At 38.1% G+C, this 70,385-nt stretch overlaps 8 protein-coding genes across 14 annotated transcripts in view; 3 read left to right on the top strand and 5 right to left on the bottom strand.

Annotated features, from left to right (window-relative positions):
- Positions 1–458, bottom strand: part of jak2b (Janus kinase 2b) — a 24,501-nt gene extending 24,043 nt beyond the window's left edge. For all 3 annotated transcript variants that reach the window (XM_057354678.1, XM_057354693.1, XM_057354685.1), the window contains exon 1: positions 1–458. This exon is cut by the window's left edge and continues 164 nt beyond it. The gene's annotated coding sequence lies outside the window, so the exon portion shown is untranslated.
- Positions 459–5,837: 5,379 nt separating this feature from the next.
- Positions 5,838–8,688, top strand: nrarpb (NOTCH regulated ankyrin repeat protein b). Its single transcript, XM_057354705.1, has 2 exons — positions 5,838–6,167; positions 6,268–8,688. Exon 2 carries the CDS (start codon positions 6,453–6,455, stop codon positions 6,783–6,785), a length of 333 nt encoding a protein of 110 aa, XP_057210688.1. The 5' UTR covers positions 5,838–6,167; positions 6,268–6,452; the 3' UTR covers positions 6,786–8,688.
- A 5,847-nt stretch (positions 8,689–14,535) lies between these two features.
- Positions 14,536–17,891, bottom strand: lcn15 (lipocalin 15). 2 transcript variants are annotated; one of them, XM_057326676.1, is made up of 7 exons: positions 17,425–17,891; positions 16,920–17,059; positions 16,744–16,820; positions 16,260–16,370; positions 16,073–16,174; positions 15,760–15,784; positions 14,536–15,178 (listed from the first exon to the last, which is right to left on the bottom strand). In XM_057326676.1, exons 1-7 carry the CDS (start codon positions 17,524–17,526, stop codon positions 15,034–15,036), a joined length of 702 nt encoding a protein of 233 aa, XP_057182659.1. In that variant the 5' UTR covers positions 17,527–17,891; the 3' UTR covers positions 14,536–15,033. The 2 variants fall into 2 exon arrangements, with proteins under 2 accessions (XP_057182659.1, XP_057182666.1); XM_057326683.1 differs by having other exon boundaries at positions 15,077–15,319.
- Positions 17,892–18,058: 167 nt separating this feature from the next.
- On the bottom strand, positions 18,059–27,904 carry slc2a8 (solute carrier family 2 member 8). The gene is made up of 10 exons (XM_057326670.1): positions 27,616–27,904; positions 26,827–26,989; positions 24,674–24,880; positions 24,213–24,312; positions 23,682–23,893; positions 23,281–23,430; positions 23,097–23,205; positions 22,833–22,997; positions 22,377–22,522; positions 18,059–21,093 (listed from the first exon to the last, which is right to left on the bottom strand). The coding sequence occupies exons 1-10, from the start codon at positions 27,699–27,701 to the stop codon at positions 20,947–20,949; spliced, it is 1,485 nt and encodes a 494-aa protein (XP_057182653.1). The 5' UTR covers positions 27,702–27,904; the 3' UTR covers positions 18,059–20,946.
- A 442-nt stretch (positions 27,905–28,346) lies between these two features.
- On the top strand, positions 28,347–33,901 carry LOC130545747 (tetratricopeptide repeat protein 16-like; the record flags this gene model as incomplete). Its single annotated transcript, XM_057320469.1, has 10 exons — positions 28,347–28,435; positions 28,517–28,607; positions 28,706–28,849; positions 29,248–29,348; positions 30,451–30,580; positions 30,671–30,885; positions 32,696–32,973; positions 33,173–33,314; positions 33,398–33,563; positions 33,815–33,901. Coding segments are annotated over exons 1-10 (1,395 nt in total), but the record flags the coding sequence as incomplete, so codon positions are not given.
- Positions 33,902–37,904: 4,003 nt separating this feature from the next.
- On the bottom strand, positions 37,905–41,916 carry mymk (myomaker, myoblast fusion factor). The gene is made up of 6 exons (XM_057324045.1): positions 41,375–41,916; positions 40,800–40,914; positions 40,221–40,369; positions 39,681–39,797; positions 39,431–39,571; positions 37,905–38,627 (listed from the first exon to the last, which is right to left on the bottom strand). The coding sequence occupies exons 1-6, from the start codon at positions 41,507–41,509 to the stop codon at positions 38,508–38,510; spliced, it is 777 nt and encodes a 258-aa protein (XP_057180028.1). The 5' UTR covers positions 41,510–41,916; the 3' UTR covers positions 37,905–38,507.
- Positions 41,917–46,503: 4,587 nt separating this feature from the next.
- On the top strand, positions 46,504–62,702 carry adamtsl2 (ADAMTS-like 2). 3 transcript variants are annotated; one of them, XM_057329006.1, is made up of 19 exons: positions 46,504–46,690; positions 49,901–50,003; positions 52,014–52,156; positions 52,325–52,400; positions 52,639–52,741; positions 53,460–53,605; positions 53,814–53,934; positions 54,034–54,114; positions 54,921–55,096; positions 55,452–55,779; positions 58,196–58,550; positions 59,301–59,401; positions 59,471–59,597; positions 60,629–60,842; positions 60,924–61,079; positions 61,247–61,417; positions 61,495–61,671; positions 61,746–61,890; positions 61,985–62,702. In XM_057329006.1, exons 2-19 carry the CDS (start codon positions 49,902–49,904, stop codon positions 62,104–62,106), a joined length of 2,844 nt encoding a protein of 947 aa, XP_057184989.1. In that variant the 5' UTR covers positions 46,504–46,690; position 49,901; the 3' UTR covers positions 62,107–62,702. The 3 variants fall into 3 exon arrangements, with proteins under 3 accessions (XP_057184989.1, XP_057184990.1, XP_057184991.1); XM_057329007.1 differs by lacking the exons at positions 46,504–46,690; positions 49,901–50,003; positions 52,014–52,156 and having other exon boundaries at positions 53,482–53,605; XM_057329008.1 differs by lacking the exons at positions 46,504–46,690; positions 49,901–50,003; positions 52,014–52,156; positions 52,325–52,400; positions 52,639–52,741 and having other exon boundaries at positions 53,474–53,605; positions 53,814–53,944.
- A 553-nt stretch (positions 62,703–63,255) lies between these two features.
- LOC130549112 (protein FAM163B) lies at positions 63,256–66,817 on the bottom strand. Of its 2 annotated transcripts, XM_057326286.1 has the most exons (4): positions 66,672–66,817; positions 64,737–64,869; positions 63,879–64,338; positions 63,256–63,319 (listed from the first exon to the last, which is right to left on the bottom strand). In XM_057326286.1, exons 2-3 carry the CDS (start codon positions 64,827–64,829, stop codon positions 63,898–63,900), a joined length of 534 nt encoding a protein of 177 aa, XP_057182269.1. In that variant the 5' UTR covers positions 64,830–64,869; positions 66,672–66,817; the 3' UTR covers positions 63,256–63,319; positions 63,879–63,897. The 2 variants fall into 2 exon arrangements, with proteins under 2 accessions (XP_057182269.1, XP_057182260.1); XM_057326277.1 differs by having other exon boundaries at positions 63,277–64,338.
- Between the last annotated feature and the right edge of the window lie 3,568 nt (positions 66,818–70,385).

Genomic DNA, 70,385 nt, shown 5'->3' with positions numbered 1-70,385 from the left:
GTGGTCGTAACATTTAACTCGTAGCACGGCTCGCTAAGACGTTAGGGTCAAGTTTAGAAGACTAGCTGTGCGTTAGCATGTGCACATTGTGCAGCCGCTGCTGCTTTTATTTACAAAACATGACCGCCGAAGCCTCGCATACATGCGTGCGGTGTCCACCTCGATGCGATGATGTTTTCTTCAATAAAGCCACTTGATGCGTGCGTTACGGAAGCGACATATCCCGAGTTCATCAGTCATGTGAAGTGACAGCTTGCGGGCATGCTAACTCACCCAACTGTCAGCGCAGCATTTGCATGTCATCAAAGACCATTTACGTTTGATGTTAAACGTTGGTTATCCTTTCAGAAAGACGTAAATTTGGAGTATCAATTTTCACCACGCACTCGTTATGTTCACCACGCCATCTTTATCTTCCTGCTGTCAACACAGGCAGATGGCGCCCTGTAGTTACCGCAGACACGCCACTAGGTCTCGACGATGGGGCGTGTCTCAAAACTTAATGAACTGCGGGGATGAGATCTGTTTGGTTACTGACATTCATCCAAATTTCTTCCTTTGTGTTTATCAACGTATACAGCTTTGGAACAATCTGAGGGCAAGTAAATGATGACATAATTTTTGTGTGAGCTATCCCTTTAACAAACTTAAAATAAGGTAAAAACAAGACATTTCCTAGTTTTTGTTTATTTTTTAATAACGGATGTGCAACTTTCTAATGTCTAGATGTGGAATATTTTACCTGCTCCAGCAGTCGATTTGTGTTCGTATCAAATATACAAAATTCAATAATTAGAAAAATTATAATAAAAAAAGTAAAATTGTAATCCTCAAAACACTTCCAATATATTTCTTAGGTGTTTTAAATGTTAATTCTATATTTTTTATTGGCTAAAAGTGTTCAACTGACAAGGAAAATCTGCAGTACCGTTTACAATTTTCCAAAATAAGAATAGTATTATTTTTCATCATTTACATTTTTATGAAAAGCCTATAATTATGGTTGTTTAATTGCCAGTTTCAGACTATAGGTCAGCATGTTTAATACACCTCTCTTTTTTCTTTTGCATAAAAAAATATTTCCTAATTCCTGTACGTAAATCATCTTCTGAAATAATGGACTGAAAAGATGACAACTGGCCGCAGATACCTGCAAAGGCTACTACAGGTTAGTGGCTACCTATTTTGGGGCATCATAGGTTGAGCTCATTCAGAATGCATCCCAAGATTCCTCGAAATGCTAATCAGACAGCTCTCTCGGTTTTGAATGCAGACGGTGTGTAACAGTAGACTGAACACTGACTGACCCTTACCTGTATCACCTCCATCAGATTACAATCAATTATTAACTCTACATGCTTACAGCTCCAGTCATTTAGATTTTGTGTCGACTATATGTGGTCATTTAGAATAGCATGTTTTTGGCTGAGTGACTTTGATAGATCATTTCAAGGAAGTGAAAGTAGGACGGTGAACTTGCCTGAGTGGTGTTTGACCTCTCAGTTTGGTTTAGCTAAAAGCAAAGGCTGTTTGGTACACACATGGTCCAATGCTTTTTTAAACCATACCGTGCCTGAAAAGACTTTGTTTATTTTCTCTGGGTCAACAAAATGTCAATTCAATCCTCTCAACCAAATACCAGATAACTGATGAATACATCAATAGCAGATTAAAAATAAACAAAGTTTTAAAGATTTTGCTTTTAGAAAATGTATCTACAGTATGTGAAATGATCATTTAGGTGATCTAAGCGGTAACATCAGCCATGTCAGATTATAATATTTTTTGCAATTTATAATGAAATGCTTAAGGAGAAACAGATAGATAGAAAACAGACGAATGATTATTTATTGTTTATTTATTTAGTGGTCTGGACATTTCATTTATGTAGGAATTACATTACACTAGGGTTACAAAATATCAAACAAGTAGGCAATTTGTAAGCAAGGACATCACAGACATGTCATAAAAGTTTTTTTTAAATGATTTTTAAGAAATCTCACCCAATAAAAAAGACATTAAAAGTGAAAATACCAACAGAATAAATGTTTATGTTGCCTAATAACACCATACAGTAGTGGGCAAAAAGGGTTGTCCATCTTTTTTTCTTTTTTCATCACTTTTGGCTACTGTATGGGATTTCTTTCTTTAGTCACTAGAGGGAGCCAGTTTCCTTTTAATATTCAGATATCTTCTACAATCCTTGGGAAAAGAGAACATTCTCCATTTCTACCATTATAGAATAACAACTGGAACCACGGTCTATAGTGTCAGCTGTGTCTACAGGAATCTGGTGGATTTAATACAACAGGGAGGGGCAGATTTACAAGAATCGTTTTACTGAACCTTCAGAAAGTACCATGCAAAGCTACTATAGTGTAGTATTGAGGGTTACTACAGTGCAGCTTCTGACATCATGATCAGTGTTGCCTTTTCCTGGGGATATCCTTCACAAACACAGAGCCTGAGAGCTGGACGGGAACAGGAAAGCGTTCACTCGGAGGAGGGTGGGTGACATTAAAGTTTGCCTTCAGACATGATTTGTTATATATAAACAGCGTTTGGGGTGATGCACTGACAACGGCAAATATGTGTATGCATAGACGATAAGCATATTTTGCTTTTATTATTCCATATCTGGTCTTTCTCTCGACTATGTATTTAGCTGTCTCTGTTCTCAGCATGGCTCGTGTCTGAACTCATGATCGTGAGCAAGTGTAGCTCCTGCCCTACAGCTGTTGTGGTTCAAGGTCAGGAAGCAGCTTGGTTCCCACACAAAGGTATAGATCAAACACCCAGACCAGTACAGACTCACCGAGTTGCACACAACCGCACAAATGCCAGTCACGCAGGCACAAAGTACAGTGAACAAATACACACCAAGACAAACAGGACATTCCTACTGTCTGACGCTAAAAACCAACTGATTTACAGTCTCTGTTTCCACTTAAACCAATGGGTGAGCTCACCCGTGTCAATCTGGATCATTACAGGTTTATATGTATATACACAAATTACATAAATGTGTGCAAGGTAAAAAAAATCAACATAAAACTTAAGTTCAAAAACTAACTTGAACTTAAATTATATTAAAGTGACTTGAATCTATTTCTATTTAGTTAAATCTATAAGTTATGCGATATTCTGTAATCATTTATTCTCCCTCATGTCATTCCAAACCTGCAATGACTTTCTTTCTTCTGCAGAACACATAAGAAGATATTTTGAAGAGCATGCGTCTCCCATTGACTTCTATTATATGTACACAAAACCACTGAGACATTTTTCAAAGTATCTTCTTTTGTTGTATACAGGTTTGGAACAAAATGATGGTGAATAAATGATAACATCATTTTTATTTTTGGGCGAGCAAATCCCTTTAGGTCCGTTAAATATAGTTTTAGTTCAAGTGACTTGTAAACGTGATTTGTGAAATTTAAGGCAAATAAATAAAGTTGTGTGAGAGTTTAAAACAGGTGTATTAAAATAAAAAAATATTGTGCAAATGGTTCTGTTTTGTAACAACTAGTCAGAGTAACCAGGCAGGAAACGGATCCACATGCAGTACAAGATTTAGTAAGAAAAATGAACCAAGGCAACGTGCACCAAGTAACAACCACTGACACATGACAAATGAAACACAAGGGTTATATAGACAGGATAATAAGCAGACAAGAAACTCCTGGGTGGACAATCACAAAGAACAAATAGAAAACAGAACTACAAAGGACTACAAAATATGACAGGACAGGAAGTAACATAAAAGTCCACAATACACGGGGCAAACACACTGAAAAAATTGGGGTTTCATTCAACCAATTAAAAAATGTTAGGGTAAGGATTCACATCTATATTTTATAACTTAAGCCAATGAAAAATAATAAAGAAAAGGTATATATTTTTAATTGGCTCAAGTTATAAAATTTAGTTGTGAATCCTTACCCTAAAATATTTTAATTGGTTGAATGAAACCCTTTTTTCAGTGCACAGACTGGATCATGACATATTTATCTGGACTTGAAGTACTTTATGCATAGAACAACAGATGCCTTTGCAATTACATTGCAATTTTTTTTCTCAAATGCACAAAAAGCCAACCATTTGAGTTAATAACGCTTGATGTTGAAATGACCCACAGCACTTAAATTTCAGGAAAAGAAACATCCACGTTTCCCATGCTAAATAAATAGGTCAAGTATTACTTTTGCTATTTAGCATGTGCTTTTTATTCAAACCATCCACTAATTGCGAGGGCAATGCCCCATGGGGCAACCTGTGCTTAAGTGCCTTACTTAAGGGCTTTACTATAATGACCTCGCATAACAAGACCTTGTTTAACAAGGGATTCGCATTTAAAAGCACGCGTAATTTGCATGCAAAATTTGCGAAAGAATGTCAAACATGTGGTTTTATAACATGTTTAACTTTCAAAATGATGTGGGAGAAGTCTTTACAAAGCTAAAAACAACGAGTTGACAAATGTGCAGTTCTGTTAGGAAAGAGATACAAATAACCAACTGATTTTATCACTTCACATAACATGCCAATTTTCCACAGGCAACTGTTTTGAATGTCTACCTTCCCTCTCTCTCTTTTTTCGCTCTTTCTATCTGTGCATACGCCTATGCTGGGAAGAAAGGCTCGTCTCTTTCCCACGGTCCTAGAGCACGTGGTTTAAAATTGGATCCTGAATGACCCACCCTCCCTATTGAAACGTCACCACAGCTCAGCCATTGAGATCCTGTTACACTGCCAAAAGATTTTATAAAGCATTTGAATGAGAGTCTATTGAACTGGCAAAGAACAGTACAAGACACATTCAACAAAACCACAGTACCTACAGACAAGTTAAGTCAGGTTTGAGAGCTGCGAGACGCTTGAAATCATGCGGGGTCTAAACGCTGAATATAAGGACACGAGGTTCCACTCTTGTTTTTTATTTCAGAGCACGCAAAGTTTGTTGGGGCGGTGCTTGACCAGTTGTATGCCATCAGAAAATCTTTTTTGCATGCTTTACCTTCACTATTGTTGTTCATTTTCCCAGATAAAACCAAATGGAACATCTCTGTATCAATTAATGAATGTCATTTCTCAAATCTTGCCTATTAAGCAACTGCGTGTCATGCCACTAAAACGTATAAAATGGCCTAGTTTGGGCTTCGGTCTCTGTGCCAAATTGCGGCTGCTGGGTGATAGAAAAGCAGCATGCGGTAGCCTAGTTCTCATGGTACTTAAGGACACTGTTTCACTTCATGAGAACCCTGCTGCTGTCAGATGATGTACCCGGCAAGTTGTTCCCCATTTGTTAATACATCTTTACCAAATGGATTGTTGATAAACAAATGTTTACCATTTAAGATCTGTGAAATTAAAAAATTGAGCACTCTACCCCCACCTTATAATAATGTAACATTTCTTATTTCACGGACACAGTTCATGAAGTGCACACTAATGGAGTTTCAGCATGCACACTATACTCATTTTAAATTGCGCAGTTGCTAAACTCTTAAACATAAACGGCCTTAAAGGTTCTTTGTCAACATCCATAGAACCTTTCTGATGCACAATAGGATCTTTGAAGTGGAAGAAGGTTCTTTAGACTAAAAGTAAGAGAGAACTATCCGAAAAGGTTCCTTCACTATGGTATAATGCTTAATATATTTTATTCCCATTATAAAGACTTTGATAGTATTTTTGATCAAATATTTTGACTTAAGAAAGAAATAGACTTTAAATTAAAGTATTAAAAAACGGTATTTATGAAATGTAGTGAAGCAAAAAGATAAATGCGTTAGATTGTAGTTAAGTACTTTTTCCAAAGTAAAAACACTCATAAATGTACTTGAGTAGGGTAAAAATACTCCACTACTGTCCACTTTTATTTTATTTTAAGGGTTTATGAGGTTTACAACAAATCAAATCCCGCACTTTTACACAGCAGTTATTTTCCTATTTGCGCAGCAACACTCACTTTTCTGTGCTGTCCTATAAAGCAGCCTATGAAATGAACGCAGTCTCCACCCATTCCAGACCAACTTTTTGACGGGCTATTGTTATTCAAACGAGTCTCAATAGGCGGAATCGAGTCTATCAGCCACACCGGAGCGCGCAGTCAGAACGCAGAGTGCGCAGAGGCCATTCAACACCCGTTCGTGGGAACCACAGAGGTAAAGTCCTAAACACACAATAAACCGTGAGATGTGCATTGTAACGCTTCCATGTACGCGAAGTTTATGCGAATGTTAACGCATTTTCTCTTTGGAACAGAACATTGGACCACCACAGGCAGTATGGACCACTGAAGTTGCCAGGACGCGAAACTTTAATTCACCGTATGTCGGAACATATAAAGGGGGATTTGTGAATACCTAGGACGCTGGTCTTTGGTTTTTAACCTCGTGGGAAGTTGGTTGTTACAGAAGCAGAACTGAAGGGCTCTACCTGTTGAGATCATGAGTCAGGACATGACTTGCTCCGCGCGTCAGCGAGTGTTTCAGGAAGCGCTTAGGAAGGGCAACACCAAGGAGCTTCATTCCCTCTTGCAAAACATGACAAACTGCGAATTTAACGTGAACTCGTTCGGACCCGAGGGACAGACGGCGCTGCACCAGTCCGTGATCGACGGCAACTTGGAGTTAGTGAAGCTGCTCGTGAAGTTCGGCGCGGACATCCGCCTGGCCAACAGAGACGGATGGAGCGCGCTGCACATAGCGGCGTTTGGTGGACACCAGGACATCGTCCTTTACCTCGTGACGCGGGCGAAATACTCCTCGAGCGCAATCTGAACAATCAAAGAGAATATGACACTGTACCTATCACATTTGACCCCTTTGTGCCAAAGTAAAAGACAGCAGCTGTGCGATGTAACGCGTTTGGGAAATCTGTAGGCACAGAATTGAAACAAAAGGCAACCCTGCTGAAAAAAACCCAATAGAAATTCTAATGGAATTCTAATTTATTTATAAAGAACATCGAAACCATTACAAAATTCCGTTATGTGGTGTGCTTAAGGCCTAATTCCAGTTGGACGTAATGCCAGAAAACATCCCACCAATAGAACCATTACCAGATCCCATAATAATCCATTAGAATTTCTGCGATGGTTTTGTTTAGCAGGGAATTTTAGGGTTGGTACAATGTCATGAATGCGGTTTGTCAACTTTTAATGCACGATGAAAATGTTCACAGATGACAGGTTAAACACTCGGATCTCCACGAGAAAACTGACATGTCCTACAAGATGCAGAATTACATTATACAATCTCTCTGCGTGTTCTCTAAACAGGGACTGATGTCAGATACCTCAAGTGTAACGCATTTAATATGATGACATTGCAGGTTAGTATACCGTGGACAATTCAGGATGATCCATTTCTTATCTCCTAAATTATAATATTCAAGACTATACACTATCTGGCCCAGACACTACCACACAGGCCTGGATTTTGCCATCATAGTCAGTATTGTTACTGGTCTGAGTTCCCATTCGAATTGAATTTCTCACATTTTTAACGCAGCTTCATTTTAGAGAAGCTCTAATGGTAAATGTCAAACTCCTCACATTTCAAGTTCAATCTTACTGTTTTGTCATTCAGATGCTGAGAGCACAGAACAGTGGTTTAAAGGGATAGTTCATCTGAAAATAAAAACGATGTCATTTATTTACCCACATGCCTTTCCAAACCTGTATATGAATGTTCTGTTGAACACAAAAGTAGATATTTTGAGAAATGTGGTCCGTACAATGGGGCCCAACGTTGTTTGGTTTCCAACGTGCTTCAAAATATCTTCATATAAAATATAAAAGTAAGTCATACAGGTATGGAATGACATCGAAGGGTATAGAAATGTTCATTTGTGGGTGAGCTTTTGTCTCAGAACCAGCGCCAACTCAGGCATGACGTGGTAAGGTTTGAAAACGTCGCGACTTTGGGAACGCTTCAAAGCCAGTATGGAAATATGCATCACTTATACTTGAGAATGTTTTAAATATTGCACTGATGGCTGTTTTATGACTTGTTGGTGTCATGCCAACTTTTAAAGATACTATTTTTCTAAATGGAAAAACGATTCTTAATGTATGAAAGCTCCAGGGTGGTGTTCACTCATTCTTTATGAAGGCATTTATATGCCGGCATGCGAATTGAATTACTGTATGTATCATTTTGTAAAACACTCTGCTTGAATGTCTCTCAAACACATGCATATCAACTGTGTTAAGGGCGGTGTTATGCGTGTCCATGTTGACACGATGAGAGAACATCCAAGTAAAGTGTCCAGACAGAAATCTTGGAGCACTTCTTATCTGAAGTCCCATCCTCCTCTTTTTAAGGGGGGTGCTACATGGTAAAAACCAGTGTAACCAGACGTTGCACAATGCACAAGTCTTTACTTGATAATGCCATAACATTTATGACATGAGAGTAAAAGTTCCTTCTTTGATCGAGATAAAAGTCAAATAACTGTGATGATATTTTGTTTTGGACCAACTTTGAAAATGTTATTTTTGGAATATTATGTTTGGAAACGAGGCCTCTCGTAATGTTTTTCGTGAATTGTTATTTTGTCATGTTTTTATATTTGTTTAGCTGTTTATGTTTGAAAGGATGTAAGTGGTCACATGCAAAGATATTGCTTGCTGTATTTTGTACAAAGGCATTTAAATATTAAATTCTGTGGTTTGAAATACGCTGGTGTGATGCAGAGACTTGCACACGGCTCTGTCATGGAATGAAGATTCTTATGGATTGTTTTTGTTCCCGGAGTCAGTCTGACTCCTAATATGCCTCAGGTAATTGTAGAGCAACTGGGTTGCTCAATAGTTCCGAGAAATACAAGTGACTGTGATAAATTAATTGGGAGAATCTCGAAAATATGTTTTATAAAAAAAAAATTAGAGCAGAATGTACCAGCTGTTACCTTCTGGTAAACAATAGTTTGGACGCAAAGAAATGAGATGAAACACAATCTGCTGTTAGGATAATCTGTTCACCTTTACACACACACACACATTTCTGTCACACCTGTCGTAAAGTTAAAGCAATTACATCCATTACAGTAAATAACAAATATCCGTCATCTAAATAACAAATATGCTGAGGTTAAGCGCAGGACGAAAAAAGTTACTTTTATTAACATTATCTTGAACTCAATGAGTTGTATAAATGAGTGACACGTGTCAGTAACGTTCACCAGTGGGGATGTGATATCAACAACATTTTTGCCACCTCAAAATTTTAAGTAAAACTGGTGTTTCCAGTTAATTGATTAATCATGAGAATTTAACATTGATTCAACATTAAATCAATTATCTTTGCTATATGGGAAGTCATTTCAACTTACTCTTTTACATTTCTAAAGGTTTTAACATTTACTTTGGCTCATTCGGACCTGCAAATTCAACTAGTTTTTTTTAATTACAGCAACTAAAATACTAGGTTGAAATAACTTTGATTCAGCTTAAAAAATTGAAGTCAGGAAACATTTTTTTTAACAATGTACTGTTGTCATGACGACAGTCCTCAGTTTATGCAATAGGGGCCTACAGTGCGAAGTGAAAGCATGCTATACAAAAAGAAGAAATGAAGAAAAATCAAAATGTTCCTTGCATTTATACATTACACCTTGTCAGACACTTTTATTCAAAAACAAGTATTAATGCAGTTTTGTTTTGTTTTAATCCGTAAGTGTGTTCAGTGAGACTCGAACCCACAGCTTAGAGCTTACAGTCTAATGTTCAATTCGTTGAAATACAAGAATGAATTCTTACATTTGCTCTTAAAGCTTATAGGTTGTGTCGATGTAACATAAACGCTAGTTTAAGGAACCCTGAGGAGACAGGGTGGCAGAAGTGACATTGAGCAATAGCTGATGTATGACATACAGATCTCTGGTTTGCTCTTGCCTCAAGGTTTACTTTAAGTAACCTTTCAGCAGCTTGCAAAAGTCAGCTGATACAAGAGGCAGGAAAAAAAAATGTAAAAAATAGCATAGTCCATTTTAGCTAATTGTAGATTACATATGAAAAGTATGATGCACAAGCGACACCAAGGTCATGGGTTGGATACCTAGGGAACGCACACGCTAATAAAATGTCAAACTTGCACTGATAGTCCCTTTGGATAAATTTGGGTTTGACCATAACCCAAAAATGAACTATAAGAGAATGAAAAAATGTGCATTTCGGATTGTTTGAATTGCACCCCATCAGCATTACGATGCACATCAAAATTGCATCACGGCATCCAATTTTGACGTGGCGTCCCATCAGCTGTTTACAAAATAATCAATTGCTTTCTCCTCAAAGCACGCACGCACGCCGCTTGGGCTGCATTTCCCCCCTGGCCGAACGGCGTTCTCACACGTCCAACTTTTAGTCCCACCATTGACAGAAGGGCCAAAAGACAGCCAGCGAGAGAGACAGGTGGCCAGGCCAATCCTTGCGTGCCCTCTGCTCCTTTTAACTTTCTTTCACTATTTCACTCCATTTTGTGCGCTGCGGCTTGCAGTGACAAGCCGCCCCATTCACTCGCCCATTCTTCTCCCCTCTTCCCTTTTGTTCACCCAGCTCAACTCTGTGCGCCTCTATTCATTCTCCAGACGGCCCACCATTGACGGGTGCCCCTGCCTATGTCACGCTGCCCGACCCGGACCCCCTCCCTTCGCACGCTCACGCACACAGCTTTGCAGCTGCTATGGTAATGAGAGAGGGCGCAGGCGAGAGAGAAAGGGAGATCCTTCTCATGCAACTCAATAACCAGTGGCCCTGGGTTTTCTTTTTTACAAATGGAAAATCCACACACCTCCTTTTCTTCTACCCTCCTGTCGGCTTCCCACCCTGTTCCCTCCGTTCCTTCCCTTCGCCTCCGCACCTCCTCTCATGACCTCCGCTTTCTCATTTAAATCCATTTCACACCATGTCCTGAAAAGGGGTGTTCAAAGGTGTGTAAAGTAACCCCGATCCAACCCTTCAGGCCTGAGAACACTGGGTGTTTATGTGCGGTTACGTGCGTGTTGTGTTATTTCGACTGCACGCGGCAGTATTTTTCTTGCACTGTATTGAGGAAGGATCGGGAGATCTATGTGTTCAGATCCAAGCAAGTGGCATTTGCAAATCTATGATGCTAAACTTGGCTTTTTGAAACGTCTATTAACCATGCGTATGTCATGAAGTTTCTCCTCAAGGTACAAAAAGAGTAACCAGGTGTTGATTTGTGTGAACTCTCCATTGGAGTTTCAGACGAGATCTCAACACCGAGCTCAGATTTGACAATTCTGCAAAAAGTCAATATTATTGAATATCTCAATATGAACATTTCTCATCAAAATGACCCAAATCCAGATTATTGTCAATATACATTCATTATACACCTCTATACTCTTCATGTTTTTTAACAATTGTCTCATTTGTTACTGTTTTTTTCTCCTAAACAATTTTAGGAGAAATGTCTGCGACTAAGTTGATACTAAACTGAAACACAACCAAGAATACTATCAAATATCCTGAGCTATAAAAGAACATGAGCCATGACGTTTTTCTCTAGGAATATCTTAAAAATGTAAAATCTGGAACCTGTCTATTGTTTTATATCTCCAAACCTGTCAAATGTAATTTCATCAAATGTTTTCTTTGAAACGCATTATTGTGTTATCTTTCTTCAACATAAACCCACAATTCATGAGTGTTTTTACTCATTTTCCTGTGTGTTTTAGACACCAAACATGTTTTAAGGGGCGCAGTTTGTATCAATGCAACTGTATGGCACCAATATCTTGTTTGCCAGACGGTTTCATCGGATGAAAAAACGTGCCTGTCTGGCACGCCTGTCTGTTGACTTCCAGTCTGTGTTCAGATTGGCAAGTGTCTAGTATTATAATAATTCAATTAAGATTAATATGAATTTATATTAATATTGAATTGTATATTACTTGTATTAAAGGTCCAGTGTATGAAATTTAGCGGCATCTAGGTTGCGAACCAACGGCTCACTCCCCCCTCCCTTTCAAAGCACTACGGTGGCTGACACAAGACAAAGATGTCGTCAAGTTTTCACTTGAGGTAACGTATTTACGAAACACACTCTGTAGAGCAGTTTGTCCGTTTAGGGCTACTGTAGAAACAACATGGTGACTTCCATGTAAAGGGACCCAAATAGCTCATTCTAAGGTAGTAAAAACAAAACGCTTCATTATGGAAGGTCTTCAAACACCTCATAGTTATGTTATATTGCATTTCAGTCAACACACATTGGACCTTTAAACAGAATTAAGACTGTTATAGACTCTACTGGAATCTACCATCTATAGTTGCAACATGCACTGATGCACAGACAATTCAAAATAAAGCAAGACAACATCAAAAAAGCAAGATACCTAAGAACAAAACATTTATATAATGTTGCAACATTGTATTAATATAGATAAATGTAGGAAACATAAGGGGGTAAATCATGACAAAACTAGCACGTAATGTGTGTGTGTGTGTGTGTGTGGTGGAGAATATGGGGTGAAGTGGGGGTCTCTGCTGGCAGACGGCTGAGGGGCCCCATGTGGTCTGTACTGCACAGCTATTCGTCTTATGTCTGTGCATGGTGACCTGTTCGACCATGTGACATCTGCCTGGCTGCCAGCACAGACAAGAGATGCAGGAGTGCCCATATGGAGCCTCCTTTCTCCAAATACTGACACACAGCTCGGCCCATGCATATGTGTGTGTGTCTGAGGGTTTCCTTTTGATTAATAAGCGCAGACGCTTTTGGACGGGGTCACACATCTGTGCGATAACAGGCTGTGAGGCCACGAGCCAAGCCGTATTTCGTGTACGACGGCGTGGGCAGAAATGCTTCATCCGAGTTTCAGTGTAAAACACACAGGGTTGCACAACCAGGAGATCGTTTGAGAGTGTAAACAAAGTAGACAAAAGCAAGCATGCAAGATATAGGATTCTTATTCATCACATACACAGAAGTGAAAGGAATATAGAGCTACTCTCTGTAGACTGTGCAAGAAAAAACTTGATATAATAATAATAATAACAATACTTATTATTATTATTATTATTACTTTATTTTTGGGGAGCTTGCACAGTCCTAAAAGCAGGGAAAGGAATAATAATAATCATCATCATTTTTATTTTATTTAATTTACTACATAAGTGAGGTGACTGGTATAGCCCAAAACGTTGATTGTTGTGGATCATTTAACAAGTTTTACTGCATGTGCGTTTGATTTTGCACACTTTTAGTAACTAGAAAAGTGGAAAAACACACAAAATCACATACACAGAAGTTAGAGGAATATAGAGCAAGCAGTGAACTCTCGGTAGACTGTGCAAGAAAAAAACTTGATATAATAATAATAATAGTAATAATAATAATATGATAATAATTATAATTATTTTATCTTATTTTTGGGGAGCTTGCACAGTCTTAAAAGCAGGGAAAGGAATAATAATAATAATTTTTATTTTATTTATTACATAAGTGAGGTGACAGCCCAAAAAGTTCATTGTTGTGGATCATTTAACAAGTTTTACTGCATGTGCGTTTGATTTTGCACACTTTCAGTAACTAGAAAAGTGGAAAAACAGATAAAAATCAATGAATGAACATCCATTCCACATTTACCGATAGGTTGTGGATGTGTGTATTTGTGTTTTGCAGTGGTAAGTGTGCCGTATGCATGCATGTATACACCAGCGCGTAATTACGGGGGATAAAGACCCAGTTGTACCAAGTGAAACTTCTGGGTTTGGGAGAGCTGAGCTGCTTTTCTGTTTGGCTGGCTCTGCTGAATGAGGCCATTCACAAGCTTCTAACCGCATGCTTTCATTATCTTCATTGTTATCCCCTTCTTCCCTTCACCCACCGCAGCATAATGGCACTCCGTAAAAGGGATGGGGTGGGGGAGCAGTCTGGTGGGGGGGGGTTGGGGGGGTAATTGGGTGAAAGTGGAGACTGGGGGAGGGGCTTGTAAAAGGGAGGAAAAGTAGAAAAGGATGGAAGACCCCAAAGAGGGTGTATATGGTGACGGACCAAAGGCCCAAAATAAGCGACCCATCAGTTGTTGATGACAAGTAACCATAGTGTAGGAATGCTTTTCAGGCTTTGTTAATTGATTGATTGACTGATTTATTGATTGACTGATGATGTCACAATAATAGGACCACAGCTGACCAACATTGATATTTTATTTATATGAATAAATGCACAGTGACAATGCATCATGAAACTGAGAAATTTATATTTACAGTATTTATTCACTGTACGGGCACCTCTAATAAAAAATGGCAAAAACACATACACAAAACAAAGTCAAGTGCCAGAAAAATGACCGCTTTATTAAAAAAGGATAAATAACTGATAAACTGTGGTCAATATTTATTTTCATTATTCAATGTTAACTTTTGTCCTGTTTTTTTGTATATTAAAATAAAACCTATAATCCCTGATATGCTGTAGTTTGCCTTTTTGCCAAATAATGTTGGCCAATAAATACATTAACCAACTTTAGTGTTTTCTCCATTTTGCACCATTTATTTTTAATGATACAAGTCCCAACATAGATATATAATCAGATCATAAATATATCAATAAAGAACGATTATGAGCTTCACATGGATTCGTCATTACTTCTTTATTTCTGTGTAAACAAAGCATGTGTGCATAAAACCATGTCATTTTATATACAGGAATAATATAACAATAATATAAATGAACCGATTTAACTACGAAATGTGTAGTTATAACCTGCTTTTATAGCCATTCAGTTTTATAACTTCACGCAAGTGTTAGACAAATAATAACTTGTGTAGAATTTGTGTATTTTTAGATGTAGCAAACTTTTTAAAGCAACTGATGTTATAATGGTAAAAACAGTTTATTGAGCATATGAAAATACAGTGGAAAAGTACAATAATCACTTGACATAAATGATCTGATGAAGATTAAACAGTATCATATCTCCATTATTAGCAACATTGTCTTTTGTATACAAGTGTCTGTCAAAAACAGACTTCTTGTTGATGGTGTTCCGTTACAATAGCGCTACCTGGTGGTTAATGAATGCTTTGCTGCTGTTATATAGTTGCATTTCTTCAACGACTGTTTTCGTTAAAACAAACACAGTTGCCCAAATGTGTAACAAAACTGAGTATATGTAGCCAAAGGTCCACAGCTGGCTGAAAGATGGCGAAAGTATAAAGTTAGTTATAAAGTTACCTATTAAAGAACATCAGACAGATCACACATTGGAAACAATGCCAAAGATTGATTGATTAGTTGTTTGTGCAGATTTCTCCTCTCTGAATTCTGCTGTATTCCTGCAGGTGAGTGAACAGTGGTGTAGATTTTAGATTACATAAACATGATTTACTATGTATTCTTATATAGACTCACATATTTCAGCTTTAGGGGAGACCGGGGCTAGTTGTCACACAGAACATTAACATCTAGGAATCTAGCTCTGGTTTCAAAATGAGCCCAAAAAGATATAATTAGACAATTATTTGAAATAATTGGTTTACTTTTCAAAACGTTTTAGAAATTAATGTTACTTTCCTATTGAGACATTTGACCTCATATTGCGCTTCTGTTGGGGGTAAGTTGTCACAAAAGTCAAAGTGTCAAATGAATTTATCTTTTTATGTGGGCAATAGCAGTGGAAATCTATGTAACAGTTTTTTGTTTGTTTTTATGTGCCCGTACAGACAACCAGCTCTTGTCTCCCTTGAACTGTATATCAGGAAGTATAAATCCTTACCTTGATTCAAGGTTGGGACAGGGATCTGAAAAACATAAATACATCTGTTTACTTAAAACCATAAAATTAAGTGACAAAGCAGGCGGCTTGTTCTCTCTCTCTCTCTCTCTCTCTCTCTCTCTCTCTGTGTGTGTGTTTGTGTGTGTGCATGCTGTTTTGTTTATTCAGCAAACTTTAGAGGCCCTATTTAAGGTCACCAGGTTACACAGATCATGTAAACATTTGTCTCAGACGACAACATTTCCTTTGATCTATGTTATTTCTTCCTTTATATCTACAGTTTGTGTTTGTGATATATATTATGAAAACCTACCAATGTCCGCTGGAACCATAATGGCCTCTTCAGAAAATCCCAGTGTCAATGCAAAGGATCTGAATTTCTGAATCACTTCTGGTGCTGGTGATGCTGATCGTGCTGAAGGGTAAAATGAATGATTAATGAGTGTTTTTCATTAATGAGTCAAAGACAGCGCTGGTGATATATAGCATTACTGACTTACCGTACAGAGCTATCTGAGTGTACTCTTTGTCCATGCTTTTGTATTTAAGGACCAAACTGTAATCGGTGTAATTGGTCTCCACCATGGTGATGTCTTTTATTATTTTGTGCCCTTCAAATGACAAAAAAGTAAAATAAATATTAATAATACAAATAATAATATTAATACGAATAATATAATATAATATATTATAGCTTATTATTTTTTTATGATTTATTTTATTACTTTAAGAAAGTAAGGAATTGTATTAATAATTTTAAATCTATTCTTATTGTCAAAATGATTACATTAAAACTTCTCTGTACTATAAATATAAAGATAAAATCAATTAACTTTTACATATAGTATAATTTTTCTAGTACTAGTTCAATTTGAATGTGTATATAACCGATTGTAATGTGTCCAGAACATACAAATGAATGTGAATAAATGTCACATAGCTGAGCTGCATAATGAAGAGACTGAAAGAATAACTAGAACTTACTTTTGCTGAAATATGTAAAAGCTCCTGGAACGTCCGTCTTCTCATACGAATAAACACTGATAGAACATCCATATGGTCTGGTAGTTCAAAAACACACAGAGAGTTAGCTTGAGGTTCAGGCCGATGTGTTTTCTCACGACACGTTTTACACTTATCATTTGAGTAAAGATGTCTACCTCATGGTCCACATGGTCAGATTCACATTTCCACTGGCATCTGGTACCAAAAAACCTTTAGAAACCTTCAAATGGTGTTTTAACGTGGCAAATGTGTTTGACTCATCTGCAACTCCAAGTCGGTACCATTCACCTGTGAACTGAGAATAAACAGAGAAAGGTTACAAAAAATCTGTCATGGGTTACTTTTCCTCGTGTCATGGAAAACACGCATGACGCTTTTTTTCTCCGAAAAATAAAAACACACAAAAGAAGATATTTTGAGAAATGTCTCAGTGGTTTCATGTCCATACAGTGGAAGTCAATGGGGTCCAATGTTGTTTGTTTACCAACATTCTTCAAAAGATCTTCTTTTGTGTTCTGCTGAATAAAGATACAGGTTTTGTATGCCATGAGGATAATGATGGCAGAATTTCCCATTTTTTAATGAACTATTTTACTGCACAGAACAGGAAATCTTTCTCTGTAAACAACATACAGCGCAGAAACTTGAAATCATACTCACTTTCTCCAGATCAAAGTCTGCCTGTGGTTCAATAGAATGTTGCGTGTTGAAACCGTGTGTGCCCAACAACACACAAAGAAAAAGTGCTAATGCCAAAATCATGCTGAAAGATCACACAGTCCTTAGAAATGATAAAAGCAACACTAAAGTCATATCAGTGAAGCTGTGAGGAAGCTCCAGGACTTTATATCTGCCAACAGAAGAGAATGTTTGTGAAGCTGTAGAAGCCAGCCCCCAACACACAACACAGTCCTATAGCGCGTAATAGGAAGTGTTAAGTCAATGCAGCAATGGAGATCAATGTAACAGTGTTTGGAGGTTTAAAGGTTATGACACAATCTGACAACAGAACTAAGCAACAACATGCACAATTTATAATATTGCAGAAATGCATAAAGCCCAACTTGTAGATTTTACGTTCAACCTATGCTTTAAAATGTTCCTGTAGAGGTACAGACTGTGTGTGTCAGACGGCCCTGGACTTTGACCTACACCGGCCCACTCAATTACCAACACAAAGGTTATAACACCAACAGAGGATTTACAGACCACATACATTCCCGAAAGCCTTCGATTAAACACAGACGTGTAATAACTTACTGAGACATTGAATACAGAAGGTCTGCTTTTCACACAGCTGGCTTTATTTACACACATCGCACACGAGACCACACAAGCACAGATCGGTCGATATTAAATATCCCAACACATTTGACGAAAATAGATATCGTACTGTTAGAAACATTTGTTCTGAAGATGAACTTTGTAATATTATAACCTGAGAAACAATTAAATAAGAATGATATAAATTCATAGTAATAATGAAAATGAAGGAATGTTATTAATAAAAAAATGATAACACATGGAGGTCAGAGTTGTTGAGAACCAAAAAAACATAGATGAAAACATTTTAGTAAAAGCAATTCATTAGGAAAGAACCTTGTGTATCATATTTGCAAATAATTGTTCCTTTTTGTCACTATCTATTAGAAAACAATGCACATAGAGCTCCGGACGTCACGTGACCCATTCTGTTTACACCACAATGCTGGCAGGCAGGAACAGCCAGGAGCGAATGTGAAATGAGTGGCGCCCGCATGAGTTTCAAGGCAACAGAGTTCACTGCGCACTTTAATTTCAAAGACATAGACCTGTGCATGGCAAAACTTAAAGGGGTCATATGGCGCGAATACGTGTTAATATGAGATTGGCAGAAACTGCCTGTGATACGCGATCTTTAAAAAGTAATTAACTACTGGAGAATCTACACTACTTTAAAAGTCGTTGAGCTACCGCCAAGCTACTGAAAAATGTAGTTAAGTTAGTAGCGTCGCTACTTGTAGTTAGCTACTCCCCAACATTGGTTGCATGTAACCAAGAAATTAATATTAAAGGGGTCATATGGCGCGAATACGTGTTTTTCGGTGTCTTTGGTGTGTTATTAGTTGCCCATGCATGTATTAGACACGTAAAATTGCAAAAATTTAAGTGTCGGAAACAAAAATTGCATTCTATCTAAAAGCGACTGCTCACCCAGACCTGCCTGAAACGCCTCGTGTAACCACACCCCCACAAATCTACGTCAGTTCGTGGTATGATTTGACTAAGACCGCCCAAATGTATACACAAGTAAGGTGGGCGTACCTGTTAGTACAATTGCTTTGGAACCTGATGTTCGGGGCAAAGAGGAGATACAAACATGCACGGTATGTGGAAAATACAGCGTTTTTAGACCTTAAATCATGTATACACATTGCATTACATCTAAAACAAACGATAATATTCATTTTAGCCCTGTCATATGACCCCTTTAATACTGTAGATTAAACATAACAGATCCCTATAATGCCCCCGGGGTGCTTTTAACATGTATCAATAACGAAACGAATAGCTTTCCTGACCTGCAGTATCCTGATATCTACAACTACCTCGTCAACGTTCCCTCGTCCTACTCCGGAGACTCTTTAAAGGTCCACAAAAGCCTGAAGGGGTACAAACGACTCCTGCCAAATTATGACTCCTCCATTCCCCACTAACATTAGGTGTTAGGATTAGCTAATCCCGCAGCAATTTCAATGAGGGGAGTCGTAATCTGATGGGGAGTCAAAATTCGGCACAACACCGGCTAAATCCTGCTAAGTCAACTGTGTTGTCAGCTAACGTAATCGACCCTAGCTGTCCTTGTTTGTACGTAGCCAGCATAGCTATATGACTGTGAGTACAGTAACGTTAGACATCATAAATGTCATTAAGTCTGAGACGTTCTAAAATGCTTAACGTGATTTAACGTACCTAAACAACTCTTAGAAAAAAACGCATTTCTGTCAAAGACACTAACTGGTGTCAAAAGAAAGAGCCCTTGTTTCACTGAAGTGAATAATATCACGTTAATCATTATTTCACGTTAAGCGTTTTTGAATGAGCCCACTGCAATTGCACAGCTGGACTAGGCGAGTGATGCTCTCATGTGTCAGCAGTCTTGTTCAGGATTTGGCATCATAACTACATAGAGGTAGAGATAGCGGTGGCGTGTTGGTTAGCACGTTTACTGCTGTGAACCATTTTAGTCATCTACCGGGATCCTTAGGAATGCGATAAAATGATTAGCCCTTTGCTCTCCCCCGTCTGTTCTGGCATCCTGGCGCACAGCAGCTGTCCACCGTGTTGGAATAGTAAGTTTTGTAAAGTCTAAACAAGTCTGGTTTTAAATTATTGTTCGACCACTGTCGATACCAATGCTACCGCCGCTCTAGCGCTCTCCTGATAGCCTGCCAAAATGGCGGAGTTCAGATTGCGTGACGTCAACCTCCGGAGCTCTATACGCAGAATAAAAAAACAGTGTGTGCCTTTACTTTTGACAGTGCAGTTTTAAATTCGTTCATTCCCTAAATGGTGAAAAAAGTGTTCAGACACCATAAGTTAAACCCTAAACTTAGAATTCAACACCTTTTTTATTTTATACACACAAATTCCCAGTACACTTTGCATCATGGATGTAGCACACATAAAACTGAGAACTAACCACAGCTTATTAATACATTTATAAAAGTGTACCTACAGCTCATAAAGATGTTTCATTAAACTCCAAACTTCTGAAGTTGTGCAACATTCCATGAATTTGATCGTTCTAATTAAACAAGTAAAACGAGTTTACTTAATGTTGAGAAAAGAAAAGAGATTGGGAACAAAGCTTATATTACCTCTGGAATTTATCTCACAGTATACATGTGGCAAATTGTTGGTTGTCTGTGCATATATATTCAGATCAATTTAGAAAAACATACTTGCTCGCATATAACACGCAGGCAAAATTAAACCTAAAATCATGCATCAACAGAAAGTAACAGTGTGTGAATAATAAAAAGTCCAGATCAGACACGTATTTATGTCAAATGAATAGCTTTACACCAGAACTGTATTTGATCAAACGGACACGTGTTGGATCAGTAAACTTCAACAGGATTGAATGGATTCACTTAATTTGCTAGAATGTTTAGTGTTGGCACTGTAGAAACGATGCGTTTATCGTCCGTAAGTTCCCTTGAAATGGGCTTGAATCTCCTCTAAAGTTTTGCCTTTGGTTTCAGGGACAAACACAGCAGTGAAGATGACATTAAGTGCACACAGTGCCGAAAACATCCAGAAGGTTCCTGCGCTGGTTATCAGACCCTGAAAGAGGAATTATTCATCAGAGAATTTAAATCACGATATTGATATTCCCCAGGGTAAAAATATAACCATCAACTAACCATCAGAGGTTTTTTTATATTGTGATATGGCATTTATTTCTATGTTAATTTAGTGTTATGTTAATTTAAATGTTCCTTTTAGTTGAATTATTAGCAACTGTTATTTGCTTTTGTTATTTTATTCATTTTTTGCTTTCGCTATACAAGGTTAATTTATTTATATTCAGCTTCAGTTTAGATTTCATTTATTTTCAGTAAATAATTGTAGTGCCTTTATTTTACTTTATTGCTAATGCAACCTTTCTAATAGCGATAAGGTTTTTAAATTACATTTAGGCATACATTTTATTTGATTTAAAATAATAAAAATGTTTCCATATCTTAGTTTTGGTTAATTATAATTAGGGCTCTTAAACGATTATTTGCGATTAATCGCATCCAGAATAAAAGTTTGTGTTTACATAAAAATATCTGTCTGTGCACTGTGCATATTTATTTTGCATTTATAAACACATACATGTACACATAAATGTATATATTTGGGACATATTTGCATGTATATATTTATATTTGTATATAATTTAAATTATACTAGGGCTGTCAAACGATTAATCGCGATTAATCGCATCCAGAATAAAATATTTTGTTTACATAATATATGTCTGTGTACTGTGCATATTAATTTTGTATTTATTAACACAAAAACATAAACATACATGTATATATATTTAGGAAATATTTAGATGTATTTATGTATATTTACCAATAATTGAAATTATAAATAAACGTTTATAAAAAAAATATTGTATATTTTTCTTAAATATATGCATGTATGTGTATGTGTTTATTAATTCCAAATTAATATGAACACTACACAGACATATATTATGTAAACACAAACTTTTAGTCTGGATGTGATTAATCGCGATTAATCGTTTGACAGCCCTAAATTATACGTGAACATTTTTTATTTTATATTGTTTAAAAAAGCACATTTATGTTTTTATAAACACAAAATTAATATGCACAGTGCACAGACATAGATTATTATGTAAACACACTTTTATTCTGCATGCAATTAATCGCAAATAATCATTTAACAGCCCTAATTATAGTTTACCAAAACTAAGATATGGAAACATTTTTATTATTTTAAATCAAATAAAATATATGCCTAAATGTAATTTAAAAACCTTATCGCTATTAGAAATGTTGCATTAGCAACTATCTATACCTATCTATATCTATAATAACCGCGCTCACCATGAGGTTCTGGAAGGTCTTGGTGATGATGAAAGCACAGGTCCAGTTGGTAAGCACACATAAAGCGCTGCCCAATCCCCTTGCTCGTGTGGGGAAGATCTCGGACATTATGAGCCAAGGAGTAGGACCCCAACCGAGAGCGAATCCTGGTCAACAAAACTAATGAAAGTCAGTCTCTAAACAAACACGGCTGTGACAGCTACTAAACAGAACAACCACAGATGGCTTACAGCTCATACGCACATAAATCATTTTCTGTTCATACTGTATATGCAAAAACTCCAATGAGATGTATTCTGAACCTGAAGATGACAAAAGTGGACCAGACCTTATACTAACTGTCAAAAATCTTTTTCCACGTTCTACTTTTGATAATTTATGGCTAAAATACAGATATTAGTTTATTCATATCCTCAAGATTATTAATTATCTTTGTAAAAAGACATTTTCTTTAACCTGTAATAAAGAGGCCCATGCTTCCCACGGCAAGCCAGGCCAGATCTGTTTGAGGCGTTTGTGGGGCGTCTGTTACTGCACTCAGTAGTGTGGAGTTATCGTGCTTCATCACAGTCAACTTGAAGTACACACCAAACACCGCCTCACTGACGCACATCGTGACACCTTGCGGGACACATAAAAATAGAGATCAATGATCCTTTTCTCTGATATAAAAAAACAATGGTGGTGTAAATATATTATTCCTAAACAAATGAAGCTTACCAGACAAGATCAGGAGAACTTTCCGTCCAGCCCTGTCCATGACGAAAGCAGCGACTGCTGTAAAGACCACCTGAGTGGCGGCTACAATCACCGTGGCAACATCGCTGCTCTTAGGAAAGAACATTACAACAGGCATTTAGCATCGATAATACAGAAAAGATATGAGGAATTCAAACAGACGTACTTTGAAATGAGCTTGCTCAAAGATGGTCTCGGCATAAAACATGATGGCGTTGATGCCGGTGAACTGCTGGAATACCATCATCATTATGCCCACCCCTAAAGGCTTATAAACACCAGGGTCCTTCAGATCAGACAGACTGAAGCTTTGCTCCTGTAAGCAAGCACACATGACTTTACAACTACAGCGGTTTTATGCACATAATTGTTAAAACAAGAAATATTCAAAAATAAAACAACAATTAAATGATAAATAATAAAACAAATACAGTAATTAATATGAATATAAAAGTACATTAATATATATACAGTATATTCATCAAATTATAAATATAAATCAAATAAAATTTCACTTTCAACTGTAGTTCCACATACCGTACATGGTCAAGATCAAACAAGACCAACCTCATTTTTGTATGCTTCTTCTATTCTGGCACACTCCCATTCTATTGGGGCATCGGGACCCCTGAGGAAGCGCAGGGCCTCCTCTGCCTCTCTCCTCTTCCCCTGGGACAGCAGGAACCGTGGGGTCTCAGGCATAAAGCACATAAACACCAGCATCAGGGTGGGAGGGATGGAGGAAGCGACCGCTAACCAACGCCAGTCCAGGAACAAACCTGAAAAGTAAGGCTTGCTAATAAAACATTTCAAATCGATATTCATCGATGCTCATGTGGCAGTTAGCCATGTAATAAGTGGGATAATACATCCAGTCGGTTGTTACGCCAAAATAATCCCTGTCAGGGTGATTCAAGACCCATCGTTTTTCCCAACGGAGTTCTGATCGCTCTGTCTGGGTTTATTGTCTGGATTTACATAATCCCTTAATTAATAAATGCTGTTTTGAAAATATAGTTAATGTTAGAGATATTTTAAAGGCACTTTGTCTGTCATGACCAGTGTGTTGAAATACAAGTGTCAAGGGTTTTACTCCACCTGTGATATAGGCTCCCATAATGCCCGTCACAACCATCAGCTGTACACAGGACCCGATAGTGCCCCGAACACGCTCATGGGCCATTTCAGAGATGTAAAGCTGGTGAGGTATTAAAGAAAACTAGTCAAATGATTTATTGTGGCTCTAAACTCAAAAACAAGGGATTTCAAAATAAGAGCACAGATCTTTTATTCTGCTCATACAAAACAAGACTGTATTTAAGCTTTTAAAAACTTCATCACATATAAATCGGCAATTTAAGTATTAAAAATTAGGGGAATGTCACTTCTCCTGTGAGGAAGTGTATTTGAATCTGTACCCTATAAACTGACAGATCATCAGTTATACGGCAATAAATATTTACAGATCTGAATTTACAGCACTAATTACTTCTAATAATAATGATAATAAATAAACCATCACCAAAAGCATCACATGAATGATCACTGTTAATACTTACAGGTACAACAAGAGAAGTGACTCCACTGGCCAGACCTGTGAGAACTCTGCCCACGTATAACATCCAGTGATTCTGAGCAGCGATTATGGTAGTAAAACCAAAGATAAAGGGTATTGCACAGAACATAAGGCTCAGTTTACGTCCGATCTTTTCCACAATCCATCCTCCCAGCAGACCCCCGAGTGCAGCACCAATCGTCACCACAGACTGTAAGACATAAAAAACTACAGGATTTAGTTCAACCCAGAGCCACTGAGAGAGAGAGAGAGTCACGTCAACTCCGTTGACTCTAATGGAACAGTTTTTTCACAGCAATGGCGGATCATGGAGGCTCTCAATAGTTCCCGGAAGTTACTAGTAACGCATGGAGCTCCGTGAATCACGTGACACATTGAACTAATGTTGGCGCAACTCTCAATGGCTCTGGTTCAACCCTAGAAGTCAAGCGCTTGATTAACTTCATTCTGAGTTTAATTCTTTAAACCAGTGGTTCTCAAACTGGGGGCCGTGGCCTCCTGGGGGGCCCCAAGATGGTTCCAAGGGGGCCACAGATTTTGTGGCATTTTAGAAATATGATATTTATCATAAATTTTGTGCAATCAAACATCAGAAAAACAACGCCACCAACCAAAAGAATTGATGTTTTAGCATTATTTAACTGAATATTTTCTTGGTTTAATTAAAATGTTAAGTTTAAGATTATGAGTCTTTATTTGGGGGGCCGCAAAGCAAGTAGGCCTTACAACAAAAAAGTTTGAGAACCACTGCTTTAAACTATGTACACAGCAACCAAAATACATTTAATTGACTTAGATTAAGTAAGGAATAATTGACGACGGGCCGTTCAATTATTCGAAGGTTAATGCACACCCCGAGGTGGTAATGCGGACACGACGCGAAGTGGCCGTTACACCTCGGGTGTGCATTAACGTTCGAATAATTGAACGGCCCGTCGTCAATTATTCCACTTATACCACGGTTACCACACCACAGGACATTTTTCAAATGTTTCATTTCAATGTTTGTCATGTTATCGTCTTTAAAATGCTGTTGATTGTAGGACTACTTTCTTGCGCATCTCATTTCCGTTAGAGCGAACGGACTCGGAAGCTTGAGCCACGTGGTGTGTGTGTGTGTGTGTGAGTGAGAGAGCGAGAGATCGCGCGCACACCTGCGTGTTTGCAGTAATATGACAGAAAAGCCAGTGATAATAAATTTATTCCTCGTATTGTTTCTATCTTCAGCAGTAAAAAAACCACGCAAACTTTTAAAAAAGTAGGTCTATCAAAATATATGTGTTATCAGTTATAAGCAGCATGAAGAGGAAAACGAACCAGTACGCTATTAGTGTTTATTAATGCATTTTGTTTTTCATTTTAGTTATTTTTGAATTCGATTTCAGTTTATGCGTTTTTAGTTTATTGAAACGAATTAAATGATTAATTTTCGTGTAACAGCAATGCTGATCCACGAGAAAGACAACGGAGCTCAGAATTATAAAATAGCGGAGTGTTCTGCAACACAGAGAAGCGGAAGAAAAAAAAAAGAATGACACTTAATAAAACGGCCTGATTTTACAACGGAATGCATAAAATCTGCACTAATTTCTTTCGCATCCGGAGACAACTCTACCTCCACTAGAATAGTCTTTGTGCCATTAACCAGGGTCAGTCATCTCATTGAAGCCTTAATAAAAACTAAGGTTCAAATAAATGTTTAATTGTCCATCTCACAGTAAAATGAAAATGTTTGATGCTGCAAATACCTTAAAATAATCAAGCAATCTATATTAAAAACGAAAATAATACACAGAAAAGTATTTAGCCTATGTGCAACAATAACATAATAGTGCTAATGTAATGTCTTAACATAATAATGCTGTGACAATAGGGTTGTTCCCATTTAAATAGCTCTGTTTACAGATTTAGTATAAGGGGTCCTTGCCCCGAAAAACGTTGAAGACCCCTGGTTTAAACTATATGGAACTGTAATGCGGTCACCTGATCACCTTCATAGGCGTGCATTTTACTGAGAGTTAATGCATACCCATAGAACTTTTGTCAAACAATCAGATTGAAGCATTCAACAGCCCCCGTGGTATAATTGTAGATATTAATTCTAATTATAAAACAGGAGCTATAGTGGTCACGTACCCCGAACCATGACGCCTCCTCTGTGCTGAGCTGTAGTTTGGGGTCCTGGATTCTAGTGAGTTCTGGGATGGCAGGAGAACTGTAGCCCAACACGAACCCGAAACTCAGGGGTCCCAGAACTGCAGCAAATGTGGCCATGTATAACTTTCCATTTTTAACTTTACTGGTGAACAAAACATTAAGAAGTCATTACAAGTTCAGATCACAACAACATACAGTATTGAGTGATTTCTATGCCAGTGGTTCTCAAACTTTTTCGTTGTAAGGCCCCCTTTGTGTAGAGTGCATCGATTTGCGGCCCCCCAAATATAGACTTATAATCTTAAATTTAACATTTTTATTTAAACAAAAACATATTCGGTTATATAATGCTGAGACATCAATTCTTTTGGCTGGTGGTCTTATTTTTCTGATGTTTGATTGCATAAAATCTATGATCAATTTCTATATTTCATAAAATGCCACAAAATCTGTGGCCCCCCTGGATCCATCTCGGGGCCCCCAGTTTGAGAACTACTGTTCTAAGCAACTAATTACTGTAATCAAATTACCTTTCCTCGACAAAATAAACCCAAACTTCGGGATGAATCTTCGTTTTTATTTATTGTTACTTACAGTTCGATATTTGTGTTGAATATTGCATACACTTTTAACAATTCCGTGTTAAACAATATTGGATTGAAATTGTAAAATAAAATTAAGGGGAGGTAAAATAAGTTAGAAACAAGTTCATTTTGTTCAACTTAGTATTTTGGTGTAGGAATACACCCAGAAAGTGAAGACACTTACTTAAGATACGAGTCCTGCTCTAATCTGTCTTCTGATCTTTCTTCATCGTTGACCAAAAGTGGTCTGGTCTCCTCGTCATAATCCATCCCGTTCACTTGCAAAATGTCGTTAGATAATAACTAAAATGTCACGCCATTTTTCATTATATTGGCAACCTAAAACATAAGGTTCTTTAAAAAAATCTTGCAACGACACGTTGAAGACAAACTTGTTGAACTTGCTGAATTCGGTAAAATACTTTCATTGCGATCAGCTGATGCGCACGCTGACAATAATAAACACACTTCCTCGATTGATTTTAAAAGAAGAGCATAGAGCTTTTATTTTGCTGACACTTTCAAACACACGTCCTTCGTTGATTTCAAAATAAGAGTACAAATATTTGTCTTGCTCTGCACTTACGAGCGCAAAATAAGTGCCATAATACAACATAAATCGGATTTAGTTATGCTTATAAACACCTATCACGGATTTCCTTTAATGAATCGCATTTTTAAAATTGTCATCATAAATTTTAAACAAAAATTAGAGGGAGTGTCTTACGTGACTCAAGTGTTCCCATAGTTACTAAATGTTGTCAGAAGTTTTCAAGTGTAAGGAACTATTGCACGACTTGTTTTTGTTGAGGTGTGTTTAGTTTTACAAAAAAAATCTGAATTATTTACAGATGCCACTTTTGACAGTTTGAGTAAATCCTGAGGTTTGCAAGAAATTAAATCTGATTTCTGTGCAGAGGTTTATGCTTTCATGTCTGAAGCGGCCTTTCAGTGAGACGAGACATGAGTGGGGAACTCCTAATCCAAAAGAAAGCAGATAATCAGTAAGCAAAGAGTAATTCAAATGAATATCTAACATCTGCTCTATAATGAAGTCTTATTGCAAAATTTGTTTATATTTATAGTTACCAGGCAGGTGTCAATGCTATGTCACAGTTTCAGTTTGAGAAGGCTGTGTCCTGTTTCTCAAAGGCCATAGTGCTCCAGCCTCAACAGGTATGCAGGAATATATGAATATTTATTCTTTGATACCGCTTTATTATTTGAAGCTCTAAATTTGTCTAATAAGTTTTTCATGTTGAACCCATCTGCAGACACAGCTCTATGTAGAGCGAGCAGAAGCTTTCCTTCAGCTGTGTGATTTTCAGTCTGCAGCACTGGATTACAAACACACCTGTATGCTGGAACCACAAAATGAGGTCTATTCACAGAAACTGGCCTTCATTTACTACCTGCAGGTACAGACATTAATTTACAGCTGTTAGGGATATACAGTACAGTAACAACAATGTAGTCTACACCAGTGGTTCTCAAACTGGGGGGCCCCAAGAAGGATCCAGGGGGGCAACAGATTTTGTGGCATTTTATGCAATATAGAAATTTATCATAGATTTCATGCACTCAAACATCAGAAAAATGACACCACCAACCAAAAGAATTGAGGTTCCAGCATTGTATAACCGAATGTTTTTGGTTTAATTAAAATTCTAAGTTTAAGATTATACGTCTTTATATGGGGGGCCGCAAATATGCACTTAACACAAAGGGGGCCTTACAACGAAAAAGTTTGAGAACCACTGGTCTACACATCATTTCAGCATGGTTATGCTATGTGTGTGTGTTAATTGTTCTTGAGGGTCAGTGTCTCTATGATTTGGGGATGTCTGTGGAGGCTTTGGAGTCTTTCACAAAAGCGGCGGAAATCAAACCCGCTTTCCGGCCTTATCACATGAGAAGGTCAGTGCAAGTTTTAGCAGATATTTAAGAGCTCTTAAAGGAACAGTTCACCCAAAAAGGAAAAGTCTGTCTTCATTTACGCACATTGTTCCTAATCTGTATCAATTTCTTTGTTCTGATGAACACAGAGAAAAATATTTGGAAGAATGCTTGCAACCAAACAGTTCTTGGCCAAAAGTTCTTGGAAAAATTGCAATTGTAAATGTCTTTGTTCTGTTGAACACAAAAGAAGATATTTTGAGGAATGTAGGAAAGCAAACAGTTCTGGGGAACTTTTGACTACCATTGTCATTTTTCCTACTATGGTAGTCAATGGTGGCCAAGAACTGTTTGGTTTCAAGCGTTCTTCCAAATATCTGTTTTCATCAGAACAAAGACATTTATACAGATTTGGAACAACTCAAGGGTGAGTAAATGATGAATTTTTATTTTTGGGTGAACTGTCCCTTTAAGTGCCAGAAGTGCCACTTCAGGTTTAAATGAGTGCAGCAAAACTGAGTCTCATCAGTGGTCGAATTGTAAAAAGAAAAAACATTTTAAGTGGAATGGTTTGGTGAAGTATTTTGGGGGTGGAGAGGCATTTGTTTTCTACCTAACACAAAAATGACAAATTTGTCTAACTTAAAACATTTAAATGACCAAACCATAAGATTTATTCAACAAAAGCTACCAAAACACAATAGATGCAATTAAAAAAAAATTAAGCTCACTAAGGCTGCATTTGTTTAATACAAAATAATTGTTTTCTATTTTATTAATGGATAATATTATATACATAATATTTTAAGAATATATTCCTGTCATGGCGGAGCTGAATTTTCAGGCATTAAAATTGCCAACAGGTGGCGCTCCATCCTAACTACATTCAACCTGTATGATCATTGACCAAACATCACCTTGACATATGATTTACAAGTCATTGTAAGCTGGCTTAGACCAGTTAATACAATTAGTAATAAGAAAAGGTCTAAGCAGTTTTTTGCAGATGATAATTTAACAGGTGGGTTTATTAGTTTTATTAGTTAGTTTTAACTAATGCAATGCCAGTTTAAATGCACAAATAGCAAATATCAGAAGCCTTTTTTAATATATACATTCATAGCTTGGCCTGTCTGACTGCTCTGGGCCGATACTCGGACTGTCTTCGTCTGGTCAGTAACTGGCTGGAGACAGGTGACCCTTCAGCTGACCTCTTTACTTTAAGAGCTCGCCTACACCAGCAGCTCAATCAGGTCAGTTCATTATTCTCAGCCTTGAGAAGATGATTTTCATTTAAGAGTCTATCATATATATATAGGTATGAGGTCAATATGTGTCCCCAGATGACTTTGTGCTATCATGATGTGAGATCCGCGCTGAGACTGAAACCGAGTTGTCAGGAGGCGAGTGCTCTGTTGAAGAAGCTGCAGGAGACGGCGGAGCGTTCTCATCACGCAGCCGTTGATAAAGCGCTGATGGGAGAGCTTTCAGATGCACTGGGGAAAATAAACACAGCTCTGGAGTATAACCCCAGTAAAGCACACTACTATCTCTTTAGGTAAGGCTGGGCGAGCTGGGGATTTATAGCATTCTCAAATGATCTGTTGAGATCTGTTTTTGTGGGTTGAATAAAAATGATATTATGGCATGTAGCCATAAATTCATCAATTGTTATTAAATGTCTTTCCATTTAAGAACAGTACAAAAATAAGGTTCATTTGGTTAAGTAAACTTAAATTAAGGTTAAATATATTTTTAAGTATACTTTATGTAGTAAGTTGTAAGTTAATAGAAAGCGGTAAGTATACTAATATAAATGTGCTAGCGGTATGCTTTACTGTAGTATTTCAATTCTACTTGGGACTTGGGAAAAAAGCGATTTTTTTTAAACAGTAGTAAACTCTGAGTATGTGGCTAGCTTACAACTGTGTTTTTTGTTTGTACTGAAACTATAGTACAAGTGAACTTATACTGTAGATGTAATGATAGTGTATTAGATTAAAACTCTATATATTTAAAGGGGGAATTCGTGTTTTTCCGTGTCTTTGGTGTGTTATAAATTGCCCATGCATGTATTAGACACATAAAATTGCAAAAATGAAAGTGTCGGAAACAAAAGATGCATTTTATCGAAAAGCGAATGCTCACCCAGACCTGCCTGAAACGCCTCGTGTAACCACACCCCCACAAATCCACGTCAGTTCGTGGTACGAGTTGACTAAGACCGCCCAAATGTTTACACAAGTAAGGTGGGCGTACCTGTCCAAATATGGTAAGAGGCATCACATTTTCGTCACACGCTTGCAGTATTCGACCAATCACTACGCACTGGTTAACTGGCCAATCATAGCACACCTCGCTTTTCAGAGCAATGAGCTTTGTAAAAAATCAGCGCGTTTTAGAGAGGCGAGAGGAGATCCAAACATGCGCGGTACGTGGAAAATACAGCGTTTTTGAACCGTAAATCCTGTATACACATTGCATTACATCTAAAACAAACGATAATATTCCTTTTAGCCGTGTCATATGACCCCTTTAATACTTGTTAAGTATAAAGTACACTTCAGAGAAGTATACAAAAAGTAGGTTGAAAGTATACTTTCTTACTTTTAGTCTAAAAGAAGTATACCAATTGCAAACGTGAGTACATTTTTTAAGCGTTTGCACCCTAGTTTCACTGTTTTTATACCTATACTATTTTTTATGTTTAAGAGTAATAGGAAAGTCATCAAAGCCTTAAAATAACACATAAAGATGCAGATTATGTAGTAACCATGCAGTTAAAATGACTTTTAGATCACAGAAGAAACTAGATCATAGCTCTGCACAACTCATTTTTGAACAAACTAATATTCCAACATTGTCATATTGTTTTGCAAAAGCTGCAATAAGTAAACACAATAAAACCACGTGTCCATTATACAATGAACGTAGATTGAACAGAGAAGTTGAACTGTGTTCTCAGAAAGGATTTTTTTATATGTGCCATTGGGGCAAGTTGTCACGTATGCTTTATATGTCATAGATGTATAACTTTTTGAATTACAATACTTTTTGGCCATAAACAAACATTTTCTTCGGATTAATTATTGAGATTAATTGTTGTTTAGCTGTTTGCATTTTACTGAATGGCAGCCTGCGTCCGTCGTAACCATTTACACCATTCAGTGTGACAACTATTAAGCCATGTTGTCATAAAAGTATGTCAAATACATTCATTGAACTATATATATATATATTTTTATTGTCTTATAGTTTTGTATGTGTCTATTCAGTGAAATATTTACTCGAGTACATGTGTGACAACTAGCCCCGGTCTCCCTTACAATGCAAACAGCAATAAAGTGCACATATCTGCATTCTTCCAGGGGGATTCTGTATCGTCGCCTTAAAGACTTCACTGCTGCCATCGATGACTTTGTTCTTGCGGTTGACTTGTGTGGGGTTGGAGAAGAACCACCTGAGGGTGAGGAGCAGGAGATCTCAGGGGCTTTAGAAGAGGATGCTCAAACCCAACTGGTGCTCACGTACAATGATTTTGCAGTTCAGTGCTTCTCCAGGGGTTTGTATAGGGAAGCCGTCGTGCTGCTAAACAAGGCCATCGAGAAACAGAGAGATGAGAGCGCGCTGTTCATCAACAGAGGAGGTGCGTTCGGTTGAGACTTCTGAATGGCACTGAGACTGAGATGCAGTATTTCTCCCAATTATAACCCGAGAGGAGTTTATTAAATTAAAACAAGAATTCTTGAAATGTCTAGTTTGGTTCTTTTGAGCAATCATCCATTGTGTATCATCCAGAGCAAATCTCTCTCTCTCTGTGTGTCCCCGGTCTCTTTTTCCCTCAGATTGTTTTTATAAGCAGTGCGAGTGGATGTTTGCATTGGCGGATTATCAGCTAGCAGAGGAGATGGGTCCCGACAACACGGCTATCCGGCTACGACTCGCTGTCATTCACAACACGCTGGGCCTGCACAGATTCAACAACAAGTAACTTAATACATCTTAAAACATATTTTTAAATCTGTATGCAACTACTTTTTATTCATTTATATAACATGGGTCTATTATAGGAAGTACCAAGAGGCAGCAGACACGTTTTCAGTAGCTATAAAGCACAACCCTGCCGTAGTTCAGTACTACGAAAATCGAGCCAAAGCTTCTAGCAAAGCAGACAGACTGGAAGAAGCAAAGCAGGATGCCATCAGAGTTCTTATCTTAGATCCCACCAATGAGCAGGCAAGAATCACATCACATGACCACAATGTATGTACATACAACCAAATCAAATACAGTTGACAATTTACTACATTGATGCATAAAAAGGAATTTTAGGAAAAACGATTGTATTATATTTATGATTATATAAAAAATATGAATGGCAATGAAAAAATCACGTTAATTATGATGGCATGTATGAAAAGCTTTGATTGATTCTAGATGAAAGTCTTTGGTCTTCAGATTGACCTGATGTTTGTATATTGGGTTAGATGGTGGCTTTGCTGTTGCGTCTGCTCCCAGGATGCTCTCTGTCTGACATCATGTCCTGTGCTACTGCGCAGTCGGTCGAGAGGCAGATGATGGCAAAGATTGAAGTATTTAATCAGGCTGCCTCCAAAGTGTCAAGGTTTGTAAAAACATCATAATAATGTATTAATTATATATAAAATGTAAAACTCACGTGGTTATCAGTTTGATGCAATAGCATCAGTGTCATTGGTGTCAATAGTGTAATTTCTTCTCATATTCTCCAAAAATGCGCATAGATGCATTTTTAATGCTGTAAATCAAGAATGTAACTGTAAAATATTCAAAGAAATGAAAATACACCATTTTTTTATTTAGAATTGGTAAGATGGCCCTTGTTGAAGATGACAGCCAAACTGCCACTCACGCTTCACTGACTGATGATGATCCAAAGCAGAAGGTGCAGACAGCACAGGTGGACAGAAAACTAGTCCAGAGCAAACAACAGGTATGGCTGCTGATACATTTGGTTGTATTCGATGGTTGGAATCACTGACAATTTTATGTTCACCCAAAAATTCAAATTCTGTCATGAATTACTCACTTTCGAGTTGTTCCAAATCTGTATAAATTTCTTTGTTCTGATGAACACAAAGAAAGATATTTGGAAGAATGCCCCTTGTAACCAAACAGTTCTTGGCCACCATTGACAACCGTAGTAGGAAAATTTACTTTATCATGTTTTTGTTCTGTTGAACACAAAAGAAGATATTTTGAAGTATGTAGGAAAGCAAACAGTTCTAGGGCACTTTTGACTACCATTGTCATTTTTCCTACTATGGTAGTCAATGGTGGCCAAGAACTGTTTGGTTACAAGCATTCTTCCAAATATCTTTCTCTGTGTTCATCAACAAGACATTTATACAGATTTGGAACAACTCGGGGGTGAGTGAATCATGACAGAATAAACATTTTTTGGTGAACTATCCCTTTAAAGAAATTCATACCAAGTGGCATAAAGTGATTATGAACATAGTCGAAACATGAACAATGCTGCAAATTATTTGTATTAATTGTTGCATTCTACAAAGCAAAAACTTTTCTTTTTTTAATTACATTTGACAACAGTTGGGTGTCATGAAGTGTGAAGTTAGCAAAACATTATGTTACCGTACAGTCTAACTTTGGTTTGAAAAGAAACACGTCTCCAAAAAAAAGTGAGACATGATACCCACTATTCCATCTGTGACTGAAGCGAACTGCAGTAACCAATCAATTTCTTTAAAAACTATTAAAAAAGTCCACATTTTGGAATGGTAGTTTGGAAAACATTTTGAAGCTAATTTAGTATTTGAGTCAAATTTTACAAAATACGATTAATAAAGAATAGATTACAGTTTCTTGTGATATTACAGGTTAATGTGTGTACATTCCTGGTGAGGTTAAATCTGACATGAAATTGAATCTCTTCTGTTCATGCTGTCAGTTGAATCAAGCGGTGAAGAAAGCGTTACACCAGAGGCGTCCCCTGCGCTGTGACAGGCCACGTCTGGCCCCTGCGCCCCGTGAACGTGAAGAGCCTGACACTCAGGAACGACCGTATGTGTGGAGGAAATTTAGGGGTCTTGGGCTCAACTGTTGAAGGTCTGATGGAACATTGAATCCCGTTGACTTCCATTGTATGGACACAAAACCACCGAAACATTTCTCAAAATATCTTCTTTTGTGTTTACAAAGGAAAGAGTCATATACATGTTTTGAACAACTTTGGAATTAATAAGTGACAGATTTTCTTTGGGTGAACTATCCCTTTAAAGCTCTAGTGTGCGGCATCTAGTGGTGAGGTTGCGAATTGCAACCAACGGCTCACTCCACCCCTCCCTTTCGAAGCACTACGGTGGCTGACACAGAACTAAGATGCCGTCACGTTTTTGCTTCTTTGCCGAAAGAGATAAAGTATTTACGAAACGCGCTGTGCAGAGCAGTTTGTCCGTTTAGGGCTACTGTAGAAACAAGATGGTGATTTCCATGTAAGGGACCCACGGTGTAGATAGAAATAGCTCATTCTAAGGTAATAAAAACACAACGCTTCATTATGTAAGATCTTCAAACACCTCTGAAGACATAGTTATGCTATATTGCATTTATGTCCATTGATCCTTCAAAAAAACACACACTGGACCTTTAAGCAAAACAATAACATGTCAAAAGTACCATTTGTATGAAGTTATGCAGGACATTAACTTCATGGTGAGGGAGATTATTTTGGGATTAACATTTGATTGGGTCAATTCCTTGTTGTTTTGCTCATAGCAGCTGTCGGCGCTCAGAGGTCCCCGGCAGCTGAGGAAACAGCTGAGAGCGAGAAGAAAGCGGAGAGAGTGAGAACAACAGCACTGGCAGCTGATGCCAGACTTTTATCAGAACTTTACACTCCCTTGCTAATAGTGAAACACATGTTTCAACCCCAGAGGAGGCGAACAATCTGACGTCATTTGACTTATATGTCCCTGTCCAAAACAAAAAGAGATAAAATACTTTAATTTCTGTAAGTGACCATCCAGGACATTTTACTAAAAGAAAACGAAGACAGATCTTGGACCAAGAACTGTTTGGTAACAAGCATTCTTTCAAATATCTTTCTCTGTGTTCATCAGAACAAAGAAATGTATACAGATTTGGAACAACTCGAAGGTGAGTAAATGTTGACGGAATTTTCATTTTTGGGTGAAGTATCCCTTTAAATCTTCTGCGTCTCAAATATTTCTCCTGAAAAAGTTTGAAGAGTTTTGATCAAATTCTCAGTTGTTTCATTTAAGTACTATATCAACTTTGAGATGTTCCCCCTAAAATTGCTTAGGAGAAATAAAAACAGAAATATATGTTAAAATACATTATCTGGATTTGGGTAAATTTGATGAGAAATGTTTGAGTTCATATTGAAATCTTCAATAATATTGAGTTTTGATTGCAGACAGCACCGTTTGTAAAATTCTTAAGATCTGTTCTGAAAGACATGTGTCGGATTTCTGCCTCTTTTTCTCAGGAGAAATATTTGAGACGCAGAAGACTGAAGTCTATTTTCCCTCCATTTAATCTCGCTGATGTCGAGGAGAAATATTTAAAGAGATATTATTTAGATATTAAAGAGATCCCATCTGTCATTTTTCTGTTATGGGGATGCACCAGACAGAGAGAATCAACTGTCCATCTTAGTTTAAATCCAAACAAAAGAAACGAAGAGAGGTATGAGGAGACTGCGGCGCAGAATTCAGTCATGCTGCCAACACCATTGCAGATATGTTTGCTTTCTTACAACCATTGCGGTGGTTCGGTGGAGTTTCCTCAGACGGTGTGTGTGTGTGTGTGTGGGGGCCGAGACCACAAACAAAGTGGTTTTAAACAGACAGTGGTCATAAAGAAGCCCAAAGTGCTTCACGCCGGTGTAATAAAAGTGTACGGTTTCTCTTTTTGGCAGATTAGGACAGTCGGCCAAGAGGCGAAAGTTGCCAACTTCCCATCCAGACAAAAACACCTTTCTCTGGGCACAGGAGCTGGTGGCCTGGCCTCGCGTCAAAGCAGTCTCAGCCAGCCAAAATTTCATTCACGTTTGGTGGGAGACTGTTTTGTCTAAAACATGCCGCGTGCGTTTGTCGTTTTTGGACAGTTTGCGTGGCTGATGGACCAAGTGAAATGTGAAATTTAAGAATGAAACTTTGAGAAAGCCATGATTTATGTTCCTTTAACTTAAACCACTTAATCGTCCTTAAAGGAATAGTTCACTCAAAAGAAGACAAAAATCATGTTGTTTAAAACCTGCATGACTTTTGTTTTTCTGTGAAACGCCAGAAAAAAAAATATTCTGAGAAATGTCTCTGTGGTTTTGTGTTCATACAATGGAAGTCAATGGAGTCCAATGTTGTTTGGTTACCGACGTTCTTCAAAATATCTTCTTTTGGGTTCTGCAGAAAAAAGAAAGTCATACCGGTTTGGAATGACATATGGATGAGTAAATGATGAAAGAATTAAAATTTTTGGACGAGTAGTCCATTAAAATGTACTACTAACTCAGAGCTTACAGGAATTAAACAAAGAGACAAATACATTTCAGGTTTTTATGTCATTAAATAAAAAACACACACATAAACAGAAACAAAAGAACTAAATCATGGGCTGTGCAATAAATAGATATATTTACAAGAAAGAAACAAAATGTCAAAAATGAATCATTTTTACGTCTTTCAATGTACTACACGATATATCAAAACCGTTTGATAGGTTTAGCTACGAGTTTAGTTGTACCCAGATGATGTCTGACCTGTCTGGCACAAACACTTGAATATAAGAATTAAATGGCCTTTTTACAATCATTTTAACATTCATAGACAAGTGGTCCCTTATGAGGAACCTTTGAAAGACAGTTTATTCATTTTGGACAGATAATACGTCTGCTGTTTTTTCTGACTCATAAACTTTCCAGCTGGAGCGTTACGGTATGTTTGGAGCTTCGCGGCAGTCCTTTCTTCTCTGGTCCCGAAGACCCTCTTCACAACCTTCCCGACTGTTTTTCAGTACCGACACCTTCTCGTCATTTTTTGACAAGCGGGGCATCATTCTATCCCTACGAATAAGTTGTCCAAAGCATACTTGGCCTGCTGGGAGGTCGTATAACTGTCCTCGCTTTCAGGGTGCCGTTAGCAGATGCCGTTTCTTGCGTTACATGGTGCGTGGCTGGGATTTGTGAAATGGCAAGCCAGGACCACCGGTCCGCGTCCAGGGTTTTTGGGGAGTGGTCCAGATGGTCCGTGCTTTCTCCTTTATTGGCGGTTGTGATTTCTGCCGTTAAACAAATAGGGGTGTAATTAATATGGCGGAAAATGTTTGGCAAATTAAAGGAACGCTTCAGCGAAAAATGAAAATAATTTACACGCCTTCATGCCGTTCCAAACCCATGACTTTCTTCCGTGGAAAATGGTGAAGAATGTACTGGTCACTTTTTTATACGCAAAATAAATATACGAATAAATGAATGAAATGGAAAGCATTTAAACTAAAGCTTCAAGAAGGACACAAAAGTACGTTAAACATAATGCAAATGTGGTCCATAAAAGTTGTGCGCTACATTGCAGGTCTTCGTAAAGCTGCAGTCAGTACGTAAATTTAGTCTCTATCGCCATCTCTGTTAGACAACATAACACTGCATGTTACTTTACGTACTTGTTGAAGTGAAATGACGTCAAACTGACGTTTTCTGTGAAAAAATGATATTATTATAAGACTAACGTTGTAAATCGGAGTAAGGACATTTTTTTTAGCACAGTTTCTATTATTAACTCAAAAAAGTAACAGATTGCAGTTTTACGTCATACAATGTTTGTGCGCAACTCTTTTACAATACTTTCTGGTGTGTTTGTTTCTATTCTGAAGCATGAAAGCTCCAATTCTTCTTCATTAAATCCACCAGTACATTCTTTGAAACATCGCTGTTCCATAGAAGAAAGAAAACGATACATGTTCGAAATGGAGTAAATAATGACAGCTTTTTCGTTTTTGTGGTGAACTGTCACTTTAAAAGTTCACAGTTTGTCAATTTTAAGATCACCTCTACAGCTCGGCTGAGATAAAAAGATGCATCATACACAGCAGCAGAGGGTGTAACAGTTGAGTTTGGCCGCGTTGCGTCCCGTCCCAGCATAACGGTTCTTCTTGGGCAGTAGCAGGATAAAAGACACGGCCAGCGACACGTGATAGAAACTGTGGACGTAAGCATAGTCCCACTCCTGCAGGAGGAAGTGAAGGAGTCATTACCACAGCTGTACCACGCTTGTGTAACTATTGTGTCATGCATTCTTCCAGTTGCAGTAACTGTTGGAGCCGCACACAAAATACCTCAAAATAGAAGCGAAGCATTAAAGCAAGAGCGCCGAAACAGCATCCCGGTCCCACTTGTTGAGTGTAAACGCTTTTGTCTGGATAAAGTCCCTTCTTTTCCTTCATTTTTTGTAACTTGGATGAAAGAAAAACAACAATTTGGTGAGGCCTCGTGGTTGCATTTGCGTCACCTACTGTAATAAAATCTTGAGTTTCTGTTTTGTCAGTGCAAATAAGCAAAATATAATCCCACATTAAGCTTGTTTACTAGCTAACAGGGAACGTTATCAGAACGTTGGGTGACGTTCTCTGAAAGTTCTCTCAAAGTTATCAAAACATGTTCCCACCAGAGCACTTAGTCAGCAAACGTTGTGAAAACGCTTTAGAAACGTAATTCTTACATTATTAGTGGACCGCTTAAAACATTTAAAAATAACATTTTCTTAACTTATTGTATACCAAACGTGTTTTTGTTAGCTGGGTCTTTCTGCATCATCGAACACATGTCACACAGCTTGACCGTATGATCCAATCAGCTGCTGTTTTTCTCCGACTCACCCATTTGACTGTTATCATGAAGACAGCTGTTCCGATGGGGCCGGAGTAGATGCCGTAGCCCCATCGGTCCTGGTAGATCCTCACAGCCGAAGTCAGCACCCCAAACATAGTGAGCGATGAGCGTTTGGGTTCATCGAAATCTCCCAGCGCTGGATGAGTGTTAGAGAACATGAGTACACATTCTTGACACGGTAGAACGTAAGATATAAACACCTGTCGTACGGTTAACACCACTCTCGGAAAACGATGATTTTAATCGCTTTGCTGACCGTCTGACCCATGTGGGAGTACAGCAGGGAGTATTGAATTATTATAGCGATTACCATTGAAAACGTGATTAACTAAAAGGCACAGTTCACGCAAAAATCGAAATTCTGTATGTCCTTCCAAACCTGTGCGAGTTTCTTTCTTCTGCAGAACACAAAAGATGATATTTTGAAGAACATTGGTAACCAAACAACATTGACCATCATTGACTTCCATTGCATGGACACAAAACAATGTTTGAATGATGTCAGAATTATTACTTTTGGCTGAACTATCCATTTAAGAATAAAAAAACATGACGGATTTTCTCACCTAGCAATGTGACCCACATGGAGATGGCTGTTCCATACACGCTGAAGTACTCCAGAATCTCATACTTCATGAAACAGAGTATAGACAGCCCCGGTCCATCACAGGCGTGATAAATCTGAACATATGTGGAGAGAACATTTGGACTTATATTTCACATCATTACTAGGCCTTCTAGATATATGTTGATAACTTTTCCTTTTGAAAAGAGACATAGATACTGCCTTAGATTTATCACAATTTTTATTACAAACAAAAAAATAGAAAAAAGTTTACATTAACACTACAGATGGAATAATATGGAGATACAGAAGATATATCTTCACGCATTTCTACAGTAATCTTGATAGATCCACTTTAAAAATGATTTGTTGTTTTAACTTAAAAATGAAGTGACCCGGCTTTTAGTTCATTCAACTCAAAAATACTAGTTAATATAACAATTTTGCGTCATATTCATGCAATAACTCATATTTTTTACGTTGAATTAACTAAAGATTTTAAGGAAGCCGGGTATCTTCATTTTTTAAGTGGAAACAAGAAATACAGTTTTACAGTAAACACAGTCGTTCTCTTACCGCTGTGAAGAACATGGTGAAGAAATAGACCATGGCCTCCATGTGAAAGCCTCTCTTGGCGGCCACGCTGGCTGCGGGCAAGAACACCAGACTGCTGATGGTGGGCAACAACATCTTGGCGATAAACGCTCCCATTCTGACACAAACAACAGACCTCTGGATTGTTGGAAATTGCACTTTGTTAATGGCCGGCGTGTTTCGTTCAGCCAAATGGTTGAAAATGAACAGTGACTCTCACACACTCTCAGTCTCTTTAACACTCGCACACAGCTGGTTCTCTGATGGACCTTTAAAGTTTAAAGGGCTCGGAGGGGTCCGTATGTGCACAGTCATCAGGGAGCAGCTGTCTGCGTGGAGCTTGGGGAGAGGTCCTGCCCTCACATGGCACTGTCACACATTTTTGCCGTTCTAATACAACAACAGTTAGACAAAGAGTGAAGCCATTTATGGTGAACTTTACATTCTGGTGTCACGTTCTAGGCAGCTCGCATACAAGTATGCATAAAAGTGACAGTATGTCAAATGTTTAGGGTGTCTGAAAATTTGTGATGTGGTCGGTTTGGCCACAATGAATTCAGTGCATTTTCCTACTAAATCTACCGCACATTTGGCTGTACAGAGAATTCTTTGAATGTATTTTTTATACAGTGGTCAGTCTGGATGACAGGGAATCGATCCGTAAAAGTGGCTATAGAAAGTTCTAAAGTCTCGTTTGGGTTATTGACATTGGCCTGGTAAAAGCACCTGGATGCGTCACTGTGAATCTGCGTTTGACGTGAATGTGGTTCTGAGGGTAGAAAAGCAATGAATGGATGCAGTAAGGTGCAGGGTAGAGATGTTGTGTTAGAGACCTGCGAGTCTTGAGAAGTCCAGATGTACTGATATACTAGGAGTCCAAGAATACATTTGTACTGCTCATATTTTTATGTGGTTGAAATTGTTTATTCTGTTTTTTGCTTGATTTATGCAGCTGAAACGTTTTAATATTAAACGTATCCTGTCTGTGTTAACTGTGTTGTCAATTAACAGCCCATTAAGTGCCACACATGTGGATATTTGACATGTTCGCTTTTAATAGGTCTGAAAAAAATGATATTTTAAATACTATTAAATAATATCATTAATATTAAAATAAGTAATATGAATAATGTTATATTAATATTGATTAAAATTAATATTAATAATATATATAATAATTATATATTCATTTATTTTAAATTAATTACGTAATATGGTATTTAATCAGAATAATAATAATAAAGTGCACACTTTATTGAAAATAAGATAAATCAACGACATCACATTATTGTGATAAAGTAACATAATTAAACAGTTCACTCAACAACAACAAAAATCTTTTTAAAAAATGGCTTTAAATCTCATCAGTTCAAACCAGAGATTTATATATATTTACATGGCGCCATATTTGATTTTAGCACTCTATTGGGTTTGTTTTGGTTTCAACGTCACTAAATAAACTCAAACATAAAATTTTCTACATGCACCTATACTGTATAATAATTTGCTTAAGATGACACACTAGAGTTGTTTATATATATATATATATATATATATATAAAATGCATTCAGTTTAAGAAAGGAAGTCATGTCTGTGATGGCATGAGGGCCAGTAAATTATAAAATTAAATTACAAATTTTTATTTTTGGGTGAAATATTCTAGTTACATTTGATGATATATTCAATGTGTCTTCAAAAAGTAAATATGTGTTGAATATCAGAAAATAGCAACAACAAAGCAGTTAAAAAAATCCATTAAAAATATATTAAAAGTTTTACATTATATACAATCCAAATCTAAATCAATTCAAAATGAATTTGTATTCATATTTCTTTATGTGCATGATTTATTTTGCAAAAACCTCTCTGAAACAACAAGCGATCTACATTTAATTCTGAGTATATTCTTAAATATAAAACCAGATGTCAGCGACAAATTCAGCAACATCAAAATGAAACACATGTGACTCACTTTGCTCTAATTGACACAAGTCTTTTTGAAACGTAGCACAGTAAATGACTGTTTCTCTGTAAATCAAATGATGATTTCAACCTACACAACACAGCCACACATCCGTCTCATTTCTGTATTCTGTGGCTTATTTGATGTGGCTTCAACAGCTCCCTAAATAACACTTCACACAGTCCACAACAGTTAGGAAAGCGCTTGTTTTGTTATTTTGAGCGAGAGGGAGAGTCTTGCTAGGGACTTTGTGGCTGTCGGCTCGCAGCTGCGCTCAGCTGTTGCACCTGCGCAGGGAACACAAAGGGTGCAGTGTGCTGAGCGAGCGAGCGAGAGAGAGAGAGTTCCTCACGCCACACATTCTCTGAGTGACTGTAACGGGATTCTTGAGGAAACCATCCTCATCGTATACAGAGATGAGTGTACTGAGCTGTCAGTGAGGATTGGAATGAAGAGTTGCCTTTGAGGTCAGATACTGAAAGTAAAAGATGATGACTTTCACTGAGATGTTTTGCTGTGGTCACATTCTTTGTCATCAAATAGGGTTCTGTCAAAATAAGTTCAGCATCTGTTAGTTTGAAAATAATTGACTTTGGTGATGTTAAACAAGTACAATGTAACCCCGAGGAATACATTTATTGTATCAGTTACATTTTCAAAGAGTTTTCCAGCTCACAGTTTTACTGTATTTAATTGATTCACTTTTTGAATATGGTCGGCTCCTCAACTCCCATGGCCTTATGGGATAAAAATTGTGCATTTGACGAATAATGAAATATTTTGGCAGAAGCAGTATCTACTTCTATTTATATTTCTCAGATGTTTTTTGCGTACAGAGGTTACGGACACGGACAATTCTTATTCTGCACACTGATTTTTACATACTATACAGTATAGAAGTGAGCAATTTCACATGCATGTACTCGAAAAATTGAAGACACAATTTCAAAAAGGATGTGCCAAATAACACCTAGACACAGAGATGTGTTCAGAAATAACACAGATTGTGTTGTTTTTAACACAGCCGTTTTTAGAGAGCTGTATTTTAATTAGAGGTGGAGCAACAATTTATTAATAATTAATTAATTATAAATAAATGTATAAATAATATATAAATAAATAAACAAGGAATATATATATAATAAATGTAATAATATAAATAAATACAGTATATAAAATAAATATATATAAAACATTTACATTGTGATTTTTTGTTATTTAATATCAGCTATTGTTTGCCAAATTGATCAAATTCATGGCATATGAGACCGAGCTAAAGTATTTTTTTTTTAGGGAAGGCCTGTATTGTTTTCTACATGAAATCATCCTACTTAATGTAAAGAACATTCTGTGAAAATATATCCTTGATTTCTTCAGAGTAAGGTATGTCAAAGATAGAATATTTCGGAAGCCATCTTTTTTGTGCGAAATAAAACGTGTCAATAGTCATTCATTTCAGTATTTATGATATTATAAAGGCCAAATAAAGGCAAATTTTCATCATTTTACGGCTTTACAGTTTTTATGCTCTTATGCGACTTTAGCCTACATTTCACCGACGGAGTCACGTATGTGATTAAAATACAAGGTTTTGGTAGCAGTCACTGTGCCAGTAACAGCATTTCAGAGTTTATTCATGGTTCCAGATCAGATGCTGTAGAATGAGACACGCCTCTCGTGTGAGAACAACAGTTGTTTTGATTGTGAATATAGTGAAATGTGTGCTACATTAGACAGGATAAGAATGGCCAGTCAGAGCCAATCAATTATTTTTGTCCATTTACCAGTTTTTTTCCCACAATACACACTTTTATGGGACTTCACCGACACACAAAGAGTGTTTCAGCAGTTTAGACTGAAAGGAAAAAACTGTTTCCTATTTTCTGTATATTAATAACAACCAATACGCATCAAAAGCCTTTTTCCAACACAGCAATTCACCTTAAGTACTAAAGGCTCTGCGTCTCACACACACAAACAGTCTTTTATGCTTTCAAAAAGCGAGCGTTCCTCCAGACTGTGCGAATCTCCTGAAGTACGTCTATCGGTGTACAGATCTGTGGTGAGAGGAGTGTCTGATTGAGCTTTAAGTGTAGCGAAGCGTCTCTAATGTACAGAGCAGACAGACGGGCAGCCCGGAGAACATGTGGTCTATAAACGCGCACGTCACACGCAGGCATGGTGGTCTCGACCCAAAACATTTCTCTCCATCCATCTTTCACTTCCTCTCTCACCCGTGAGCATTCGAAGAAATCTATTCTAATCAAAAATATCCACACGGAAGTGACATGTCTTAAGATATTAAAACTCTATTTTAATTCAAAGTTTATTTTTCCTACTTCATGTTTGTCTATTGGTTACACCACTGTGCATCTCACAGTAAATATATCCGCTTTTCAATAGGTTTACTAGTGTATATATTTAGATATAAAAGCATTGTTCACCCCAAAATAAATATTCCGTGTCATTCAAAACCTGTATATGACTTTCTTACGTGGAAAGAAAAAGGAGATATTTCGAGAAACGTCTCGGTGGTTTTGTGTCCACACAATGGAAGTCAACGGGGTCCGGTATTGTTTGGTTACCAACGTTCTTCAAAATATTTTCTTTTGCGTTCCACAGAAGAAAGAAAGTCATAGAGGTTTGCAATGACATGAGGGCGAGTAAACGATGAAAGAATTTAGATTTTCGGGTGAACTGTGCCTTTAAGAAAGCTAGTTTTGTTTATGTGCTACTTTTTTCCATTCTCGCCCAGTTTAGTCCAATGTCACCAGTTTTCTAATCTCAATCTTTGAATGACATCTTATTTTCTGGCCTGCTGTGTTTCTGGAGAGTAACTGCAATGGAAAAGTGTGCAATGTATGACAGTCTTACTGTACAGCGGGAAGCATAAAAGATGATGATCTGGGACAGACAGCCTGCGTGTGTGCGTGGGTTTCTTTTGGCGAGGGGGGTTCAGAGCGAACGGGCTGTTGTGATGAGGAGGGGTATGGGGGGGTATGCTGCTCTGTGGGAAACAGTAACTTCCTCCCTGTCTGTCTCTGAGCGGACACCAGCAGACAGCAGCTTGGCTGAGTTTGTGCCACTGTGGCTCGATTCCACACAGCAGCAGCAGAAGCCCGTGAGCTTGGCACCAGCTGGCAAAGCGTTTCTCACGTGGGCGTTCCCGAGCGCTGCTACTCTCTTCCTGAAGCGAGGGGGAGGGAGGAGGAGAGGAGGGATGCGGGAGCACACCTTACCCTCTTTACAAGCACATCCTCAGAGCGCACCGTTACAAACCACCATCACCACCCACACTGTCCAACCGGCACTCAACACTGCGCCTGGACTGCAGGTAAGAGAACAAACATTTACTCTCTCTCTGTCTGTGTGTGTGTGTGTGTGTGTGTGTGTGTGTGTGTGTGTGTGTGTGTGTGTGTGTGTGTGTGTGTGTGTGTGTGTGTGTGTGTGTGTGTGTGTGTGTGTGTGTGTGTGTGTGATCAGCTGTTAACAGTGCAGAATGTTTTGAAAGAGACCGGACAAGCCAAGCAGACTAGACACTTGTTCCACAGTAAAGCAAACCCAAACAAACAGAGCTTACTGCTGATGTCAAGAGCTGCATGAAACTCAAATGCCTTAAAGTCATGGTCATCTAGTAAAGATTCTGTAGGACTGTGGTCAAGTTGAAGTTTACATTAGTGTAAGGAAGAAATATTTCTTGCTATAATGTAAATTCAGCAAAAATTGTATATTGTTCATTACTGAAAGTGATCAATCCATCTGAAAGCTTTAAAGGCTCCATTTGAAAGAAGAATATTAATGTGTGGCTTTGATAATGTGAAAGTCAAGAGGAAAATTAATTTGCTATTAGGCTCAAAAACAGCTACTGAAATGAATCCCGCTGGATGATGAATGGAGGAGAGAAACCACAAGAAGTCAGAAAGCAGCTCATGCGAACAACGTCCAAAGCAATCAAAAGAGAAAAATGTGTTTGACATACAGCTATTAAGCTTGAAAACAATTCACAAGTTTTCCTACTTAAAGCTGCAATCCATAAAAACAAGGCAAGTTGAGCAAGGACATAAAAAATAAAATCAGTATCCCTTTCCTTACACCGGTCCACAACGGTAAACTTATAATAATGATTTATAATTTGAGCTGCTAAATTTAATTTCGCAGCAAATCCGCCCGCGGAAAGAAAGTACTTGACGTAACCTGCAATTGAACGTTTCAAATGGAGATGGCGACAGTGAGTTCAGATTTCAGCCTTAACTATTTACTAAAACTAAGTTGGCTATCTAAACTATTCAGAAGTTTCAAACGTGTTGCATTTGCGTGATGGTGCGAAAGCGAATCATTCCAAAACGTACAAATATGATCATACCAATTCATACAAACGAATCACCTCGTAAAATAGTTAATTAACTATTTAAGACACACTGACATGATCTCATGGGAATTCGTAACTATTTTACAAGATGGATCTCATATGAATTCGTACATTGTGAATCGTACAAAAACGTACGATTAGTAGAATATTAGTAGCCCCACCACTAACCCCGCCCCTAAACCTAACACCAATGGCGCGAAAGCATTTAGTACCAAAACGTACAAATATGATCGTACGAATTCATACGAATAAAATTAGGCACCTCGTAAAATAGGTACGAATTACCATGACATTGTGTTGGAGACACCTGAGCACACCGACATGATCTCACAGGAATTCCTAACTATTTTATGTGGTGGCTAATTCGTATAAATTTTTATGTTGTAAATCGTACAAAAACGTACAATTACTTGAAAAAAGCAAGCACCGCCCCTAAACCCCCTAAACCTAACGCCACTGTCGCGAAAGCAAATTGTACCAAAATGTAGAAATTGTTCATAAAATTCATACAAATTAGCCAAAATTAGCCACTTCGTGAAATAGTTCCGTTTTTCCGTGAGATTGTGTTGGAGGCGCACACCTGTTCTGAACTGAAGAACGCTTTTGGTCCTTAAGTTTCAGGGCCGGTAGCATCAGCCATGTTCAAGTTACACGTAGCCTATAGATAAGTTACAACCTAAGCAGTAGTACAAATTTGAGTATTGCACCATTAAACATAGTTTAAACGCATTATAAACATACATTTGAATACATTTTAAATTTTAGATTCTTTATTGTCACAATACAAAGCACAACGAAATTAGAGCAGTCCTATCCATCACATATAACTTTGTGCAAGCTAAACATACAATTTTAAGAATTGAAATAAATATATGAAATCAATATTTAATGCAAATATTTGATACAGCTCCTCAATACTCAAGAATGACGTATTTTACGTTTAATTAAGATTTGAATGAATGATTTGATGTATGTGTGAGGTGTTCAGGCCTGTGTGTCTATTACATTTACATTTAGTCATTTAGCAGACGCTTTTATCCAAAAGTAGGGGGAAAACCAGTAGAAGTAATTTGTGCAACAAAATTGATTATAAGATAACTATTATAAGATCACATTTTTACCCATATAATAGATTTTTATTTTTTAAAACATACATTTCCAAAAACAAATAGCACCTTCTTCATAAATGCGATCATGAATAACAAATATTAACCATACGGTCTATGTTGCTTGTAACAGGGATAAACTAAATGCAGTATACAAACCGTAAGAACGGTTGGTACAACCCGACCCAGAATCCCTTTTGGACAACGATGAATGTGCTTCCAGCTCAGACAGAGCTTGGAACTGCTGTCTGACTCCTGGCAGGGAAAGAAAAACACCTCCTTTCCCTGGCAGCAGATTTTCCCTTGAGCGGCGGCCCCAGGGGAGGGGGGGAAAGTGGGGGTTAGCCTGTGTTCACTCCCTCTCGTGGCCTGGGAAGCTCAGGAGAGGAAGGTCTGTCTCGGCCTGGCCGCGTGGTCTGTGGGAGACGGGTGTTTGGCGAGCTGGCGGCGCTCCATATGTGTCTGGGACGGATAATGAACTCCAGGTGTTCCTGCGGGTAGTTTAAGACACCTGTCACCAATATTTAGTGCCAGAAAAAGCCAGACTGCAAACAGAATGAGACGATCTGTTTGCTTACTTTAAGGAGTCTACCTAATTGGACGTGCAGGTCTGATGAGGAGACGTGAGGCCTGGAAAAGTGCCTGAATGTGATTGATGCCGTTCCTGCTCGGTTTTATTGTACTACTGTCTCCCTTACACATGCCCGAATGCAGAGATGTGCAAAGACGTTTTGTCACTTCTTTTACTGTGTGTGTGTCTATACTGTATATTTTTCATTAAGATCTTAAAAGTGGACAAAATGCAATATCGCCCAACATATTATTGACTTATATATAAATATGCAGATATAAGCATTAACCCAGGCATGACATTTAACCCGAATTAAAGTGGTCCCTGTGTGAACAAGTGTGAAAAGGCCATTACTATTATTCATTCAAACGTGTCCTTGAAATGTTTATTAAATGTCTGGAGCGACACCTTTGTGGTACCTGTGTACTGTACGTTTTAAGGAAACTAATTAAATTCTCTTTTGAGAAACTATTACCTTTCTTTTCTCTAAATATTCAGGATGAGGACCTGGTTCAGGGCCCAGTACGGGGAGAGCAGTCTGGTGCTGCTTGGTCTGGTAACACTGGCTCTGTCTCTGGGCAATCTCTCGAGCAGAGGACAGGTTTGTAATGTTCTGGCATCTTAAAACATTTCTTAAAGTTGCAACCCGTAACCTAAAAATAAACAAAGATCAGTTATTGTGCAAAGGTCAGTGTTCAGGAGTGTTTCCTTACCTTAAGCCATTTTGCAACTGTAAGCTTATAATAATGTTTAATAAGCTGAGCTGTCGGCTACGATTTCGGGGAAATGTCAGTTAGACGCCATTTGACTTCGATCCACGTACAGTACGTAAGATAACCTGTCATTTTGGAAATATGGAGGCGAAACAGAGAGACAATTCGTACATCGTTGTTCGTTATTTTGCCAAAATGATGATTTAATGCTGGAGTCAGAGCACTGCATTGTATCAATATATCATTATAACATTAAAAATAAAATTATATATTTTGTTATGCACATACTGTAACACAGATCTCAGTCTACTCTGTTTATATCTAAGTGAACACATGCTAACAGTTAACCGATGATCGATTAATCGATCGTTCTATAATCAGACATTTGCCTTCAGATCAAAAGATATTTTGAGCATGAAAAGCAGTCAAGTCAACCGAGCCTAAACTTTAAAATGGTTATTTATATCATTTACAATCTTAGACATTTATTTTATGTGGACTTGGCACCGTGGAGCTCTCCGTATGCGTTTTGTGCACTGAACAAAATGGTTTTTGCTGCTTGTCCAAGTTAAATCGACACAACTTTTGGAAAATTTGGTCACAACATGATTTTTTATGTTTAGTCATATAACTGAATCCATTCATGTTGGGGCAACATGAAGGAGATGTGTTGTGTTAACATAAAATAGTTACAATTGGGCAGTGAACTTATATTTCCAAGCATGCAGTCATTGCGTATGACTGCATTTTGAGAGTTATTTTCTTAAATAAGTGTTTTTTTATCCATTGTTCTGTAAAAAGAAACACTTGTTAGTGTTTAATGTTCATTTACCTTTAAGGTTTTGAAGAGTTTATTTTTGAGTTTTGTTTAGAAAAGCGTTGCCTTTGGTTAGGTAGTGGGCGGTGACATCTTTAAAGGGGTCATATGGCGCGAATACGTGTTTTTCTGTGTCTTTGGTGTGTTATAAGTTGCCCATGCATGTATTAGACACGTAAAATTGCAAACATTAAAGTGTCGGAACAAAAGATGCATTCTATCTAAAAGCGAATGCTCACCCAGACCTGCCTGAAACGCCTCGTGTAACCACACCCCCACAAATCTACGTCAGTTCGTGGTATGATTTGACTAAGACCGCCCAAATGTATACGCAAGTAAGGTGGTGGCCGTACCTGTCAGTACAATTGAAGAGGAACCTGATGTTCCAAATATGGTAAGAGGCGTTACATTTCCGTCACACGCTTTGACCAATCACTCCACACTGGTTAACTGGCCAATCATAGCACACCTCGCTTTTCAGAGCGATGAGCTTTGTAAAAAATCTGCGCGTTTCAGAGAGGCGGGGCAAAGAGGAGATACAAACATGCACGGTATGTGGAAAATACAGCGTTTTTGAACCTTGTGTATACACATTGCGTTACGTCTAAAACAAATGATAATATTCCTTTTAGCCGTGCAATATGACCCCTTTAAGCTTGAATGTCTGTTGAGGTCTCGTAACTCAAAATCTTATTGAAGACAAATAAAAGTTTTGTTTGATTATTGTTAAAAATGTATCAAATAAAAAAATATATTTGAATGCCTTCATTGAATAACCTAATCGATCACTTTAATTATTATATTGGTTTAATGTAAAATATACATTTTTGCATAATTGAACTTCATCAAGTTAATGATTTAAAACAAAAACAAGACTGTTAATCTGATTCAACTAAGCAACATTGCATTAACTTTATGTAAGCATCTTAAGTTTACTGAAATAGATAATGTTACTTAAATTCAACGTAATCCAGTTATGTGGAACCTGTTGACATAAAAAAGTTGAACATATCGTTTTTTGAGTGTGGTCAATCATTTTAATGGTAATCGATTAATAATATTCTTGAAAATCCCTACATAGGAGGATGGTGTAGCATCCAACAGTCTGGAGGAAAGGCTGGAAGTGATCACGTACTGGTGGGGAGAATGGACGAAATGGACGGCATGCACGCGTACCTGCGGAGGAGGAGTCATGTCTCAAGAGAGACACTGTCTTAAGCAAAGGTCAATGGTTTTTCTTACACAGAATTTCACTCCGCCAAAGCAAGCCAAAACAAAATAATGTCTTGTCTTCAATCACGATTGGGAACTAGAAACACTTTTCAGATAGAAACAGATGGCATTATGCTAAACTGTTGCTAAACTAAAACAATGCATCTATTTCTTCCCAAGAAAGAAAACAGCGACCGCTAAGGACAACATGACGTGCACGGGCAGCGCAAAAAAGTATCATCTCTGCAATACGAAGGTCAGCTCACAGTATCTCACGCTCAAACGCACAATACAGAGTCCAACAGAAATCCATCCCAGATGCCAGACTCGACAGCAAGCCTCAAGTTCCACTTCCACTTGGGTCTTACTGTAAATGCATAATTACCGCTCGTTTTACTCATTTAAGCCAAAACGCAGCAAAGCGGTTAAGCTCTGTTTTACAATAGACAATGGAAACCAAAGAGACTCAACAGATTGTTGTCTATGAATTACAGGAATGTCCTGCTACAGGAAGAAGCTTTAGAGAAGAGCAATGCTGGTCGTTCAACTCTCAGGTGTACAATGGAAAGAACTACCACTGGAAACCACTATATCCCGGTATATTATCCAGCTAACGAAATGATGTTTTAAGAACGTTTTGTTAACATTCCAATTATGTTATGAAAGCACTATTTCTGAATGTTTGAAACATTCCATTAACAATTAGAATGTATAGCAATGACATACACAATGTTAATAAAATGCCTTTTAAATGTTACTGTCAGAACATTTTGTTCACTTTAAGGGAACTTTTAGGGAACGTTCCCTGTTGGCCGGGTATTGCCTACACTGCAAAATCATCATATTCTTAGCTTTTCTGTCCAGTTTTTAACTAAGTGATCTATACATCCTTGAAACAAGATGCTTTGCTTAAAAAGCTAAATAACACAAGCTATACGTCATGATTTCAGAAATATGTTTCTGCTTAAAATGAGAAAAAGATGTTTGCCAGTGAGGCAAGAACAATATCAATTTCTTCTTTCGAATATTTTTTCTTACCCCACAAACAGCTTTTTCTTGTTTTAAGCAAAAACATCACACAATTTTGTTAGATTTCTATAAAAGCAAGACATAAAATCTTAAACTGTATCATTTTGCTCAATCGTGTTGGAAAAAGACTGGATGAGAATATATTTTTTTGCAGAGTAGCATCTTAGCATGACATTTTTATCCAAAGCGACATGACTTTCCACAGCTATGCTATGCGTTAACAATTGAGCTATACAAGGAATTTTGCATTTGACATAAAACCATAAAAATGTTCATGTTCCTGTAGATGACTATGTTCACATCTCCAGTAATCCGTGTGACCTGCACTGCACCACCTCTGATGGCCAGAGACAGCTGATGGTGCCTGCACGTGACGGGACGTCCTGCAAGTATAGCAACTACAGGGGAGTTTGTGTGGATGGGAGATGTGAGGTGAGTGTACTGTAGGTTCAAAGCCCTGCTTGAAAGATGGTCAACCAGGACCATTTTAAGTGTGAGAGTGTGAACACCATGTCTGAGCTTGTCAAGCTAGTTCATTGCCAAACCAGCAAATATGAAAAACATTAAGCTTCATAAACCAGCATGAATGCATTCTAAAATAAAATAATCTAACGTCATATGCTGATGTGTTATTTGTCAGCCCATCGGATGTGACGGCGTCCTCTTCTCACCCAACACTCTGGATAAGTGTGGTGTATGTCAGGGGGACGGCAGCAGCTGCAGTCGTGTTACCGGGAACTTCCGTCGAGCGGCTACTCTGGGTAATGTCAGGTATTTCGTAGAAAGTGGCATTATTATTTAAAGATACAGATTATATATGCAGATTAAAAATCCAAATGAAATGACCTCTTTTTTTGAAGGCTATTCTTTCATAGCTCAAATCCCAGAAGGATCTTGGGACATCCAGATCATTGAGAGGAAGAAGTCTGCAGATATACTGGGTAAGCCAATGAAACTGCGCAAAATTTTTAGCCACGCCGCAAAAAAATGAATTACATGGCACAACAGAGTTATTATAGTTTAGTTTTATTAATATTTTAAATTGTCTTTTGTTTATGTTCATTTTATTTTAAATTTAAAGATTCAGCAATTTTGTTATATGCTTTTCTCATTTTATATATATATATATATTTTTTTTTTTATGTAAGAATAATTATTTTTTAGTTTATTTTTTGTTTATTATTATAATTTTAATGCTTTAAACTTATTTCAGTTTATTTTTGAGGCAGCATTTCAATTTTTCATTTAGTTTATGTTTTCAATAATTTTTAGGTAAATTAGGTGATTTGATTTCAATAAACAGTTTTAAAAGTTTTAATTTCAGTAAACTAAAATAACTTTGCACAAATATCTAAAAATTCTTAAAATCAAGATATATTTACCTGTGGCATACTATTGTTTTCTGAAATAAATGAAAGTTTATGCTTAAAACAAGAAATAATATCTGCCAGTGGGGTAAGAAAAAAAGATTACATTTTTCTTACCCATTTGTGTTTTCTAAGCATAATCTAAATTTTGCTAATTAAAGGTTAATTTTCTTACCCTATTGCATATATTTATTTACTTTATAAGCATAACCTCACCTAATTTGCTAATTTCTTAGTATATACAGTATGTCATTTTATTTTAATGAACTGAACTGAAATTTTACGAATTTGTACTCAAAAATGACAAAAATACTATCAACTTACATCAATATAATATAATAGGCAACATTTCTAAATAAATGTCTTTCACATCTTCTCAGCTGTGACTGACCAAGCGGGGAACTTTTTCTTCAACGGTGCCTATAAAGTGGATACCCCGCAGAACTTCCACGCAGCAGGGACCGTTTTCAAATACCGACGGCCCACAGACGTGTACGAGACGGGGATCGAGTACATCGTGGCGAAAGGGCCCATCGATCAGCCCATCAATGTTCTGGTACTGTAGCTGTGGTCCTCCCTTCGCCGCCAAGGGCTCATGGGTAATCTCACTGGCTGGCTAACCATGGCTTTGACTTAGTGCAGCCCAAATGGTAATATTGTGATGCATCGCCCCATGGGGAATGACTTTCATACTTTCCTTTAAATCTGGTACGGATGACCGTGGGACAACAGATTATTTCAGGAAAAAAGGAAATGTTTTGGATATTTCAGCAACAGTGCACCATTATTGCCAGAGCTTCATGAACGAATGTAAACAGACATTCTGGGAAATGTTTACATGTTGTTATCTGTTAATTGACATTTTATCAAAACAGATTTCTCTTAAATGTTCTGTTTTTGTGTCCTCTAAGGTCTGGAACCAAAATGGGCAAAATCCCTACATCACCTACGAGTACACAGTGATGCGTGACTCCCTCACTTCGGTCCCCCAGCCCCCTGTTTACACGGGCCCTCGCGATGGATCCAGTCTGCTCTCTGTGGAGGTTGAGAGTGTTTTACAGCACAATGAAAGTGTGCACGATAAAGCACTGCCTGAAACGGAGGGCAACCAGGTACAGATGCAGGACACTGGGCCAAGAGCTGTGGAGGGACAGAAGCCTGGCCAGGAGACCAATGAAGTGTACGAGACAGCTGTCATTGACTGTGAGCAGGTTGACAAAACACCAGTCCAGTACACAGGTGAACATCTTTATCTGCTCTGCTTTCAGAGTAACTGTCGACAAAAGAAATGTGATTACAGCGGACCTGATAACATTCAGACCTCATATAGCTCGCCTGACGCCTTATATCTTTAAAAATGAAATATCTTTAAAAGCAGCCTCAGTTCTGAAAGCATCATGTTCATGCACAGGAGAGATGCTTTAGCTATATCTGGGGGGGGAGGAGAAGGCAAACATGAGCGAGATAAAGTACATGGTTCACTGGACAATCGTCAGTGAGTTTTTACAAATGCCCTTTGAAATCCTTTATAATGCATAAGACAGAAAGATTAGCCACAGCGGATGAAAAATTCAGAGAGGTCTGGCTTTTCCTCCGCTGAACTCTGGATTAAATCCTTCTGCTTGCTGGAAATCTGATACTGATTATAATGAGATGTTGTTATGTTGTGATGGAGGATATATTTATAAAATATCATTGCCTTAAGCCTGTGATTCTGATTTCCCCCCTATAAAAATAATGAAAAGATGCGCCAATGGGGCACATGCAGTTTTGTGGGGCATTTATTTTTTATTGTTTTAAAAAGTAACAAAGCTTCATTTATTTACCATTGTTTACTATAATCATCAGTGATTACCATGTGCTGAATAGTTAGATCATTTTTTAAGTGTTTACAAGTTACTAGAATGTATTTTAGGTATAGTTAACAAAGTTCCTCACTGCTTTCATTTCAAATGAACCAGTTAGATAACGCAAATATAACCACACGAGAACTGATTCTCACTCATTCTCTAGGAAAAAATATTTTAAAGTAACGAATAAGTCGTTTTAAACATGGACATGTTTGCGTATGTTTCTATAGACCACTTCAGAAAACGTAAACCACGCTGATCCAGTACTGGTCCAGAAGAACTTCCTGTTTCAGTTTTTTAAAGGGACAGTTCACCCAAAAACGAATGTTTTGTCATCATTTCCTCACCCTCTTGTCATTTCAAACCTGTATGACTAACTTTCTTTAGCAGAACACAGAAAAAGATATTTTGAATAACGTTTGTAACAGAACACTGTTGGTCCATTAACTTCTATTGTATGGGCACACAAAAGTCAACGGACCAACAGAACATTTATAACTGAATCAAAATGTCAAACGAACATATACACTCACCTAAAGGATTATTAGGAACACCATACTAATACGGTGTTTGACCCCCTTTCGCCTTCAGAACTGCCTTAATTCTACGTGGCATTGATTCAACAAGGTGCTGAAAGCATTCTTTAGAAATGTTGGCCCATATTGATAGGATAGCATCTTGCAGTTGATGGAGATTTGTGGGATGCACATCCAGGGCACGAAGCTCCCGTTCCACCACATCCCAAAGATGTTCTATCGGGTTGAGATCTGGTGACTGTGGGGGCCATTCTAGTACAGTGAACTCATTGTCATGTTCAAGAAACCAATTTGAAATGATTCGAGCTTTGTGACATGGTGCATTATCCTGCTGGAAGTAGCCATTAGAGGATGGGTACATGGTGGTCATAAAGGGATGGACATGGTCAGAAACAATGCTCAGGTAGGCCGTGGCATTTAAACGATGCCCAATTGGCACTAAGGGGCCTAAAGTGTGCCAAGAAAACATCCCCCACACCATTACACCACCACCACCAGCCTGCACAGTGGTAACAAGGCATGATGGATCCATGTTCTCATTCTGTTTACGCCAAATTCTGACTCTACCATTTGAATGTCTCAACAGAAATCGAGACTCATCAGACCAGGCAACATTTTTCCAGTCTTCAACTGTCCAATTTTGGTGAGCTCGTGCGAATTGTAGCCTCTTTTTCCTATTTGTAGTGGAGATGAGTGGTACCCGGTGGGGTCTTCTGCTGTTGTAGCCCATCTGCCTCAAGGTTGTGCGTGTTGTGGCTTCACAAATGCTTTGCTGCATACCTCGGTTGTAACGAGTGGTTATTTCAGTCAAAGTTGCTCTTCTATCAGCTTGAATCAGTCGGCCCATTCTCCTCTGACCTCTAGCATCAACAAGGCATTTTCGCCCACAGGACTGCCGCATACTGGATGTTTTTCCCTTTTCACACCATTCTTTGTAAACCCTAGAAATGGTTGTGCGTGAAAATCCCAGTAACTGAGCAGATTGTGAAATACTCAGACCGGCCCGTCTGGCACCAACAACCATGCCACGCTCAAAATTGCTTAAATCACCTTTCTTTCCCATTCTGACATTCAGTTTGGAGTTCAGGAGATTGTCTTGACCAGGACCACACCCCTAAATGCATTGAAGCAACTGCCATGTGATTGGTTGATTAGATAATTGCATTAATGAGAAATTGAACAGGTGTTCCTAATAATCCTTTAGGTGAGTGTATATGTATGATTAAAAAAGTAATACGCTGATTTTACCTTTATGTTTCGTTTTTAAAGAGGGAAACTGCAGCTGGCGCAATGGAGAGGCGGCTGCTGATGTTGCGCCGGTCAACAGACCCGCCGAAGACTCTAAAAACCTCATCTGGAGGGTGCTGCTGGTTGAGCGACCTGGCTCTGACGGTGTTCTCGCTAACATCTCGACCAATCAGCTTCATACCATTAAAGACGGCTCGTCCACTGAAGCAGGGCCGCTGGAACTAGACTACAGCAGTTTTGAGCAAACAGGCTTTCTTAACGGCTCTCTGCTTGAGTTCACCCTGGCCCATCCGCGAAATGACACGGGGGATGTCCTGCTCCCGAACAGAACCATCGCTACCAGTTTACGGAACAACGGGCGTGGAAATCGTACCAGGTAAAGTCCCTGTTTACCCAAAGCCATTTGAATCTATTCAATGTTACACAGTGTTCTCAAATATCAAGACATCAACGTCAGAGATTTCAAACATTTCTCATCAAATTCTTTCAAGTCCAACCAGAAGATCTCCTCATCAGTTAATGTGAGGCGTGGTCCATATCGCTGTACCCAGGGTGAGCTGGGTTGGGGTACGGCAGGCCTGCTCGTGGGAAAACGGAATGTGCTTAAGACTCTCCTCTGGCTCTGCATTTTCCTCAGCGTTCCCCGAGACATTCAAAGAGCGCAGAGACGGCCAAGCGAAAGCTGGCGGGATTGCATTCCATCATATTTATAATTCATGCTGGGTTCCCTCAGCTGCGTCCAAACCCCGCTGCCAGAGATCGTAAAGAACCTCTCATGAAACGCCCTTCCTCTCTTCCGAAAGGTTCCAGGTGGGAAAGAGAAAGGCCCAACGTTAGGAAGAGCGACTTTCAGAGAAACATAATTCAAGTTGTTTTGTTTTTTGGGGGAAGCGTTCCATAGATCACTCAGGCTCGTCGCGTCAGGAATTGATCATGAGGAACAAGTTTTATTCGCTTCTGTCGAGTTTTCCAATCTTTGACAGCACTGTGGTAACAAGTGTGACCAGGAATGGTGAAAATGTTAACGGTTTTATGACTTTGTCAGTCTCGGCATCAACAAAGATGAACGTTCTGCTTAATATACAGCGCAGGTGGCTAAACCACGTATTCGTATTTCTTCTTTCAGGAATAACCAAAGGCTTCTTCAGAAGAACAGACCGAGTGCCGCTGACATGTATCGGTGGAAGTTGTCCTCACAAGAGCCCTGCAGTATGACATGCTCAATAGGTACGAACCCAGACATTAGAGCTTCACGTGTGCACGTTTCTGTTTCAAGCATTGCTCTTTTCTGAATAGGTGTGTCGAAATCACTGGCCATGTGCGTGCGGTACGACGGCATTGAGGTGGATGACGTTTACTGTGACGCTTTGACTCGTCCAGAGCCCGTTCATGATTTCTGCATCGGGAGGGAATGCCAGCCCAGGTGAACTGTGAAAGAAATAAAAAAAGTCCATTTCTAGCTTTTAGAAACAGTTCACGCTTTCGCTTTTAAGATCAAATATGAAGAAAAGAGAGTGCGCAGTGCAAACACGTATGGGCTACTCCAAAAACAACGCAACTGTCCTTGTCTGAACACACCTCTGCGATGTGATGCGAAGATGCCAAGTGGTCTATAGCAGTATAGCGAAGTGGTCTATAGCACGCCCGTTGTCCTTCAAAAACCTCTGATGTCCAAATTCACAGTTTTTTAGGAAATGGAGAAAAACATTGTACTTTTAAAACTAGTAAATACTGTGTTGTTAAAGTTGACAAGCACTTTTTAATACGTTTTATTGGTTAGATATTTGCAAAACCCAGTGACAAACATAACGGGCGACTAATAGGCTAATAATGATTTATGGCAAAAAATTAAAATCACGAAGGATAATTTAAAAACGATGACGTGTGAATGTCTGTTGTCTGAATGGACATTAAAACACCTTACATTCAACCACTTTTCCAAAAAAGAAGTCCTTCCTCAACCACAAACTTGCTTGCCTATATGCTTATTAAATATACTGTACAAATAAACCCTTCCATCCCAATGAACAAAACAACTGATACAATTGGTGTAGGAATTTTTACTGACCACCAGATGGCGAAGTAAAGCAGTGAGTGTGTCAAATGCTTTTCCATACTTTTAGTTTGTTGCAAGCAGCCTCTCTGCCCCAGATGCGTCGTTTGGCACATCCCGAGGCATGCGCGAGCACATCAGGGGACTTTCAGGGCTGTGTTTGTGCTACTTCACATACTTATTAACGTTTCTCCAACGCACCTCGACCAACGGAGACGAACTTTACACACACCAAATTCTAAACAGACATACAGTATACGCCGACAAAGCGGTTTGGGGTTCATTCTGGGTAACGTTACGTGCAAATTTACGCAATTTTTAGTCGTTTCCGCGGGGTCGTTTTGACAACGCTGTGACTTTTCAAAAGCTCAAAAAAGAAACTCTTAATGGTTTGTGCACAGATGGGAGGCCAGTAGCTGGAGCGAGTGCTCGCGCACCTGTGGTGAAGGTTTTCAGTTCCGCCTCGTGCGCTGCTGGAAGATGTTGGCTCCTGGATTGGACAGCTCCGTGTACAGTGACCTGTGCAAAGAGGCGCAGTTAGAGCGCCCCCTAGAGAGCCGGGCCTGTAAGAGCCCCACCTGTGGCCCTCAGTGGGAGGTGGCCGAGTGGTCAGAGGTGAGATACAAAACCAAGGCTTGTGATATTATTTCTTTTACGGGAAATGCTAACGTAGGCATCATCTTGTTTGTTGTACAGTGTCCAGCGAAATGTGGCCGCAGAGGTGGGGTTACCCGTGAGGTCCGGTGCTCAGATGAGACCCACGCATGTGATGAGGCAACACGCCCACCATCAGCTAAAAACTGCACTGGCCCTCCATGTGAACGCCAGTGGACGATATCGGAGTGGGGACCGGTGAGGAAAGACAGTAAAGCACATATAGCATTTTTTATCCAACCTGAAAAACATTATATTCTGTATAGATGTAAGTTATTAAAATGTAAACATTGTAATGTGCACATTTTATGCTGTAACAATGTGATAAATAGATCTAAAACGAAGTGTTTAATGTCTCCACTCAGTGCTCGGGCGTTTGTGGGCACGGGAAAACAGTGCGGCAAGTATACTGCAAGACCCCAGAGGGCCGGGTGGTACCCGAGTCTCAGTGCTCACACGAGACCAAACCTCTGGCTACTCACCCCTGCGGAGACAATGAATGTCCCCCGCACTGGCTGGCCCAAGACTGGGAGAGGGTGAGGATTATGAGAGTTTGTGTGAAACGTATTTGACTAGTATTGCTTTATACAGTAAACATTCTCATCTGTGTTAGTGTAACACAACATGCGGGCGGGGGGTGAAGAGAAGGACCGTGTCGTGCATGGGCATCACGGGCGGGAAGGTCCAGATTCACGGGGACGAGGAATGTGACGTCGGCATGAGACCGGCAGATGAGGACACTTGCTTTGAAAGACCTTGCTTCAAGTGGTACACGACACCCTGGTCTGAGGTAAACGATGACTTTCTATGAGATTTCAGTGTAAGAATCATCAATTCAGTACGCATCGATTCTTTTTCAAAAAGTGCACCAAGACCTGCGGCGTCGGCGTGAGAATGAGAGACGTGAAGTGCTACGAGGGAAGAGAGGTCGTTCGCGGGTGCGACCCTCTGACCAAGCCGGTGAACAAGCAGACGTGCGCACTCCAGCCTTGCCCCACCGAACCTCCAGGTGTGACTTGGCAAACTACACGTTGAAGCATTACAGCAAGCCATGTATTACTGTCAATGTGTGATGAAATGTAACTGACACGTTGCTTCTCCAGATGAAAACTGCCAGGATCGGTCCTCCGCGAACTGCTCGCTGGCTCTGAAGGTCAATCTGTGCAGTCACTGGTATTACAGCAAAGCCTGTTGCCATTCCTGCCGTAATCTCCGTGCTTCATAGTGCCTGACCAAGACATCAGATGGATGCCACCCACAGCACTTAAAGGCCAAAGAGTTAAGAATTAAGGCAAAGGAGTTGACTGAAAGAGTATTTGAATGCATTAATGGCAGTATTATGTTACATATTTTATGACTATATCCTGTTATTGCGGGATACATTAAGGAACTATTAAGTTATTTGGTTATTGCTCAGAGGAGTATATTGCATGTGATAAAGTATTTATTATTGGTCAGATTTATTTTCTGGCAGGGGTGTAGAGGTCAATACTGAATATTACCTCTGACAAAAGATGGCTGATTTTAGTACTGTACATCCAAACACAGAATGAGCCTCGACCCGTTGCAGACCTTACTCTACTGTTTACTTATAGCCTGTTTAAGTAGATGGCCAATGCTAGGCTTACGTTTATTTATTGGTTAGAGCAGACGTTCTGCTCTTTATTCTCCCATTCTGTATTATTCATTCATGTTTGTATCATCTGATGGAGAGTGGGTTTATCAGAACCTGACATACCTGAGTCATTCCATACTTGAACAAAATAAAATTGTATCCATTTTATATATTGCTTGACTGAGACTCAATAAACCTATTGTATTAACTCCAACACAAAAATGTTGTTTTTGTTCTGTACACAAGTGTGCCTCTAACATTATGACTAATACTGGTTTGTATTTTTAGGGGGAAATTGCTGAATTAGTGTCAGATTTATGAGTAAATACTTTATATATTTGAGCTGAACGTTTCAGAAACAAATTCACAAAGCATTTTTTATGACACATGTGCTGCTAACACACTGTGCAGGTTTATTACATGAAACTATTAAGACATGTCTGTTAATTGAAATAGAAAATAGGCCTAAATGCTATCTGAAAATAGTATAGGAAATGAAGATTATAAATGTTACTTTAGCCATAGACTGAAATAAGTTTCATATTGTTTATGAGAAATAATTTTAACTGAAACAAAATTAAATTAAACCTGTATGCTGTAGCCATATTAAACATAATTCCATAATAAATTACAAAAGCGCATAACAAAATTGTTTAAAACAACATTTAAAAATATTTATTCATAATAAAAATACAATAAAACTAAAAAACTACAATAACACACACACTGTCTCTTGTTGAATTGTTTTAATTTGACAGCCCTGGATTTAATCCTGCTCTTCATAAGAGTTGACGCCACTTGCTGGCCTCATAACAACTCAAACCTGCCAAACAAGCATAAAAGAACCATCATCACATAGCAAAAGTTTTATGTTAACATATCTCAAATGAGTTAATAAATTAAACACTTAATAATATACTAAAGATAGCAAGTCATTTAGTTTTTTTTAATAAATAATCTTTCAAATTTTGTCTTGTTTTCCGAATGAAACAATGGAAATCAAAGTGTCACTAAACACACGAATTTTACTGTATAAAACATGTCAATCAACAGATTAAAGAAACACACAAATTCACAATCCTAAATGTAAAACAATGACTGTCTTCCGCACGTATGTCTTTTTTTCTACAATTGAATCAGTAGTTTACCACAGCATTAAATATCCAGTGATCCAGAAAAAATGTGATTAATAATACCAAATAATCTATTCTCCAGTTCTCATGCCATTAAAAGCCCTATACGTTACACATAAGAAGTGCAAACATTTATATAAAAGCATGATGCCTTTGCCACCAATTGAGTTTTCATTGATCATCTTAACTGAAAGCATCCCACACGTTACATGAATTAAACCAATAAAATCAGTGTGACTGGCAACATACTTCAGGTGAATAAGAGGTGCTACACATCAGTGCTGATGCTGTGATGGGTCAGAATGTCCTGCATGGTAACCGAGCGGAAGAGGTCGAGTTTGGTTAAGCTGACCGTGTCCATGGGCAGGTCCGATTCCTCCTGAGTCCTGTAGAAGATCCTGCCGCCTCCATTACGCAGGCCCTCCTGAGGGCTCACGTGAAGCGGCTGATATCCAGAGCAAGAGGGGCAGAAAGTGTAAGAGCGGCTGGTCCTGTAGGGCATCCGCGGGGTGTATTGAGGATAGCTGAGTGGTCCATTGGATTCGAAAGGCTCGGCGGTCATTAGAAGCTGATTGGAGGAGGCGTATTCGGGGAAGGGATGAAGGCTCAGCGGACTCTCGGGTGGGCTCGGTTGTCGCGGAGGACTCGGAGATGCCTTGGTGACGTCGGCCTCCTCCCCCTCCGACTCTTCCCGTCTACAGCAGTAATACTAATAGGCAAAGTGACAATGTAAAGAGGAAGGAAAAAAGAGCATGCTTTTCATTTTTTGATCACAGCTTGGCCCTGCTGTATATGGGCAAAAAGCCATCTTTTTGGTAAGGGTAGTTAAAGGGATAGCCAAAAATAAAATGAAAAGAAGATATAATGAAGAACGTTGGTAATCAAACAACATTGGCCCCCTATTGATTTTTACTGTATGGACACAAAACTACACAGACATTTCTCAAAATATCTTCTTTTGTTTTCCACAGAAGGAAAGTCATACAGGTTTCGAATGACTTAAGAAGCATGATGAGGACAGACACACCAGATGCTTAAATTTGATCTCATTTATCTAAAATTTTAAACAGACGTGTCAGTAGAACAGATATGTCAAAGCAGAATTACCTGCAGCCTACAGTAACACAGGAACGTAACAATAGTCAGCAAGATGACGGCAGCTAAGATTCCACCTGTGATGACCACTGTTCCAGCTGACATTCGAAATTCTCTCCATCAACAAACTGTGCACTGTAAAAAGCTGGAGTGACAGAAATATACCGTAAAAGAATATTTTTTGCTGTAAAATTATATAATTTATACAATTATATACAATTATACAAAAATAAACTGTAAAAAATAAAATTTGCAACTGGGGTGACAGAATTAAACTGTAAAATAACAGTTTATCCCTGTAATTACATGGTTTTCCCGGTTTTCTTGTAAATTTGCGGTCTCTTCTGAAATTGTATGTTTTTTGACTGTATTTCAAGAACGCATAAAAAAATCTGTAAAAAACCCCAGTAAAATTAAGTTTTGTTGACGATTTACGTGTAAATCTGTAAAAAATGACAAAAAAATTCCCATCAAAATGAAGACCACCAATATTGCAAACAATGACATGCACAAATAAACCGAAGAAACTGTTGGCTGGATATGTTTCTGTAGCAAGACATGCAAGATGTCTCAATTGCATTAGACATAACACAGAACTTTCACCATTTACTCACCCTCATGTCATTTCAAACCTGTATGACTTTCTTCCTTCTGCAGAACACAAAAGAAGACATTTTGAAGAATGTTTGTAACCAAACAACACTGACCCCCATTTACTGCCATTATGGACACAAAACCATGAAACATTTCTCAAAGTCATGTAGATTTTAAATGACATGAAGGTGAATAAACAATGTCAGAATTTAAATTTTTTGGTGAACTATCTCTCGCCTCACTCATTTTTTGCTCTAAATCTTCACTAAGGTGTCTAACTAAGGGAATGCAATAATGAACCAATGAACACGTTTATAAGTCATTCAAATCACAATTAGACAAATTAACAATAAACCTGTCCGGTTAATCTTACAAATCTCTGTCATATGAAATGTTAACGAAGGACAAAGACAAAAGCGATTATGTGCAACTAACCACGAGTGAACCAGAAAGAGTCGCTTAATATGAATTTCAGATTTTGTGATGACAGTATTTGGACCTTCCTCAGGCCACAGAGTCATTCAGCCCACATAGTCACCCATATGCACAAATCCCTTATATAACCAAATATAAAGGTCATCATGCTGTCAACAGTGAGAAACACAATGTCTGAGGTACTTTGACAACTTCTGAACAATGCAAGCCAAACGATTATTTTATAAAGCCCCTTGCAACAAATATGCATGTTGAAAATGTCTGGATGAAACAAGTTACATGTAATGCATGGCGTATGGCTGTATTATATGCATCTTGGAAAAACGTACAATTATTTCACTAATTTCAATCAAATTGAATAAACTCTTTTTTACACATAACCATTGATCACTGCCCTGAAAGAACCATTCATTGACATGCATTAACGAAATATCATCATCCTCCACACTGTACAATTTTACTTTATTAAATGATGAGGATGTGAACATATGAAAAGCGAAAAGCAATACATAAAATGTGGTGTTACATTAATTTCATTACAAAAGTGACAAAAATCCCCAAATCTGCGTCTAATCTGCTAATTCAATCAATCATTCTATATTTGAATATTTAATGTGCTATAAAACATGCTAATGCATCTACTTAGTGTAAAAATATACCCGTTTATTTTGAACTATATTTCTGTAGAATTATTGATCTAGACTGCTTTACGAACAGCCACATAAGCAGGACATAAAAAGCTACAAAAACAGTAGGCTACATCAGATTTTTTTGTTGAAATTTATACAGCAATATGAGTAAAAAAATACAGTCAAAAAAATCTTAGGACATAACTGATAAATCTGTTAATGTTCTATCATGTGTTGAATGAACTAAAAATGCTCATTTCAGTCGTTCAGAAGACGTTTATATACTTACATTATACAGAACACACCGCCCTTATCCAACGCATTTGGCAAACTTAAAAACGCTTTTATGGCAAACATCTTCAGACGAAACAAAATTTCAATTTTAATGCGATAAAAATGAGACGATTATAGAGCTGAAGTTTTCTCAGTGAGCGGTATCTTCGTATCACTGGAGACCTGAGATGCGCGTCCGCGGCAGACGTGCGCGCCCCACGCACTCCAACGAGGTGACGTTCGTTTATTCAGTCAGTCCACCTGAAGTGATTTCTTATATACTATTTATATAAACGTATCTCTTATTTAAAGTAAATATTTTACAAATAAATTTTGAAGATGGCAGCTCGCAGGATGAATCTGAATCTGCTGCAGGTTTTAAATAACCGGTGTAACGTTACAACAATTATTCAGATATTTAGGATTATTAGATTGCATTTGTAAAGAAAAACAACAACTCGACTAATAGCCTAAACGAGAGATGCACGGATGCCATTCACGGTATAAAGTTGCTTTGTTCAGTTATCTGGTAGAAAATGCTCCCTGATACCACAAATGATTAGGCTATTGTAAAGACCATTTGATAAACTGGTTAGATTTTTTTTTTCACAAATATTATTAAAAGGTAACCAGCCCAAAATTACTGTTTACAGACAAGATTACAGATAAAGTTTTATTAAAGTTGCAGGTGACCTCAAAACAGTTTATTAGATTAGACATTAGATTGACGCACGCACGCACGCACACACACACACACACACACACACACTTCACTCTAACTTTTAGTCCAATTTCGAGCTCTCCACCAGCCAACCTCCTGTTGTACCACTTTGAGTGCTACTAAGAGGAGATAGTTGGTGAAAACCACGTTTTATTATATAAATTATTTAACTTTCAAATATGAAAGGAGGCTGAGATTCCAGTGCATTGTACGGACATGGTCATGATAAATTCATAAGTAAAGATGCAGTGTAAGGGAAGGTTATTTTTCTCTTTTCCTGGCTCTCTCAGAACTACCATGGGAGCATCCGTGCCTTCACATTCACTGGAATATTTGGGCTGACACAAAGGAAGTTTGAGACAAAACGAGAAAAAACACTTTTGTGTTGTTGAGCACTGTTGTTTTATACTAAAATTGATGTTTCTCAAACTGTGATCCTATACAGCGGCTTTGAAAAACAATCAAATAGTGTAAATGTGAAACAGCGTTGAAAAAGGCCTTCTATTTGAAGGGAAACCTTTGCAAAAACACTTTTGACAACAGTCATATTATCTCCATTACCTCTATTTTCTGAATGAACAACTTTTTAATTTTTATATGAGCAACTTTATTAATTTGACAGATTTACAAACACATTGCTAATAACAAATTCTATTAAGAACTTCCGTTTTGCTTTTTTCAACCCAGTATTAGTTTTATTATTGAATTGGCAAAAGTAGCTTATCAATAGGTTACTATTGCCAATTTGCTCTAAAAGGCTTTATATTGTGACTGTGTTGGGAGTCTCAATGTATTCAGAAGAGTTTGCTCATCAGTACATGACAATCTGATTTAATGAAGAGTAGACACATGCGTTATATGCAAGAGATCAGAGATGATGCCAGAGGTCTGACTCAATTACACTAAACATGTGCAGAAATCCAAAGAGATACATGAATAACGTATATATGTGTCAGTCTGATGATGAAATTCTGGAATATGTCCTAATGCAACGCTGGCATCGTTGTGAATTTTATATTCATTGGACAACAAAACACTTGAATTCGTGTCTGAAGATTGAAGTGTTTCATTAAATCTGTGTTGCTTGCTTACTGACCTTATTCCAGAGGGAAGGACACCCCTCAGGGAAAAAGCCAGTGAGAAGATTTTTTAATTTTGATGTGCTTTCTTGTAAAAATGTGAGTGATGTCATTTGCGGACTGAATCACAGGAGCACAAGTGGAAAGGAAAGTATTCTTGCAGCTTCACTATGCAAATGTGTTAGAAGACAAAGTGCATGTATATTTGATGAGGAACAAGCCAGTCCTGTCAAAAAGTGTGAGTGAAAAAGAACTGTCCTCCAGCCGAATGCTGAAAGTAATACGACATGACTGCAGACGCGCAGCTTTAAGAGTTTGCAACTGAGATTAAACTTGGCTTTAATTCCAAAATGATCAAAACTAAGATCCATTAAAGGAATAGTTCACCATCAAAATGAAAATTCTGTCATTATTTACAGTCCATCTTGTTATTTCAAATCGGTCTGACTTTCTTCTGCACAACACAAAGATGTCTTGAAGAATGTTGGTAACAGAAAACCGTTGACTTGCATTGGTTTTGTGTCTTGGTCAATGGGGACCAACTATTTTTGGTTACCAACATTTTTCCAAATATCTTTATTTTTGTGTTTTGCAGAAGAAGAAAGAAAATCACACAGGTTTAAAATGACAACAGGGTGAGTAAATGATAGAATTTTCATTGTGAAGGTGAATTATTCCTTAAACTATAGAGTAATTCATATGCTTCGGGAAACATTTTACAGTTTTACAAATTTGTGTTCAAATATTAAATGGCTCAATATAAAAACTGCACTAGAAAATTTGACAGTTCTTTTTTTATATTTGATGGCAAAAAGGTTAATGCTTCCGGAACTGTCTGTGTTCGTGATGTTGTCATGCCGACATTACGTGTTTTGCAGACTCAATAAAGTACACTGGTATAAAAGCCTATTTGTACACAAGTAGCCCATAATCCATCTGCCATTACTTCCAGTTAAAACAACATTAAAACAACACTTCATTTCACATTCATAGACTTGCAATGAAGAGACCCAAGCCATTTAAAGTCATAAAGAACCTATTTTTGCTTTATGCACCTAAATAGCACTTTTGCACGATTAGAACATAACAAATAACCTTTAGCTATCAATGTGAACTTCAAGGACAGTATGAGACAGCTACATTAGCCTATATAGCATGTGTTCACCAAGGAGAAGAGAGGAAAGAGAGTGATAGTGAGCACACCTTTCCCATTTTTCCACATCTGGGACAATTTACGGAGACATTTCAGATCTGTTAGGAGAGTAAGAGCCATCTTTTATTTATGGTGTAGGAAATGCAGCAGGTATAGAATCATTTGGTGCGAAAGCACTCGCGGCTTTCCATCTCAGAGGAGAGCAGATCCTGCACCATGCATGTAGTGTACGCATCTGATAGCGCTCAGCAGGTCATGAAGAGTTTCTGTGAATACTGGTGGAAGTCTGATAGCAGGAGAATCAGAAGCTTGTCTTTTGTCTCTTTCAATAAAATTAATTTAGTACAGCGTATTTGTTTATATTGTTGTTAGTGTTGTCCTATAGCTCTATAAGTAGAGCATTGTGTAAGCAACCAAAAGATATGGACATCATTGTAATGGTGTTTTCAACAGTCCAGTTCACTCTTTGTGTGTAAAACATTTATTTTAAAATACAAAATTAAAACAAACGAATTAAATCCGTGTGTTGTGTTGTGTTGTGTTGTGTTGGATCTGCTGGACTGGACCTGTTTATAACGCCAAAAAAATATATATATTATGATTCATTTTGAAAAAAAAATCTTTTTAACCTCAAACATTGATGTTAATCACTGAATGACTGTTTGAATATCACACATGAATTTGATTCAACAGAGGTACAGTCAGTGATGGGAAAGTTACTCTGAAAAAGTAATTAATTACTAGTTACTAATTACATATTCAATAGTGTAATTAGAT

This window comes from Triplophysa rosa, linkage group LG2 (genome assembly GCF_024868665.1).
Source record: "Triplophysa rosa linkage group LG2, Trosa_1v2, whole genome shotgun sequence".
NCBI lineage: Eukaryota > Metazoa > Chordata > Actinopteri > Cypriniformes > Nemacheilidae > Triplophysa > Triplophysa rosa.
Note: the sequence above shows the minus strand (reverse complement) of the source record. Positions and strands in the feature narration are given on the sequence as shown.

What these genes read in the sequence shown, in the direction of transcription:
- slc2a8 (XM_057326670.1), bottom strand. Translation starts at nt 27,701, where the DNA reads ATGGATTATGACGAGGAGACCAGACCACTTTTGGTCAACGATGAAGAA. An exon ending in TATGGGAGCCTATATCACAG is followed by an intron (nt 23,894 to 24,212) that starts GTGGAGTAAAAC and finishes CTTACTTTTCAG; the next exon opens with GTTTGTTCCTGGACTGGCGT. An exon ending in CATGGGCCTCTTTATTACAG is followed by an intron (nt 22,523 to 22,832) that starts GTTAAAGAAAAT and finishes TTTGTTGACCAG; the next exon opens with GATTCGCTCTCGGTTGGGGT.
- nrarpb (XM_057354705.1), top strand. Translation starts at nt 6,453, where the DNA reads ATGAGTCAGGACATGACTTGCTCCGCGCGTCAGCGAGTGTTTCAGGAA.
- lcn15 (XM_057326676.1), bottom strand. Translation starts at nt 17,526, where the DNA reads ATGATTTTGGCATTAGCACTTTTTCTTTGTGTGTTGTTGGGCACACAC. An exon ending in TTTTACATATTTCAGCAAAA is followed by an intron (nt 16,371 to 16,743) that starts GTAAGTTCTAGT and finishes TGTCATTTGAAG; the next exon opens with GGCACAAAATAATAAAAGAC. An exon ending in TGTCCCAACCTTGAATCAAG is followed by an intron (nt 15,179 to 15,759) that starts GTAAGGATTTAT and finishes GCCATCTTTCAG; the next exon opens with CCAGCTGTGGACCTTTGGCT.
- mymk (XM_057324045.1), bottom strand. Translation starts at nt 41,509, where the DNA reads ATGGGAGCGTTTATCGCCAAGATGTTGTTGCCCACCATCAGCAGTCTG. An exon ending in TCACCATGTTCTTCACAGCG is followed by an intron (nt 40,915 to 41,374) that starts GTAAGAGAACGA and finishes ACATATGTTCAG; the next exon opens with ATTTATCACGCCTGTGATGG. An exon ending in CATGTGGGTCACATTGCTAG is followed by an intron (nt 40,370 to 40,799) that starts GTGAGAAAATCC and finishes ACACTCATCCAG; the next exon opens with CGCTGGGAGATTTCGATGAA.
- adamtsl2 (XM_057329006.1), top strand. Translation starts at nt 49,902, where the DNA reads ATGAGGACCTGGTTCAGGGCCCAGTACGGGGAGAGCAGTCTGGTGCTG. An exon ending in CTGGAAACCACTATATCCCG is followed by an intron (nt 52,742 to 53,459) that starts GTATATTATCCA and finishes ATGTTCCTGTAG; the next exon opens with ATGACTATGTTCACATCTCC. An exon ending in CAGTATGACATGCTCAATAG is followed by an intron (nt 59,402 to 59,470) that starts GTACGAACCCAG and finishes TTTTCTGAATAG; the next exon opens with GTGTGTCGAAATCACTGGCC.
- LOC130549112 (XM_057326286.1), bottom strand. Translation starts at nt 64,829, where the DNA reads ATGTCAGCTGGAACAGTGGTCATCACAGGTGGAATCTTAGCTGCCGTC. An exon ending in TGTGTTACTGTAGGCTGCAG is followed by an intron (nt 64,339 to 64,736) that starts GTAATTCTGCTT and finishes TTTGCCTATTAG; the next exon opens with TATTACTGCTGTAGACGGGA.